We start from the raw sequence: 72,089 nt of genomic DNA, 5'->3' as shown, positions 1-72,089 counted from the left end.
CAAATCCTGCACCACCACCGTCCCTCCCAGGGGACTGAATTTTCTTGGGTTTAGCACAGAAACAAAACCACGGCATCGCAAAGCACGAAGGTATTGCTTGATGCGAGCAGGAAGGCTGGACGTGGCAGGGGCTGGTCACCGCGTTTAACCCACCCTGGCAGATGCTGAAGTGGACAACAAGGTGCATGACAGAAACCTCAAGAAACATCCATGCTTGGAGCTTCCTGCCTGCAGCTTGTGCTACCAGAGTCTTCGGAGACCTGCTGGTGCTCCAGCACCCTGAGGCATCTCAGCTCCTTCCATAAAGGAAGGGACTAGAAAAGGGCTTCGGTTTCGGTTTCAGTTTGGGGTTTTTATTGTTTTGTTTTTGAAGGTTCACCATAAACTGTTGCTTATTGATACAAGAAACCTGGCTGGGCACAGGCATCGAAAGCCAGCAATCTGCAGGCACCAGCAGCCCTGTCTAGGCTGTCAGGCTCCACCTCAGCTGGAGTATTTTCTCGGTCAGGTCTCTGGCTCTCAGTCTCTGAATGTCCTTATACCTTTCTGAAAAGGAAAGAGCAGTGCTATTGGTAGTAAACTGTCCGGACGATAGACATCTGTCCTTGAAAAGGATGTGGGGAAGTGATGGAAGAACCCATCAGCTTTTCTTGGCCTACATTAGCTAGAGACGGTTCCTCAGTGATAGGAGAAGCCCAGCTGCAGAGACACTCCTGCCTGCTGCCAGTTAGGCAGCCCGAGAAGCCTGATAAGGCTCAACGTGCCATGCTGGGGCTTGACAGTGCTGGCCTATGACTTATCCAAGAAGCAGCTTGCCACAGCAGCAAGGCAGGCCGCACCATGCCCCGACCTCTCGCAGCTGCCAGAGGAGCTTGACTTTAGTTTTCAAATGAAACTTATGGTTACAAAGGCGCCGTAAAGGAGGTGGGAGGGAGATCATGTATGGTGGGTTGGGTACTATAAGAAAGGTTGAATGATGTGGAGGTGGAGCTTCAAACTGCAGAACTATAATTAAGGTATCACCACTTCTGAAGACAGTTGTGGTGGGCACAGGAAAGCAAGAACACACATATATAATGTCTTTACTTAGAAGGGGTAATAGGAACAAGGCAGACCCTTAAACCAAAAACACAGCCTCCACACAGTTCCTGGACATCCTATGAACTAAGGGAGCCCACCAGCTTCTGAAAGAGATGGAAAAGAACACAGGAGAAAAGCACTCTCCTCCCAGGAAGAGAGACAGGGAAGTCTCCCCTGGGCTCTCGGGCTTCTCAGAAGGGAATTCCTCCACTCACGATGCCCTCAGGTAAGGAGGCGAGTCCACAGGAGTCCTCTCCTTGTTTAATGAGTCTCTCTTCCTTTGTAATCTCACTGAACTCAAGTTGGATGATAGAAACCTACTTACGATAGCACCCAAACCACCAGCTGTGCAGCAGTCAGGGAACTGGAACAAATTCATTGGGAGAAAAAGAGCCAAAAGGAATTGCTCCTTGAGCAACTACGGCGCCGATGGCCCAAGCCACAGCCTGAGAGGTGAAGCCTTCATCCTCTGAAGATGGTGGTTTCTCTCCATCGACTGTTATCTAGGCCGAGTAATTTAGAGTTGAAGGTCTAACCCAGGTGTGAAAACTGAGATGGTGCCAATTACTCCTGAAGCTGTAGGTTTCCTTTAGGGCTGTCGGCGCTACCCTTGGGAATTTAATGCTCCCGATCTTCTCCTGTTCCCAAGAGGGAGTGATTTCTTCCAGTCACAGCTGGGAAAAGAGGGTGTCTCAGCACTGCTCCTGAGGTACTTCTCTATCTCCCTGTGGACAAAGCAGACTTTTGGGGTGGTTGCAGATGGCATGTGTTCTGCAGCGAGGTGCTGAGGATGCAGTAGCTCCCCAACACACACCACTTTCAGCTAAACAAAAGTTTCCAGGTTCCAGTCAGCGACAATAACTTTACCAACTGCCCAGAGCATTTTTGCCCTACCAGCCTCAAACTTCACCATCCATGGGATGGTACCACTTGCACATCTCTATTCCGAACACCTTGGCAGGATTAGCAGCTCTCCCCAAGGCAATTTTCTGTGAACTTCGATTAACTGTATGTTTAGGGCACATGAACATGTTGCCTCATGCCAGGAAATAACATAACTCAAACCACAGAACAAAGATTTCCTTTTCTCTTTTTTTCTTCTTGCAATTTTAGCAGCAGTTTTTTGGGTCAGCTCTTAGAAACACAATGGTGTCAGGGTCAGATTTTCATTAGAAGGCAAAACGCTTTTATTTTTTTTACTGGTTGATTATTTGAAGGATGACTATTTTTGCCTTTCAGAAAATTCTACCTGAACATAACACCAAAGGCTGAGATCAAGAGCCATTCAGTCACTGGAGCAAAAGGAAAGAAACAGCAGAATCCTTCAATAAGAATCACTTAGAAGAATGAGTGCACTTGAGTAAAAACATCACTAATTTGCACCGACTGGACATTTGACAGAACTGAAGCAGCAGATGTAAACTTCTTCTTTCCCCACACCGACTGTTTGACAGTACTCTATCATCATCATTTGACATTTTAACTGCTCCTTTTGCAACACAGGCTAGTATTTGTGCATGCTCAAAATAAATTTTAGGCCACAGGCAAAGCAGACTAAACATACAGAGTACATCTTGCTGTCCGGAAACATGAAATCTGCTCATCTGCATCTTTTCCGCTCTTGCAAAAAGCAGAAGCCGTTGTCATTGTGGTCTTAAGTTAAGTAAGAATTAAGATTTATGGATGAAAAGCCCATCAAGAATTAAATAGCTTTACTAGACTAAGAAAATAGCAGATGCTGATTTCACGAGAGGAAGGACCACAAGTTTCTTGTGATATCCCCTATGCAGTTTGCTAGGAAATACTTAACATGAGTATGAAAATCGCCTTTTAAAAAAGTCTAATCTTTCAGTCCTCATGCAAGCAAAGCTTCAGTTTTGAATGACATCTAAAGGATTAGATCCTCTAATCATGGGTACTTCGTGTTCTTGCATTGAATTTCTATAGACACGATCTCCATAAACGGAGTGGAGTGGATACGGACAGGGCCTCCAGGCATCGTCCAGTGAAACTCCTGTGATGAGACAGGATCAGGGAAGCCTCAGTCAACATCATTGAGATCTTCCTATAAAACCCTTCGGTGAAGAAGAATTAAAGACTTTTGTAACCTGTTTCAAGTTTTCACCCTGTGAAATAATGTTAAAGCTGAAATAAGTAACTTCTACTTAATTTAAAATAATTTTAACAAATCATTTTACGGCATTTCTTAATAACCTTGGTCTTCATCGCATCTAATGAAAATTATTATCTTACTGAAAAGCAGCCATAGAGAACATGGATCTTCAATAATTTCAGCACCTTTTGAGGATCAAAGCTGTACTGATGCGTCTACAATTCCTCCAGTCCTCCTTTTTCAACCCTTTTCTCATCAGTAATGCGGACTGTGTGACCAAAATCAGCCGGTACAGACAGGGCTTTAAACAATCATTTATGTCGAACATCAAACCACATATCTCTGGAGCCTATCAAATGCAAGTTGTAAGTCAAAGATGCCTTAAAAAAAAGCCTCTTTTTCAATGCAGTTTTACCGCTGCATATGTGCAGTTGTTCTGCAAAAGGGATTTACAAGAGCATCGTAAGGCATCTTGCTTTTTGCGTCAATCTTTCCATGTCTTGTCGATTTTACAGACTCGGAGACAGCTCTTCCAGTTGTCAGTCCTAAACATTAAACCTGCCGCTGGAAGTCAGCTGTTTCTTTTCTGGGAACCCCACTGCTATCAACAGCAATCAACCTTTGTTAGCAATAGCAATGCCACAGCTGGAGATAGCCCAGTTAACAATCTGGGGGACAAGGCAAAAACCAAAATGTAGTTCAACGCGACATCATTGGCTCTGTGGGATAACAGGCACTAAAAAAAAAAAAAAAAAAAAAAAGCCCTCCCTAGAGCCAGTAGAGGCATTTGAACTGAAGTATAACATTCTCCCTTTGTTTACAGTCAGGAAAAGAAACTAAAATTATGGGCGTAGAGCGCAAGCGCTCAGAAGTCAGGAACTGCTGGTAAGAAGTTAGTAATTTTAAACAGAGGAATTAAATAGGCATTAAAATACCCAGTCCTTATTGCAGGGCTGCTTCTGGAAACGAAGATCAGTGCTGACCATCAACGCCTGCCGCTTGGCAGCCAGCAGCCGTAGCTGCCGTCCCGGCAGCTGCACGTGGGCTGGGAGGCTGATATAGGGCTGATACACCCCCAAACAGGTACGACCCCTTTCTGCAACTCTCGAACATCGTCGTCGTTGCTTCCCAGTTGCTGTTTCATGAGATGGTCTCTGCCATGGGTGACTTTTTGCCTTATCCCTGTCTTGGTCCAGCTTTGCCAGTGACACTTTTGCCTCTCCACATCCCACGCAGATCGCTGTTTCACGAACCCCATTTATAGCCTGAGATCCTGGAAATACCTTTGGTCATTTTTTTCATTTTAAACAAAATCTTGCGTGTCTAGGAATAGGGATCATATGTAGGAACATCTTCCCTTAATTGCCCCATCATATTTTTACACTACACTTGATCTTAGCCAAAAGGCTGAGAAGCGATTTTTGCTGAAGCTAGCAGAGTGTAATCACCCCTCCCCCCGGCCTTTACAATTAATACCTCTGTTCCCACAGACCTTATTTTTCCTCTTCATTGGCTCCAGCTATTTTACATGTTTCCCATGACATAGCACAATATTGGGCATTGTATCCGGAGTGGAACTGCCCTGTGATTTTCTCCAGCTGCTGCCTTTGCTCGGTGATTTCACAGCCACTAATTATTGGCTCATTAATATACAATATCACGTGAGTTACACTCCGGTTTCAACATTCTTGGGGGGGTATTTCATATGCTTCTATTTTTAAATTGCATTCTTGATACTGGAGCAAATGCTTGGGTATTTGTACTATTGTGTCCTGAGGCTTTTCAGGTATTTCTTTTTGTCATGTTCAATTGCAAAGAGCATTATGCCAAGCAGCATAGTCCACATCACCTGCCTCCTCCCCCCTCCTCCATAACTGCAGCCAGACTATTTTCCCTTCATTACAGCATCACTATTTTTGGATGTAACTAAAGACGACCGTGACTCTGGCTGTAGGGAACCAACACAATACTGGTACATAGAATCGTAGAATTGTTGAGTTTGGAAGGGACCTTCAAGATCATCAAGTCCAACCATTAATCTAACTTGACAAAACCACTTCTAAACCATGTCCCCAAGCCCCAGTGAACTACAGTGGGGTGCAGGTCTTCTGGAACCTAAACTTACTTACTAATTACTATAACCAAAGTCACCTCAAGAGATTTGCAAAGGAGCTCCACACCTAGGGGCTCAGAATAACTCTTCAGCTGATAAGGTGCACCAGAAAATCCCCACCTCTGCCCTGAACTGAGCAGGACATCTCATCTGCTGCAGCCCTGGAAGCTCAGTAACTCTACAATACTAAACTCTGAACCAGAATACATTAAAAAAAAAAAAAGAAAGAAAAAAGTGACTCTGAAGGTCATATATAGGATTGGTAGCATAGACATGTCTCTAAACTCAAAGACCCTTTCTTTGTACAAACCTGTATGAATCCCTTTATCCTCCAAAACATAAAATTTAAATATACAGCACACAAAGGAAATACCATGCTACGGAAGAAGGGTAATTGAGACAGCAGCAGCAAAGAATGCAACTCCATAATCAGTATTTAGGTACTTAATGGTATTAAGTACCACAAGCGAGAGAAAGAGAGAGAGAGAGAGAGAGAGAGAGAAGTTAAGAAATCAAATAGTCAAAGTCAAAGCAGAAAGCCAGAATACACAGCTGACCCCTTAAAGAAGGCTGCGGTACACAGCATGGTCAAAACATTAACTGAGAAATCATCTCTGAGAGTAAAGAGACAACTCTTGATTGAAGTATAGGGAAAAGCACTGCATCCTCCGTAGCCCGAAGGATGGAGTTGGAGGTGAGGGCTGTTCATCGACTGGCATTTGGATGAAGTGGCAGCCCCCGAGTGTAAGGGAAGGAGGTTGTATATTGGTTCTAGACCAGGTTCTGGATCATGTTCTAGGTGGGAGGGTGGTTCTAGATCCAACAGCATGGAAACGTTAGTAACTGCTTAGTTCGGCAGCCTGGACTTCATTAAATTAAGTACATCTCTGTACATTGTTGTGGTCCCGACTTTGCATTTCTTCCGTATCTCAAAAGGCCAACAAAAACAGTTGATTCTTGAGTTCACCAGAAGCTACAAAAAGTCTTCTGGGAATATTTTGATAGTTGAACAATGAAGAAGCATAATTTGCAGCAATTTCTAGAGTATATTCTACTACTCTGCACAGTGATCCAACTTGAAAATGACATAATTTGTTATCCACAAGGCCTTAACACTGCAAGGGAAAGACATCAAGATGGCTCAAAGATCTTAAACACCCACCCCCACCGCCCCCCCAACACAAGACCTGTCTTGTGCCAGGAAGATCTGTTGCTTTGGAAAGAAAAAATGCTGAATGCACATTAGCCATGTAGAGCTTTTGTGCTTTATTATACAACAGTCATCTTTATGTTCACAGCATCTGGGAGAAATTTAGATGTCTGATTCTGTACTGTTCCCTACTATAAGCTTTGCATTTTTTACATATGACAAAATTGATTGATTTTAAGCATGACTTGCAGGAAAATAATGGTACGCGACTCACTTTGCATTCGCTTCTCACCCTGTCCTCCAAAAATCTTCTTTTGTCAGACTGAAGACTGATTCTATTTGGGAAGATGAAGACCTAGGATAAAATTAGTACAGGACCCCACAGAACTGCAACTGTGAAAACTGAGCAATGGAAAACAGTAAATTTAAAAGTCTCTCTATACCCATGCAAACAGTGAGTGAAGTAATCCAGACCCCCTTCTGAGCATATTTAGGCCTGTGTGTTCCCACATATCGTACATTTATTAAAAGCGAAGACAGACAACCTTTACAGTGTGCTTAACTGGACGAGCTAAAGGTTTGATGTTCCCATCTCCAGAAACGCTTCAAATATATAACCAATGGCTACAAAGATTTCGGCTCCTACGCTTGCAAAAATGCCGGTCTTGAATAGTGCAGTCTTTTGGCATCAAAGGAGATTCCCGCGACCCTCGCCGTCAAGCAGGCGACAAGGGCAGGACGCTGACAGGAGAAGGGCAGTTCATCCTCAGCATCACACCAGATGCTCTGCTCTCCCTCCAAGCTCTCTGCTCACACTTCAGGAATTTTCTTTGCAACCAAACCCTGAGATAGGGCATAACAGAAGCAGTTCGGAGGAAAAGCTGACACATAAACCGGCCACGTCCAATTTCTGTCTTCTGTTATTTGTTCAAGAGTAGAGTTAGTATGAAAATAGAGTCCCACCAACGGTCTAATAATACCGCTCAAGATCAGTAGCAAAACTATTGAATGCTCTAGCAGGAAGGTACGCATCTGCTTTTGTTCAATTACAAAAAAAAAAAATCAAGGCAACAGAATAGGAAGAAAATCCATCTCGCTGTAGCTTAGGGGAAGGATGCTGTGCTGACAAAGCCAGGAGCACAATCCAGCATCCACACTGTGCATCCTCGACACAACACTCTTTTCCAGGTGCCGTCAGACAACTTCTGACCTCCCCTCCGGCAGCTACAGCACAAATTTAAGTTTATGGTACAAAGTTATCTGTGGCTTTAACACATACTTTTTAGCTTGACTAAAAAAATGCCTCTTCACTATAAAAAAGCCTTTTTAGCTGAAATAAAAATGCCCTCAGGCTTACAGGGTTAGTCCCTGCAGCTGGCAAAGAGGGTTTTGTTAAACTTGGCTATGCTGTTTCTAATTGCAGGATGATGGCAGGCTCAAGAAAAAGAGCCCATGAGCTCAGTATGGCGGCACCGGAATGACCACTACAATTATTTCCTACTGTAACCTATGCGGAAATTAAGTTTCAGCAGCAGTATTTCAGCTTTTAGGTTCCTGTTTTGGTTAAACTGGAGTTGTTCCCTCAGTAGTATGGGGTAAATAAGTTGTATTTTCTTGAAATAAGCCCTATGTGATGAATATACATGAGAAAGGATGCAAAAGTTCACAAAGGAAGGAAAGCATTTTTCACATTTAGCATTTAATCAGGCATCTGGAGGCCTCAGGTTTTGGTAGGAAGGTTAGGGTTTGCTTCACAAGGTGGTCATTTGTATACACCCAGGCCTGATCACAAAGAGGTTGAAGGCTATTCCCATCTTTGGCCAGACCAGCTAGCAGAAAAAAAAGTAGGTGAAAAAATAAATAGGCTAGAAAAAACTGAAATGCCTTGTTTCTGCCTCGAAATCCAGCTCAAGGCTCTCTGCCATGTGTGCAGTAGGAGAGGACAGCCTTGGTCAACATGCAAGTGAGAGGCTGCTATGGGAGAAGTTTTTAGGAAGCCTGGAGAAAGAACATGAATCCGTATCCATGTGTCTACCTTTAAAGATGAATTTAAGCCTAAAAAGCCCATGGCCGAACACTCATCCCCTGCCTTTTCTGAAGGTATTTTAAGACTAAAAAAAGCTGAAGTTGTTCTCCAGATTTTGAAGGGAACAGTTCAATTAACAGTTCAGCGATGCTTGAACTGCACCATAGGATACCCCTGGGCTGAAACTACAATGACTGTGAAACGAATCTATTCTGATTTTCCTCATTGTGCCCCATGTTGAGCATCTAAATCCTTTTGTTAAAAGCAAACCGTCAAGCGAGCAGAGATTTTTCTGGTTTCTGCCCTCTCTCAAGCACTACAATTACCTTTCTAGAACACCAAAAAAACCCAGTACTCCATCACTAGAAAAAAACTACACATCTTACATTCATCCCAAATAATCAGGATTTGTTTCAAAAAGAAAACCGATATTGTGCTGTATCAAAATAGCACCTCTTCTAACCAGGAAGGCATGGATATCAGGAGGAAAAGAAAAATTAATCTGTTTTCACCAAGAAACTTGTAATACAAGTTGGGTTTTTCCCCCGCCTCTTTCCAAATGAACATATATTCAAGAGGAAATACTGAAATTAATGGGAACACGAAATCTACCTGCAGTTCATAAGATATAAAAGGACCGTCTTTAAGTCACTGTTTGCAATACAGAATCTATACCGAGCTGTGATGCATCTTTGCAGCACTGCACTCAAGTTTTCCTCTGTGACCATCAGCTTTGAGAATGAGAAAAAAAAAAAAAAAAAAAAAAAAAAAAAGACTGAGATAACTGTGATTGGAGCCCTTTCCTTTTAAAGCAGGTGTCAAGCCATGTCTGAATTATTAGTGAGGAACTTCCCCATAAGAAGCTGTTTTCCTTACCACCAGCAAATTTAGTACTGCTGAAACTCAGTAGCAGAGTTCCAAAAAACGCCCTAACACTTTAATGCTGCATCACCCCATAACGCCGGCTCCAAACTGCACCAGCCGACGATGCCGCCCGGCTCCTTCCTCAAAAAGGAGGTGTTACTTGTCAGTAACTGCTGTTTATTTATTCAGTATCTGTATCTCGGTTGTTTAGCAAACCAATTTTGGTTTAGAAATACCATCAAATGCCTTTTATTCTTTACTCACAGCACACTACAGGGGTTATACTGTAGTCATGTTAGTGTGTGCCATTACTAGGACATGCGTAACGTGCAACACCGTACGTGAAAGGCATGCCACTCCGGAGCATACAGATTGGAAGTAAGCAATTAAAAATAGCGTGAGCCATTCTATGGCACCCCCAATGGTACGTACTCGAAGCAGGATTCCCAACCTCCAGTAAAAAAAGCCATTTCCTGTAATTCAAGTTATGTTTTATTGCTTACATATTTTTCAGAGATGCATAAAAACTGCTGGGCAGCATATACTAGTTTGTATAAAGACAAGACAATTACATGTGATGGCTGGAAACATTTCTGGCTAAAAAGACCAAACTCCATAATACAATGCACATTGACTTCAGAGAAACTGAGAAGACTCAGGGCTTGAAGATTTGCAATATTTTTATTCATAATAGCTGAGAGCACATAGAGGAACATACGTGAGCAGGGTCCAGTTAAACAAAGCACGAAACCTCTTGCCTCGAGAGTAAGACCAACGACTTCATGGCAATGAAGTTGTCCTGCAGCAGATATATAAAATGTAATTAACAATTTATTACGCAATGAAAAAAAGCCAAGACTTCCCTGCTGGCACAGGCCCTGGTTGGGCTCAAGTCTTCGCAGCGTGTGGTGGGTCAGAGCTGAAGCTGTAACCCTGCGAGGCTCTGCCCTTGGGCAGCGGTGGTTCAGTCCTGAACTCCTCTCCCTTTATATTAGTCAGGTATGTAAAAGACATGACTTCGGTTGTATATTTCACCCTACATTTCTATGCCATTAACAAAAAGATAAAAGCATGTGAGTGAAAAGTAATACAGCAAGAAAATGCAGTGTTTTATGAAGTGCCCATTCCCCTCCCTCTGATGATTACTGATTATTTACATCGTCACCTCTGATTTCCTTCACGCAAAATGCTTGGGAACACATGAAACCCAGATGCTCCAACCAACATTCATTATTTTGACCACACTAAACATGCCACCATCTCCAAAGCCTTTTACAACTCCGTTCCTTCATTTTCAAGGAAGGAACTCGTGTTTTTGCCTGACAGAAACCCTCTCTTCTGGAGTCCTCTCATTTGCCTACCACTACTGTGGACTTGTGATTTCTTTACCTACCTTACTTCTTCCTAAAGGTGCGCTACCCCATTCCCATCCCATAGCTCATCTCTGGAGATCTCTAACTTCAGGTGACTTTCAGACGCAGTTCCATTACACCACATCCCATAGCTCACACGAGGACTTTTCTTTCCAATCACCCTGTGCTGCTAATTGGAAGTGGTAACCAAGCCCAAGCGTTACTATGAACTGTTAGAGCAAGTAGCAGCTCACCAAGTATTAGGCAAGTGAAATGAGAAGGAAACACATTTGAAAAGTAATACAAACAAACAGATTGAGCACAGAACTGAAAACATGAGTTTTCAGTTACAACCAATAAATTGCAGAACCTGCATATTTTCAGCTTACAAGTTATCATTTTGTAAGTTGTCTTTGAAGAGTGCTTTTCTTTTTTTCTTTTTTTTTTTTTTTTTTTTTTTTTTAAGGAGTATTGAAAGCTGTCACTAGTATGCCACCTGTGTGGTCCTCTTCTGTGTAGTTTGAGACCTCTGTAGGAATGTGACCGTGTGAAGACTTGGTATCAGTTTGTCACCACAATACTCACAAATATCTCCTTGACTCCAGAGTATGCAAAAAGAGTATTTACATTTTTTAAGCATTTTTTTTTCTTTAATAAAAAAGACATTGAGATTCCTTTTTACTGCTGGAATAAGGCCTCCTGATCACCAGATAAAGCCCAAACCTGCACATCCCTACCTAACTGCACTCTCCCTTTGGGTTCACTGTATTCATCAGGCACTGCACCTCCGATGCACCTCAACTTCCAGTGCATGTCAGGATTGCATTCCTCGGCTTCCCCACCGCTTCTGGGTGCGGTGGTCATCTCCTCTTTACATACACTCCATTAAGTCCCATAACAGCGCTAATTTCAGTTTTCTAAGTGACAAACTCCTACTTCAAGTCACTTTTGGAAGGTTGAACATGTCAACTGACTCCATAACCGAGAAATCCACTCCCATACAACTAATAACATATAGCACGGCAGTAGGGATATAAAAAGGTTCTCACCTATGACAATTCAAACACACTGGCAAATACCCGAGTCAGAAAATAATGCTTAACGCCGCATTACAGGCGGAATACAAAGCTTTGCCCTTTGCATCAGGCTATGAGGAGCACTGTGCTAATGCAGATTGTTCCAGTTATTCTTGAAGACGACCTGCTGACAAAACCAGCGTGTGTGACAACAGTCCTTCAGGAATGCCAATGTCCTTCTAGCATGGCGGGCACCCGGCAGTACCAGCCGGTACTCCTCAGGACTGCATTTCTGCAATCGCTCACTCTGAACGAGGGAAGGGACTTTTCACTTACCCCGTGAAGCCCCCTGACGGACCAGCTCCATCGGGACTGGAGTCCCCTTAGGCCCCTCTCTGCTTCTTACACTGTAGGGCATTGTCAGCCTGTGGGACTGAGAGCCGTGGAGACCTCTCATTAGCAGATCAAAGATTACTGGGCAGAGATAAGGCACATTTTTGCCCAATTTGGTCTCACATACAGGCATCTTTCACTGCCAGAGATAAAGGTCTCAGCCGAAGAGTCACATAAACTCTGTTTCTCATCTGCTGCAGCCACAAGGCTTTGTGGCAGTGACAGACTTCCCTAGATCCACGCCCAGGAGGCATTTATGAGCGTGTCTGCACTCCCTCTTTCCTCAGGGCTACATTTCAGCTGCTGGGGCCGGTTCTGCAGCATCACAGGACTTACTGAGCTACTTAGGGTCAAACTGGTTTCACAGTACAGTACTGGAGAGAAATGTGAAGCAGCAGATAGGTTACCTCTGTGTTGAAGATAATTTTTCTCTTTTTCTTCCCCCTCCTTTTTTTTTTTTCCCCTCTTTTTTTTTTTTAAATGTACTTGGCCTACAACAATAGGCAAGCAGCCTTAAGACTGCCCAGAAAGCCACCTCCGCTGACTAGCTCATAATTTGCAGATTCCAGCAGCATCCAGACCGGGTTCGAAACCAGTTTGTGAGTTTTCAGGCCTCTTGCAGCCCCACTCATTTCTAGCTGCTTCCTTCCCTGCAAGTGTCAGCCTACAGTGAGCCTCCAGAACCTACCAGGACCTCCTGACACTTCTCACACCCACTTCCTCGCTACTGTTGATGTTTTTCTCTGCCCGTGTCAGTGGCTTGCGGACCAACTCCAAGAGGCTCCACAAACCAGGATACAGTTCAGCACAAGCACAGTGTAGTTAGCATAGATAACTACTGCTGAGTAGAAAGTCGTACCCAGAGAGTATGTAGGGACTTAAGTGGCTCCAGCTGGTTGGTGATAAAAAAGTTACATTTAAGATGGTAAACACAGGATCATGATGCAAGACCGCTTCCAACTCTACCATGCTTGAGCAGTTGCAGAAGAGACCTGCAGCCATGAAGAGCTGCGAAAATGTCACACCAGTAACAGCTCTAAAATAGGTTGGGAAGGGAGGAGGTGGTGGTCCACATAACTCGACAATGGCAAAATGAAGCACCTCAACAAAGAAAACCGTCAGCCTGCAGCTAAGAACTGCAACGGCCAGAGCAGCAATACAGTTCATCTGCAGAGCTGCTCTACATCTTAACAGTTTATCAAGGTAGGATACCAGATAAAGAATAGTCATCGAGTAAGATTCACAACACCAAGCTCCGTAAAGTAAATGTTAGAAAACACATTTATGTAATGACCGAGAGTTCAACTGGGATCCGTTTATAAAAAGGAGGTTATTTTACAAAGCTATCTGATGACACAGTTGGTTGTCACTGTGACAACCAACTACCTTAAGAACCCCTTGTGCAATAAATGAAGGTGCTGATTACCAGGTAACATGCAGACACTCGTGCTGTCACTTTAAGGTTTTGCTAAGCTTTCCCAACATCTAAAACTACACCTCCTCTTCCGTATCTTGGACAATTAGGCCAGGTTCTATTAACACTTTTTTTTAAATTAAGATTATAAACCTAAATAAACTCGAATATTCATTACCTGACATAACAATTTCAACAGTCTTAGGTGGCCACCTACAAGGAATTAAAGTAAATACTTAACTCCTGTCAGGCCTTCATATGGGCTGGCTTAAAGATACAGTCTTTTGAATGTGTAAATATGTATTGTGACAGTTGATTTAATAGATATGTTTCTCTCTCTCCATTAAGACTCTCCTAGATAGCATGTAACTGAGCATTAAATAATCCTCAGCACTTCCATACCCAAAAAGCACTCCCTAAGACAAAAGATTTATGTGAAGTTTAGCCTGTTCTTCAGGTACTTTGCATTGGCCCCAGATCCACTGAAATCAGACTCCTTCCCTTTTCACCTTCTCTCCATCAAAAACCCCACGGTGATAGCCTAACAGAGTCAGGAAAACTTACAGTCCCCCAAAGAACTGTTAGTCTTGCGTACAAAGCCAGTTTGGGAAACTTTTTTCTTGTTCCTCATCAGCCCAGTCTTGTTCACCTACCAAAAACAGAGGGAAGCTTCTCTTGATTTTGCAAGCTTTGTATGATTAGTTGCAAGAGACATGCTGGCAAGTAATATTTAGAACTGGAACTGCGCCTACTTAAAACATGTTCAGAAGAGCCTATGTAAAAGTGTTGATAATCACCAGTTTGATCAACTGCAGACCACATTTCTACTTCTGTAACACAGAACTTAAAAAAATAGATACCACGCATTTCTTGACACCAACAGACAGATTTTGTAACATTGTTCAGATATTTAAATTGGAATTGTTGCCAAAACATTGCCCCAATAATAGCAGACCATTTTAGAATCTAGTGATAATTTTATTTTAAAAAGTCTTTATAACTCATTAAGGTTGGTACCAAACTTGGTACTGGTATCAATGGTTTGCCAAAGCTGGATTATCCTACTATCTCTCTGAAGAAAAAGCAACAGCAGAGAAGTACACCTTTCAGGATGCTGAGTCAAGGACATTTAAACAGCTACACTCATTATTCGGCTGCAAGACAAATTGAGCAAAACTGTCCTTAGTGTACAGAAAGTTATATTAATCTTTCATGGTAGGTTTTCTTTATTACGAGTATTGAAAATAAGTCATGAACATAAAAGCAGCAAGAGAAAAAGTTGGACTAACTGCAATTATTTTTCCCCAGTCTTTCCACCTCCTTTCCTTCCAAGTTCTCCGTAGATACAGAGACCAAAGTGTATGCTGTGTGAGAATGTAAATCAAATCATACATTTAAAATGGATTTGAATTTATGTACAGCAGCAGTTACCATTCATGAATGTTACAAAGAATGTAGTTGCAGGGACTGTGTAAGGTAAGTCTTCACTTTTCTCTACTGAATCTTCTGATGGAGAAACGAAAAGGAGGGGTGGAAGCAAGAAGTAAGGAATGATCACAGTCATTAAAAAATTTGGGAATTGGAGTAGCAAACCTCGGAGTCTTCCATAAAGTTCCAGAAATAATTGGTGGCAACATGTATATATTGCAATTTTATTTCATTCGCTCAAACAAAACGTTAGCATGTAAGAAATTTTAAATGACACAATATGATAAAAATAGCAGAGAATGAACTGAGAAACTAAAAAGAAGGTAAACCTAAATGCATGAAAAGTCAACATTCATTAGTGATCATCTTCAGTCTTTGATTGACACTTGATGGTCGATAACTTTTTCAAAACAATGAACTGGAAATCATTATGACTATCTGAAGAGATTTCAGCACCAGCACTAAGATTTTTACATTCAGTTGGTTTGCAGTTGACTTGGTAGCCACTTGTCTATAGTACAGGTTTATCACAGGTCAGATCACAGTGTTGAGGAAAGCAACGCCTCCCTGGCATTAGAAAGGATCCCTTAAACTGCCCTCAGCTTAAGACATCCATTGTACAAAAGCACAGAACCACCACAATATGGTTTTTAAAGAACTTCGTTACCAGTAAGCAAAATAATCTTAGCTTCTGCAGTTCATTTTCAATACTGAAATCTCTGGAAACGGTGCAACTGTCAGTAGGACAGGAAATGTCTACAGTAATCTTTAATTCAATCCGATTTTCTGGAAAGAACCAATTCCGCAGTTTGGGATTACAGAAAGTATGTATGTAGAAGCAGCACAAAAGACGACATCTGTTCCTTTTTCTTTTAAACAGAAATCATGTTAATTGTAGACCAAGGCACAAAACGTTTAGTGCATAAGCCAGTTCCTTGCACAATCTAGTAGTTCAGCCTTTAATTTTGGACCACTTGTACCCATTCACGCTATTCCACTATGCTACTCCTGAACTCTCCTAGAACAAATCAAGTATGATTTCTGACAAGGGTAAACTTCCTTAATGCTCAAAAAGTCCATGTAAAACAAAAAGTTACATCAACAAAGATGAAAATGCCTCCTCTTGTTTTGAGAAAAACAGTACTTGACAAGCTTACTACGGAATTTTTTTAATGCCTTCAATAAATGCATGCAGAAAAATGTTTTTGTTTTTCTTTTTAAAAAAATGATTAATAAATAGAGTTAGGCAATATTTCCACTGTAGTCTTCACTTAGAATTTGAACCTATAGAAATAGGAAATGTTTGATTTGGAGAAAAATTTCCAATTGAAGCCTTTTCAAAGCTATAAGTGCTGTTTCGCTTTGGTGTTCAGCACTTCAGACAGTATGTTATTGAAAGCATTTGTCCTACAAATGGAGCTGCATATACTTTTAAGCTGAAACATTAATCTCTCCACTTGTAAGTAAACTTTTCTTTTGGATCAGCACAGATCCCAAAGCAAACATGGCACTGTGATGGCTCAGAAAAATTGACAGTGCAAAGGAAAAGGGAAGATTTTGATCCATATTCTTTGTCCAAAGCACTACAAATCCAATTCACAGAATTTCTATTCCACTGAACTGTACCACATTTAAAAAAAATTAAAAAAATAAAAATTTACAAGCATAAAACCTGAAAACCCTGGGAAACAGAAAGGTATCATTTCCCCTAAAAACGATTCTCAAATTGTTGACCAAAACCAATGGCATACCGTTGCTGTTTGTCAGGGTTTGGGCTGCGTGGAGCTGTGGGGGTTTTTGTTGGTTTTGAGTTTTGTGGAAGGAGGGTGGCAGATAAATTAGGAGGAGAAGGGGACGTTTACTGTGACCTGATGCTCTGTCACTCTAAGGTAACTAAATGCTGTTCTGTTTCATTAAACAATCAAAAAAGGAGTCTCAGAAAAGAATGAAGCAGAGGGTCATGGTAAAAAGGTAAAGGACAACGCACTTACACAGGTGCATCCTCAGTAATTCAGATGCCTACATGTTTGTTCTCTCACCGAGAAATGAGTTAGGTTCACATGGGAGTTTCAGAACCATTATGGAAGTATTACTGAATTTCAGATAGAAAACTGAAAAAAGATACAAAAGCATTAAAGTACCTGGTTCCATTAACATGGTTACTGATAAAAGTCACGTTTTCCTCATTATTACACATGCATGTAAGATGAAGAAAAAGTGCAGAAAGTAATAAAAATGTGTCACCTTCCCCCTCCCTCATCCCGCATCTTTCTGGGCATAAATTAAGCCTTACAAATGAAAAGGCTACTCTGTGACATGCAATTTTTCTTTTAATTAAAAAGCTGGCTGTGTTGTGTTACATTACAAAAATGTCCACATGCATAAATCTAAAAAAAGCCCCAAAATCTACTGTAAATCTACAACATACTAATGATTTACATTTGACTGCTGATTCGCATTATGTAGAAGTCTTAGATTTGGTAAAGCATCGTAACAATGTAGGAAGGCATCTACATCTTTAAACTCTGGACTGCATTTGCTTTTTTTTTTATTTTCCTATAAAATTGCATGAAGGCTAACTAGAGAGGCTTCCTATCATAAAATTCCAAAATCTTGATATGTCATCACTGTCTAGGTCATTCACTTACAAATACTGCTCGTTAAAAGCACGCGTTTCTAATTGTTCCATGTTTTGTGAACTGAACTTCTACACATCTGATCTTTTAAATTATTCATGGAAACATCAGATATGATAGGAAGACAAACCTGAGATACATTTGAAGTACAACAGTATAACTTGCTAACTCCTTCATTAATAAAGAAAACCTCTCTGAAAAGCCTTCCCAACCTTTTCCCTGTTTTTCGTCTTAACAACAAATTCTGAAACATGTGCAATTTTATCTTGACATGAGTAGACTTCAAAGCACTGTGATCTTGTCTGATAGGTCTAGGAATTTCTGCATAATCATTACAGTAACTTTAAGAGTCTTTTCCACCCTGCTGTAAAGGTCAGAAAAAAGCTGCAAACTAGGAGGGGAATAGCATATCACCAGAGTGATGTGTCCGAAGCTTTTCAGAATAGGTTGTTTCTCCCTCCTTCCAAGTGTCTGTCTCCGTTTTCTTCTAACAGGTCACAAAACGTAGTCAGTTTTATACCAAGTTAAAGAGTCACATCGGCTTAGTACTAGTCTTTCTATGCAGTATTTGACTTGCTGAGTTCCTGCCTGATAGCTAGAGAGAAAGAGGGAGAGAAAAATTAACAAATCAAATAGTTAAAGTCAAGGCAGAAAGCCAGAATACACAACTGACACCTTAAAGAAAGCTCATCCTGCTCCAAACGTCTTTAGAATATGAATAACCTGTATGTAAGATAGCTTCATGTGGCTTCAGACAAGTGTCATTCTCAACCAGATAGTAGCCTTTTTTTCCTACCGTAAAATTTTTGTTAACGTCTTATTTTTACATTCTGCATCTCCAGCAAGTCTGTGACCTTACCTGATGACAATCACTACCACTAGGATTATCAAGATGCCTATGTGTGGGCTCATTTATTTTAATTTTTTTTTGGCTTGTTTTAAGAGCAGCCTCAGCACCCTCCCTTGTTTGCATCATACAGTTCTAAAAGGCTGCAGCACACAACACAGTCAAAATATAGGGAGAAGCACTGCATTCTCTGTAGCCCAAAACCAGCCAGCTTTTTTGTATGACATCAGTAGATGACATGATATTTTACCAGCAGTGGTATCGGTTTAATATAACTTTTTGTTTGGTTGTTTTTTTTTATTCCATACTTTATGTTGGTACTTTCCACATTGCAAAAAAATGCAAACCAAGGCAGTAAAATCAACAGTTTTATTTTCTTCTTGACTGGTGGACCTTTAAGATTATTCTCTCTCAATAGTTTCCTTTAATTACAGAAGACTACACAGGAAAATGTCTTATGTTAAAATACAAATGAAAATTGTGAGAATCCTTTTCTTTCATTCCAAAGAGGAAAAGACTGAAAGCACAATCCGAGTCTGAGTATTACCAGTTTTGAACTATGCACCTCAGAAGCATTATTTAAAAATAACCTGCCTACCACTACATGATACAAAGATAACTGCAAATCACTCAAATACAGCATCCCTCCAACCACTTTTAAAAGACACTATTTGGTGTCCATGTGCTATTAAAACAAAAAGGCACAGGAGAGAAAACATAACAAGCACATCAATCAGAACAGGTCTGGCACAAATGACACTAGGTCACCAGACTAACAACAAAGCTACTTTTACCAATATATCATTCCGAGGCTAGAATACATTGCTGTGCACTTGTAGATACTTACTCTAAGACTGAACAGCAGCAGATTGATACCTACCATCAATGAGTTCTTCCTTTAATTTCGTTAACTCCTTCCTCATTTCATCTAAAATGTCCTATGGTGTCAGAGCATAAATAACATTAGTTTTGCAACATGAACAGATTAGTTTTGCACCTGTAATTTTCTGCAGAGAGAAACCCAAAATTCTTCCAACCTTTAACTCTTCTGAAATGCATAACCCAGCCTTTATCTTCCAAGTCAATCCCCCAAACCTAAAGCCATCCCTAAAACATTCTTACTGCAGGTACAATGAAGAAAAAACCTTCTGCAGAAGTCCTACAAATTGATTCCTGTAGAACTTATGAGAGGAGAAGGGACATACTCAAGTTAGGAATGCAAAAAGATACCAAGATAAAAGATAACTAAAAACTACAAGTCAAGGAAATACTCAAAGAAGAAAAAGGGGGGGGCGGGGATCAAGTTACCAAGGTATTCCCAGTCGCCAAGTGAATTGTGAAGGAATGAAGCTGACAAAGCTAAGTGCTGTCCCCTGCTTGCTGTTTTCTCCATCTTTTCATCTAAGTGATGTTAATTGGTGATTTGGTGACAATGTTTTTACAAGCAGAGTGGGGGGTAGTGTCTGTTTCTGCAGAGGAGACTGTCACCTCCTGGCCAGGTGGAAAGGAAAGTCAGCAGGAAACTCATCCAGAAGATTTCAGGTGTTTCTTTTTCAGCTTTGGGGTTAGCATGCTGTTCACAACTGAGTGTGCAATTACTCTAGCGCACTTTAGACTTGTTGAGTCCTTTATCAGCTGTTGGTGCAAGACACACATGGACACACCTTCCCTGCCTGGAGTCATTCCTGGTGTAAGAGTGAGTACAAAAGCTGCCAGGGTAGGTCTCCCAATTCACCAAGTCTTAGACAAGACTCTTGGACAAGTGGCAAGAAGCCTTGGAGCAGGAGCATGGCCACCAGTTGCTGGGAAGGGCAGCAGCAAGTAAAAGCCTGCCACGTGTCCAGTAGAAATAAAGCGAGAGACAATTTTGCCTCCAGAGAGAAGAATCTTAACAGAGGCAGTGAGAGGCAGTGTGCTGGAAACTTAGGAGAGATGTGCTTTATGGGATGACAGGATCTACATCCTCTGTGCCTTCAACTCAAAAGAACCACAAAGAAGGAAAAAAGCACCTCAGGGAAAAAAAAAAAACAAAACAAAACAAAAAACAAAAACAAAACACAAACCCCACCAAACAGAAGAAAAGAAAGCAAGCAGCCAGACTGCTGTCATCATCGTCATTTCATAGAAGCTCTAGCAAGAGTACCTCAAAACAACAGCACCCCTTAAACTAGATACTAGAACAATCGCACACATGCTCCAGAACAACCCACAGGCCAGAACCTGCTCTAGAGCCAACCGTTGCTCTAAAACCAACACCATGGTGGACCCCTCTGCTCTAGAACCTCCGTCCCCACTCAGGGACCAGCCTGTTAATCCAAATGCTGCTTGAGGATGATCCCTCACAACCTCCAACTCCACAATAATTCTCAGCCCCTCTAAAAATGACTGCTACCAACACCACCATCATGGCCCTACAAACAACCACCCCCCGCAAACTCACCAGGTCTGGAACCTACCCACTGTACAACCAACCACTGCTCTACAGACCCCTGAATGTAGAGCCTCTCCAGCAGCAGCAAGAACATCACTCCCCTTTTCAAGGACAGGGATCTGACTTCAGCAAAGCCTTGCCTGGAAGAGAGCCAGATGACACCCACAAAACACTGCATACTCATACTCTCTGCCAGAAAAGTAACGAGCACCATCTCAACATGCTCCCCAAGAAAAGGCGCTTCCACCAGCTCAGCATGGACAAATGTGGCCAAAAAACAGTGCCCAAGACCTCAAACATGACTTCCCACACCACACAACTCAGACTGGCACTGAGAAAGCACATGACTGCTTTTGCCCAAGCCTCACTCAGCAAGCCACCAACAGGCCAGCTACCTCAATGATACAGTGCCTCCTTAAGACTGCTACCTACACCAGGGATACCATGCTGAAACGCTGCTCACCCACAGGAATCAGGCTTCCCTGCTGTGTGTTGGCCTTGCAGTTCCCAAAGACCCTACAGATTTCTAGGTCTTTATTTCACAAAGCAAAACAGGGCAAAAATACACAGCAGCACTCTTGCACACAGACAACTCCAAACACCTTATACCAGGTCAGCATCAGCCCAATGCCCAAGGCAACTACTGCTCTGAAAAAGACATCTGAAAAGCACCTGCCAGCGGCAGCACAGATGATCACCTCAGGGCCTCCTCGGGAATAACAGACTTCTCAGTAGTCAGAGGAACACAAATACCTTACACCCACTTGCTCCTCTGAGGGCTCCTGTTTTTAGGAGCATGGAACATCTGCTCAGTCTACAGATCACTAATGCTGTTAACTGATAGCTCCTGCCTTCACACAAGTCACAAGAGATTCCTTGCTGAGCCTCTGGTCGCACAGGTTTGTCTGTTTGGAAGTGTACTTGACAAAGGCCTGTCACCTACAGGCAACTGTTACCAAACAAGCATCCCATAATGCCTTTTCCACAGCTAGGAACAGGCGGTTGCTGCTTTCTTCCCCCCATAGTCTGCTCTTAGCCAGGACAGCTACAAAAAAGGTGGTATCACTGGGTGTTCTTCTACCACCAAACTCATGACCACGGGTGCTCATATTCAATATAAAACATGGTGATACCTGTTCTGCTACAACTGCTCTGAAGTCTTGTTGTTTATTTGTTTGCTTGCTTGAGTAGAGAGAAGAGAAGAAAAGGTTTTCCAGGCAAACCAATTTCACAGTTCCACCCATAGCATCAACACCATCTTGGTTGTGCTGTCTAATGCAAAAGCATCCTACAGTTACAGCTCCTAAGAATACTGAAGCACGTCTGGGGAAAAATAATGACTAATAATTACAAAATCATTATTTAAGTTTGGAACTAGTTAACAAAACAGTTATAAATCGGTAGCAGTACAGCAACTTATACCCAAGTTTTCTATTCAAAGCATTATATACGTACCTGCTTCAATCTGTCATAATCTAGACCTTCTGACTGTACTCCATTGGCACTGGGTTGTCCCGTTGGTGTAGATTTTGGTCTGCAGTACAAAAATACACCCATGAATTACTTGTCACTCATTACAGGATACATAGGACTTCCCCATCAAACTTGCTAACATTTGTCTATCAAAAACATAGTAAAGAATCAGAATGAAAAAAACCCAAACACGTTGTGAGTGGGAGGGTGGGAAAATCAGGCAGACCCAAAATACCACACAGAATAGAAAGCAGCAACCAAGAACATTTTCCACACACTGGAAATATAAATTACCATAAGAATAAGAGTTATTAGCTCAAACCAGAAACTTTTCAAGTACCGGACAGATTTCACTGCCAGTGGTTTCTGATTTTTTTTTCCATAAGGGGCATGAAAAGCTGAATGCCTTCAAATGTCAAATACTTTCCTTTCTACATTTTCAACTGCTTAGTAATTTCAAAAGAGGCCCTATCAAAGAAACACTCCTACTAATAACTACATGTTGATGCCGTAACTGTACGAATGCTGTGGGATCACCCTGACAGATATTCAATGTTTGACAGGACATGGCTGAGCAACCTTATCTAACTCCCTTCCAACCTAAATTATTCCATCAATTGCTTTCTAAGGCTACTGAACACAAATACTGTAAGAGCAACAAGATTTAGAAGGTAATACTTGAGAGGATGTTCTAGTGTTTTGGACTACGTCATATTAAGTGTTTGCTTATGTAATACTCTCCCAAGACATCAAAAACTTCCTTACCAAGATCACCCTGCATTTCTTAAATACGCGTTCCAGAAGAAGTGGGTTTTCTACTTTCTCACTTTTCTGATCCCCTCTGTTTATACAAGCTGTAACTCAGACTCGTGTACTTCCTATGTTTCCACAGGGCCTCGCATACCATGAGCAGAGACAGAACCTCGATGCTAACAGCAGGAATTCAAGAAACGGTTCCCCAAAGCAGGGATGGATGGATGAGTGGTGTAGGAGAAAGAAGGAGGAACGTTCTCCCGTTCTTAGTTACTATTTACATCTTGGCTAACATTCTCTTTCCATTACTCTATAAAGTGTTAAGGCAAAAAGACACTGTTGAACTGTCAGCAATTTTATGATGTCAAGAGGTTTCCCCAATGCTTAGAATTATCATAGTATGCTCACGTTAAGAACAGGCAGGGTATTAGCAGACTAAACTGGCTCCTATTTCATTGTCCTTGTATATCACTGAACAAAAAATCCTGGCCTAAAATCAGGGCCTCACTTCAAAATTCTTACATAGGAGGAATTCATTAAACACTGTATTTCTCTGGATTCGTTACCTGAAGGTGTAGCCTTATTTATTATGATGGAAGGTGGCCAGGAACAAAAAAAAGGCAAACCAGCAGGAAAGGCACAGTTCTGTGCTTTATCTTCCCTCAAATATACAGTATAAAACTATCTTTTTTCAGAATAAAGCCAAATGTGTGAGGTGCACAGGCAGTACATCCATTGCTTTAATTTTTCCATGTATTTTTAATTTAACTAACACAAAAAAGCTGTGTTCTCAATCAGAAGAAAAAGAATAGTGAACCTATAAATCACTACCTTTAGCTTTCATGCATCTTCCCTTACAAGACAGCAGTTCATCCATGAAGAAACTGTCTGATTACACTGTCTTTGTTTCGTACGAGCAGAACGAGCCTCATACTGGAGCATCTTGATGACTTTATAACCTGACAGGACTATTTTCTTATTTGCTAATGGAACGAAAACGCTCAAAATGCAACTCCCAACAGAAAAGGGCATGCACACTAAAACGTCATTTTGATACTACAGAAACTTTCTCAGGTTTTTGCTCTCCAGCAGATACTTTTACCTCTTGTAGGTTCCCAGTGTGAAAAATGTTAAGAAACAATATGGGAAACATGAGTTGCCTATTTTCCCCTCACCCTAACCTGTAACAGGGCATGCCTGTGTCATTGGAGAGCCTGGCACATTCAAAAAATTCATGAAAACCTTCATACACATTCATAGCTACTGAGTAATTCTGGTGATAGGACATTTTAAATTGGTACACCCAAGCCCATTCATCTTTTCAAAAGGTACTAACTCCTGTGTAGGTGGTAGAAACCTCGATAATTTTTTTAATGCTTCACTATAATTTCTGTGCACTGATAAGTTAGTTATGTCAAGCCTAGTGGCACCCATTTAGGAAAAAACTGCCAGCAATTAACCATGCAAAACAGAGTCAGCAGAAGGGAATGTGTAACTGTCCCTTTGCTGCTGGACTTTGCATCAAAGCAGAGGCGCAGGAACATCTTGTGTTGTTATACCAGCTCCGTTCTTCACTCGGGATCACAATCGCCAATTGCTACAGCTGTTTAGAGAATCTAAATGTAAGTTCCAAGAGCAAAATTGCTAACATCATTATTGCTTGAAACACACCGAAATGAAATACCTGATCCACCGAGTAAGACAGAAGATAAAATATTCAGTAACTTGATAGTGGAAGAAGCTCGAAAATAGAATTGGTCTTATAACCACCAGAAGGTCTACTGTGTGCGCTAATGCTATGAAGACAAACCACAGTCTGGGATCTTTTGCAGAACTCTTTAGATACCGATAGGGCTAGTTCCTTATGAAAGAATTCCTTGCTCAAAAACAGTCATCAAGATGAGATCTTTGGCAATTGCTGTGTCATCACATACCTGATATTTAAAGCGTTATTTGCAGTTTACACCTGAAACTGTGAACAATGACTTACTCCAAGCAGGATAGCGTAAGTTTTTCAGTTTCTCCATGTATAGTTTCTGATCATTTCCATTCACTACCACTTTGTTCCCATCCACTATGGCATTACAGCACATACCCACCCTGACTGAAAAAAGAATTGGTGTCCTCCCAAATGCAATTCCTGACAAGTGATAACAGACCTACTACACGCCTTAATGGAAAAACCCAAACAAGAATGTACTTCAATATTTTAATAAAATTACTTATGACTTCAATATTTTAATGAAATGACTTCAAAGAAGAGCTTTCCACAGCTAGACTGCTTCTTGTTTCTTTTGCTTCAGATCTTCAGAATAAAAAGACAGCTTTACCATGCACATGCCATATACTACTGCTACCTGCAAAGAGTTCAACAGGAAAGCCTCTTTATAAACTCTACCTCTCAGTCTTAAGAATGTGTTCCATTTTTGCTTTCTGAAATGCAAGACATTCTTCATTCAGAGAAATATGAAAGACCATAATTTGTAAGCTAGATCATTTTTCATCCCAGGCAAATCTAGCTTTCTCCCCCCCTGAAATGATCCTCTTTTTCCTTCTTCAGCTTGCTCAGAAGAAAGGTTAGTGGTGAATGCACTTGCCATTAAGAAATACATTAACTATTGAAATTTTGTGAATGAGACATCCCAACCATTCAAAACTAAGATGGCTAAAGAGCTCTCCCGTGTGGTTTTTCATAGCATTGCCTAACAGGACAGTGAGGCAACCTCAATAGGCCCTAAAACACCTTAAATCGAGCATGCAAGATAAAGATTTCATTCATGCCAACATGCAGAATACACCACCCAAGATAAGTAGCTGAAAGGGGAACTTTTCATACAAAAGATTAAGTAGTCACCACAATGAGTGCCTTCATGAAAAACAAAGCTGGAATTTGACTCAGTAATGCTGAGGGGCTCTGTAACACTTTTACCTGTGGAAAGCTCATAAAACCTGAAGGCTTTCGATGTCAGTGTTTTATTCTACAGAGAGTGAAACTGAGATCTACAGCTTAAAAGACGCGATGTTAATTCTAATTTGTGAATATGTTCCCAACAGAAACATTAATTTATGCTTAATAAGTCGTCCCCCACCCCTCCCGATGTTTAAGTCGGGCAAATTCTATCTATTAATTTGTGAAAAGCAGATGTGAAAATTCACCTGGAAAATTAATTGCTATTCTTGTGTTCTTACTTAAACTTACATTTTTGAAAACCTGCTTCTCAAAACACTGCAAGTGGTTCACTAAATCTTGGCATATCCAACAGAAATCTATACCTTTGCAGGCTGTGTCTGCCAGAAAATCAGTATTTAATATGAATTCATAGCTGCTTCTTAAGCCATCTCAATTTGCCTTTGGCACCACCTGCTTTTAACCAGTCCAAAAATAGGCTCGACTGGACAAACAAAATGTGATGAAGGACTTCGTCATGCCTGTGGTGATTACCAATCCATGTAGAAAAAGTCCAACCCTGAACTGGTCAAAATGGTTATTACAGAGTCTCAAATCCCAACAGGATGATACCTGTTTAACGAATCATAGAACCTGTTTTCAGAAGCAAGCAGGTTTTTCCACGGAGATTCCCGTCTACGAAGGGGAGAAACACTACCTTAACAAGCTATAATAGGTCTTAATTATGTTCAGTTTTAGCACCTTAAAAACCATGGTGTTTAACTAGTTATGTTCCACAAGTTCTATTAGAATGTTTCAGGAAATACTAAAAGCACACAGCTTAAGTCCCTTCCAAGTCTGCTACAAAAAAAGGCCTGATTTTAAACAGGACGCTAGTTATTTTACAATTATTAGAACATTCATTCTGAATAACAGCTCCTTCATTGTCTACCTGTTTGGAAGCTCTGAAGAGAAAATTTTGCTTACTTGCCAGTTTCTTAGGCATGCTTTATTTAATCCCCATAAGTGACTCATATCCTCTCTGTAGAGGTCAGAAGCAGGTTCTCAAGGCTTACCAGGTGAAAGATATCCCCTTTTGGCAAACACAGCACTAGTGTTTCAAATAGCATCCCCCCTTGACTAACTCACTTAAAGAAAGTTACTTTAACAAGCTGCTTGCTGAGACAGGCTTAGCAACTATAGAGAATTAAGGAAAATGCAAGGATATTCAAGACAGACTTCTACTAATACCTTTTCTTTCTCAGTCCATGAAATATTTCTCATTGTGGCAAGGCCAACTGTCAACATTGTCTAGAAAACTGTCCTAGCAGCCTTAGAATATATGCTATGGCTATGGCACCTTCCGGCAGGTTATGACAGCACTGGAAAGTAATACTGTTATCCAATAAACATGGAATTCTTATTTTGGGAGTACTTTTAGAGTATACACCCAGTAAGGCGCTCATCAAGCTGAATTCTATCAACATTTTCCATTGGAAATGAGTGAGGCAAAAGCGTGATGGAGAGATTTTCTTAACACATCTCAAGAGAAGTCTCAATGTCTGTACTCCTCTAGGCCAGAAAACCTTTTAGAACAACCCTCAGTAACATCTGAATTTCACTGGTTGGAACAAGATCAATGAGAAAGGTTGCATAAAACAGTTTACAAGAAGCTATGGCTCTAGGGAGAGGCAGAATGAAGAACTGAAGACATCCCAGACTCTCCAAAGGAGCCCGATACAGAAAGTTGCCCTATTTATTAATTCCTCGACTTTCGTTTCTCCAATTGCTTATACATAAAGCATTTATATCTAAAGGGCTGGGTCAGCAACAGTCTTCATATGAAAATGCTCTTTAGGATTCCTTACACAAACTATTTCTGTGGCAAGTTCTGTGACATGTATCCATACCTCAATCTGCCTGAAAACAAGAGACCTCAGTTAAAACAGTTAAGACCTACCAAGGGGTGAGGGAGAAGAAGGTGGGGGAAGTCAAGGCTAAAGATAAAGCGGTATTTTGTTGCACTAACAGTACAACAGAGAGGACATCACCACCAATGTCACCTGCTTTTTGATAAAAAACAAAGCAAGCAGACAGAACCATGGCTGCAGACATTTTAAGCTCCTGGACTTGGTTATTTCTGAAAGACAGACAAGGATACTGATATAGGCTGACAGTGTTTAGTGCTGCGTTTTAGAACTGAAGACCTCAATGGCAACCTTGACCACAAGTACTGCCACTTGGAGAGTAATTGATTTTTCTTCTCTAATCACCAAATCTTGCATAGCTGTTTCCAACAGGCCAGAATTTTAAGGAGAATTCAAGTCATTTCAAACACAGCATTCTTAAGTTTAACATGTTCTTTTTTTTCTCTCAATAAATTCAGGTAACATTGTCAGATTATCACAGGTCAGAATCCTTTAACCTCTGTACACAGAATATACAGGAATTCTAAAATGAACTACAAACCATCTGCTTAATGTAAACAGCAACTAAATACACCTCAAAAAATTAAAAAAAAATTGCTAAAGCAGCCATTTCACTCTCTTGTATTACTGAAATGCCTACCAAAATGCCCACTGCCTACTGAGTTACAGCTAACAAGTTACCAAAAATTGGTTAATGCACTGAAGGATGTATAATATTTCCACACTTCTTTTGGATGGACTGCCTTGGATTGATATGACACAGCTACTGAAAACTGTCACAGAATCAAATCTTACCAAGATGGCTTAAATATCTAGATAACCATTCTATGACTAGCACAGAAATAGAAAGGAGAAAACCTGTTCACTAGATTTACTAGATTTACTACTGAATACATGAATCACAGCACTGAATTTGGTTTTCCCTTGCAGGAAATGTCAGCCTTTAAAATTTAAAGACATAGAAAGAATTAAACATTGGTGTAGGCAAACATATACCTGAATAATTGAAGCTATACACCAGCAATTGTTAAGGAATTTTTGGGGGTTTTATTTTTGACTTTACTGTCAAAAATTTCACTTGCTAATATCCTCCAAAAGTAACTCTTCTTTCTTAATTGCCCAGAGAGGTTGTGGCGTCTCCCACTCTGGAGACATTCAAAACCCACTTGGATGCCATCCTGTGCAACCTGCTGTAGGTGACCCTGCTCGGGCAGGGGGGTTGGACTAGATGATCTCCAGAGGTCCCTTCCAACCCTGACCATTCTGTAATTCTGTAATTAAAACTGCAAAAAGCAGTTTCACAGCAGTAATTTTAAACCCATACATTTTGCTTTTAATATGAAGGTGATTTTCACTATTCTAGTCCAGTATCTTTAGCAGTGTGACAACAACAGCAAACATAAGGAAAAGATAGCTGGTACAAAAGGGAGTACCTGGATATAACAGGCGACTTGCTTCCATTCACTGTATTTGTTCTTTCCCAAGGCTTTCTTGTTAGTTCTGGAAAACATAATGAGAATATTAAAAACTATCTTTTTCTACTGGTTGTGTAAACTCTGTGAGGAAACTTCAAGTACCTGGCAGCTTAAGTCAGCCTTTTTTGGTTTGTTTGGGGGTTTTTTGTTTGAGTTTAGTTTGGGGTTTTTGTTGTGGTTTGGTTTGTGGTTTTTTTTTTGTTTTGTTTTGGTTTTTTTTTTTTTTTTTTACTACATTGCATTAGTTCTTTCATATTAAGCTACCTCATGTTGTATTCATCTTATTTTTAGTCATACTACCATTTATGTTGTGATAACACCTTAAAATCTCACTTTTGTTCTGGATATCGTAAATGCCATTTGATTCTTAATCCAACTGGGAGAAGGTCTGCCTATACTTTATGATTTTATTGCTTCAGTTGTGAAGCACGAATTTCTGGAACTGCAACAAAATAGTCAGCTTCAAATACTAGGGAAAGATGGTTTTAAGCTAAAGAAGTTTTCCTGAGCTGTTAATGAATTACAGAAATTAATTCAGTGTCAATTTCAGTGAAGTGATAGTAGGGATAATACAACCCTCGCACAACTAGAATACCTTTCAGCAACAAAGTATTTATTTTCCACCAAAGTCTTCTCCCCAAAAAGATACTTCTAAAGTTGCAATATATCATTTCCCCCTTTCAAAATAAAAGGGACTCAAAACTAAAGGTACGTCGCCCTTAGATCCAGAAGAGATTGTAGTTTACTTCTCACCTGTGATACTAGTCAAAGTTTTACTGTGCATTTCTTCTCCTGTCTGGGCAGCTTATACTCTATGGGCAAGTGCTCTATTATATACTACAGAAGAGGACTTTTAGGCCTGTTCTAGAGACATGACTCTAATCCGTAGTCAAGTTTTAAAAGCCCAACCTACTTTACACATGCTCATGCTTCACTTTCCATTCTGGAGCATACTTTCAGTTCTGCTTAGAACCCTCTTCAACAAATTTCAACTTGCCATCCTGAGTTAATTACAGTGATCTAAAGTCACATGTGAAAACTAGCTTTATTGTGCAGGTTTGTTTGTCAACAGCAGACAGGAATCACAGCTGAAACAGGGCAAACTGTTTACTTTGTGTTCTTGTATGGTGAATGAGATTCCCCCCCCGGTCAGTGGTCTCAGCTAAGCCCTTCCTCAGGACATACCTATCACCACAATGCTGCTTCACTCCTTACAGATCAGGTTTTCATTCCTTACAATCTGCACAAGTTAGAACAGTCCTTCTGTAGTGCAAATCGTTGTTACTTACTCACTATTGGCTATTGGTACTTACTCAGGACTTTAATGTACCACTGATCTTATCAGTCTTTATTTCAAATTTTGGGTTTATTTATTTGTTCTTTTGTATTGCTCAGCTCTGCTAAGATGTGCCAACTGAGAGGCAGAAACACTCTTTCGGAGTCTCATACTGACCAGGATGTTCTCTGGAATGCAGCTAGATACTGAGAATAATAATATCTGAATTTCAGAAGCGTGCTAGCATAGCCTGTGACCCAGCCAACTACAGTTTGCCGGTTTTAGTAATAAGTCTTAAGCTTAACTTGATATACCAGGCTTCAGGACTTGTCCTGCCATAGGAGTTATTTTAGCAGGATTTTAGCTGTATCTGCAAAATTATTTGAGAAACTTTTTGCTATGGCTGCAGCTTGCTCAAGGACCACATGATTATCCTTACCTGGCTGAAACAGCAAACATTATCTAAGAGTCATATATCTGTTGCCTATCCCATGGTTTTGAGCTTGTTTGGTTATAGTATTACCTAACATGTTTTAACTTAGGTTTTACTTAGCTCTTTGTGACTGTTCTCTTAAAAGGAACATACCATATACAGAGAAGGACTAATATGTCTAAGTAATCATGGTGTAACTCTCCTTGTAAGCAACAGGAAAGAGAGGGAGATAGTACAGCCCCTTAACAGAGTTGAAATGTTTCAAAATAAACACAAGGAGATCCAAGCTCAGGACAGAAGAAATGTCTCCCCTTTCAACATTATACTCCTCCTGACAAAGAATGTGGGACTCTGCTAGTACACCACAACAGCATACAGGAAGGGGAAGCGCAACACCCAAAGAAGAGGTAAATGCTAGCAAGTCTGTGTATAACAATTTCAGTTATATTATTAGTGGTAATTAGACATAATTACACAAATTTTTGACTTGGCCTTTGCTCAGTATGCCAAGCATTCCTCAAATATTTTAAAGACACGTTCCAAAGATGAGGCACAGCATCACCAGAGCATTTTACATCATCAAGAAATGAAGTGAAATCTCTCCAATGGAAGGAAACAGTCAAACCTCTGCATGCATTCAACATTTTAAAGATGTCTGATGAGGCTTATCATGACACCTAATTAAAGGAACTGCTTCACTTCCACTGTTTTTGATTTCCCTTTTGGGCCTATATTATTAGAAGTGTTCCAAAAGCCCTCATTTCCCCAAGGCTAATATTGTCTCTGTGTTTAACAGAATGAAGCAAACTCCTAAGCTGGGGGACAGGAGGCAGAATATGAAAAACTTGATTTGTATTAAGTCATTTATTGCCTTGCAGTTTAGTTTCTTCAGACTACAGGCTGTATCTCAGTACTAACAGTTTTCCATTTATTTCTATCAGGACACACCTAGCTCCTTGCTCTCCTTTTTATCCCATAGGCAGTGGCCGCCTGGGTTTTGTTCACCCTACAGCAGTAGTTTTCAATGTTAAGGCCTGCACACCATCAAGCACCTGAATCATCTAGTGAAGAAGTATACACATAGGCAAGCAACCAACAGAGAAAGCTAGAACATACTGAAGACTGTTATATTCATCACCCATTAATTTGCCTTCTGCTTCCAGTATCTTTTGGAATGACAAACTGCAGGTTATATGGCACATCCTCCCCCTTTTGTATGCGTGTAGGGGGAGGTGGACAGGGAAGCTAAGGGTACAAGAAGGTACTGCTAAAGGACAGGAAAAGAAAGTCCTGAGTGTCACTTGAGTCCTTGTAACACAAGCGCTTACAGTATGAATACACATGCATGCTCACAATACATCTTGGCCAACTAAAGAGTTGGTGATATGTAAGCTTTCCTTACTGACTGCAGGAGAAGTATTGGCTACACAGTTCCTAACTGCCACCAGCATACCTCAGCAGGGGAAGCACAGTTAAAGAGTTTCTACTCCAAGCACTTATAGTGATTTACAAAGGGTACTTGCATGCGAGGGAATCTTTACTAAAGTTCCTGGAAGCAGCAAATGTTTCTGTTTGACTCTGATGCTCTTGTACGTCTGCCTTGAAGAAAACACCAAACTTGTGTCATGCAAGGACTGAAAGACAATCGCTTTTCTGTTCACTACCAACTGCTTTCTGTGCATCAGCCCCATAGATTTGACATGGGAGACCCCTATACCAAAGGGCAGTGTTCCACTGGATGTTCTTTTTATCTGCCATCTTCTGAAACACTTCTGAACCATGACCCCTTCTACAGCAAAATGCGAAGCTGTAATCATGGGAGAAGAGGCAGGCTCCAAAATTCAGCACAGCTGAGGCTCATCATTAGGTTTTAGCATTATAGAGTCAGAGTTCACAAACCTGTGCTACTTACCAGGTGTGCTTGTTGAAGAAACCTTAGAAGTTGAAGACTCTGATTCTTCCTGATTAAATGGGAGAAGAGAGGGAGAAGAGAAGGAGAAGGGGGGGGGGAGGGAGGGGAAAGAGAAGAAAAAAAAAGCACACCTTTGACTCTTGTAAATCTAACAGATTAATCTCAACTGTTCAAATATTTATTCCACTTTTAATATAGATTTAAATGGTTCTGCTCAATTGTATGTGGAAAATGTGTAAGCATTATGCACTTCACAAAATAGTGGTTGTGTGTATATATATAAACACGGTAAAGAATAAACAATCTCTCATGTAAACCATTAGACTCTTCCTCATAATCTAGTATTGAGTAACATGAAAGAGAGAAAATTTCTCAACTTACAGTTTTATCTTCTTTCTGCTCTGGTTCTATTGATCCCTTTTCAGCAATTCTTCTCCTATAAGCAGAGACAGAAGTTACCAAGGTCATCATGGCTTTGAGATGGAAGAATATTGCTTACTATAGTTAAAGACATATATAGCCTGATAGCTAGACAACTGAAAATTAGTAGTTAAAAAAGTGCTTTCAAAATACTTTCAAGGACAAAGCCCTCCTGCCAAAGCAATTATGCAATTCTTTCTCCTCTTGATGTCTGTATCCTCTCCCCTACTGGTGCACAAAGGCTTACAGAGAAGAAAAGTACTCAATTACACTCAAGTAAGAATGGCTATTCACAAAACGTTATCAAAGCAACCACATAAGCAAGCCGATGTTTATTTGATCCTTAGCGAGCTGCAAACAGGCACCCAGAATCCTACCTTTATGACGACCAAGCAACTGGAGCACAGGAACAGCTCCTTACCTCCTGGCCAGCAGCGCGCTCATTTCTTCCATCAACCCACTGCCTCCCAAGGGAAGTGGTCCATTTCCACGGCCACTGTCTGTTTTAGATGAAGCAGAGCCGCCTCCTCCTCCTCCACTTGAACTGGAGGAGTCTTCACCCTTCATAACACACAAAATAACAGTAGATGTGCAAATAAAATGATAGCCGACTTAATGAAAGAAGCAAAGTTCACAGACAAAAAAAGAAACAACTGTATAAAGAAAGTGATGGGCTGGTACTACATCCTGTAACACTTTTTTTAATAATGAATTAAGCCTACCCCAAAAGTCTTGATACTGCTATTAATCTTGAACAAAAATTACAACTGGTTCAGGAAGACAGCATTTAGAGACAGGAAACGGAAAAAGAAACAAGAGTTGTATTTACCCGTGAGACTTTCCTAAGTTTGGCTCCAGCAAGTGCAGCTGCTAGTCCAGTTAAAGGGCGATTTTCTTCAGACACAAATCCCACTGAAAATCCAGAAGCAGGGAGAGGGGGAGCAGGAGGTGGAAGGGGAACGGGAGGAACTTGGCTAGGAAGTGGAGGAGGTGGTGGTGGCGGCGGCGGCGGCCCGGAAGGTGGAAGTGGAGGCGGTGGTGGTGGGCCAGGAGGAGGTGGGGCTGCTACTGAAGACTGAGCTGGGCCAGGGGGTAGGGGAGGTGGGGGAGGAGGTGCAGGTGGTCCTTGGACAACACCTAGTATCAAAAAGAAAACAAATAGACCATGTTTAAGGATTTAGGAAAAAAAAAAAAAAAAAAAAGATCTTATGTCCACTGAAATACTGGATCTTTTGCTCAATGTATGAGATACTAATACTGGTAAGGGTCCTTTTTATAGGCAAGAAAACACAGCAAGTTTCAGCAGGGAAGAAACATTCTTATTAAATGCACTAAAAATATTACATAGTATGCTATAAGAGATCAGACAGTTTCAGAGACTTTTACATACAAAAACCCTCCAGTCCGGTTCTCTGCTGCAACCAAGAATCATACACCAGGAAACAGGCAAAGCTTTTATAGAGAGTCAAATAAGGCACAAGCACCAGACCACATAGGAACTATACTGTTTGTCCAAATGGTGAAAAACAGAGTGACTATTCATTGTACTAACAAGAATTTAACACACCACCCAACAACACCTGAACCCTTGAACTGTTTGACTTCCAATGCTAATTTCTAGGCTGTATAAAAATCTTTCATCTAAAAAACATTTCAGGAATCAACTTTAATAATTTAATACAAACATTAATTAGTGAGTTAGAAGACTGACATATTTTAAGCTGGTGGGAACGAGCTCTTCTATTTTTTACCTATGATTCTTTTAATGCTTTAAATTCACATTGATATTCAACACAAAATGTGTTTTGAAGAAAGAATATTCTGACAATTACTGTGTTTTAATTATAGGAACAGTTTAAGAAATTGTGACTAAGAGAATAGCCCCACACATCCTGCCCCCGCCTCGCCCTAATTGCCATAAGCTGCTAAAAATGCTGCCCAACCACCTTAAGTAACCTCTGCAGGCAGGAATTTCCCACACAACTCTTCCTGCTGTCCTACTCTGCTAACCACTATGTAAATTTGAAAGCCTTTTAAACTTTCTTGGCATCAGTCACCATCCAGGTGCACACTTCTATTCCATATTACAAGTGAGGCCATCCACCCTAGTTCCACTCCATCCCAGAGTAGCTCACACCTTCATTTAAGACAAGAGGGCATGCACAGGATCTACTCTGCGCAGCTTGTGTAATGAAGCCACAGTCTGCTCATCTGCCAGGAGCGCCTCTGCCCACAGCTTTAGCTGAGCTACCACAGACTTATGTACAAAGACCTAAATCTAATAAATCAATATAAAAGCGGGATTCAGGTTAACAAAGACATGTACATCCATGTAAAACACATTTCTATCGCATTGGTAGTGTCTCCATTAAGACTGCGACCTGCTTAATCAAACTTTTTTTCTAAAGTCTTTTTAGCTACGCTGGTAGAACACCACAGGAAGACCTGTCTTTTATATAAATATATATATGCGCACATACAGCCATATATCAAAATACAACCACTGTCCAGAAAGAAATGCTGTAGGTGTTACATACGGCTTTGTAAATTTGAAGCTACATAGAGTATCAAAGTGGTTCAGATTATTCCTCACTTAGGGTCACTCACATGTCCAAAGCCACGCATACATTCTTCCATATTGGCTGCCATCAGGAAACTAACGATGCTGCCTATTAACACCACATTCCAAATAAACTAACAGTGCAAGATTTACCAAGCGAGTATTCAACAAGTGAGAGCTCAAGAAACCAGAATTTTATTTATGGCAGGCCACAGAACACCGGCTCTTCTCCATGGAGCTTTAAAGTTTCCCTTACCCCAGTTTTCCAAATGGTATTTCGTTGTGGTATTAAGATCACTGCAACTTTGGAAGCATTGTATTAATTCTTCGGGGCAGTTACGGGCTTTGATACCAATTGGTTTCGACTGCATTCCTGATTAGTGCATTAGTAGCAATAACAGAAAGCCTTACCCTGCTGGGTCGTAGGTTCAATCGGCTGAGAGGCTGCCTGCAAGACTGGCTCAGAAGCAGAGGAGTCTCCCAGCACAGAGTTTAGAGAGTTCTCAACAGAGGCAGGGGTAGCTGCAGAGGGAGAAGGGAGAACACTAGGCTTGGATGAGGGAGTCGAGGCATTCGGGGAGTTGGGAGAAGGAGAAGCTTGAGGTCCAGAGAGTGACAGAGGCGGAAAGGAAGGCAGTGGGGGGGGAGGAGGTGGCGGAGGCGGAGTTGGACCTGAGGTAGAAGGTGAAGGAACCGGATAAGCCAGGTTTTCGGGAAGCCCGTTAGGAGCCGTGGGAGACGTGGACATTTGGGTCACTGGATTAGAAGCCGACACTGGGAGGACAGGTCTTGGACCAGTAGCTTTGCCTGGTGGACTGCTTATCATGACTGGTGGAGATGGAGGAAGGGGGGCAAAACTGGGCGCGGACCAGGCAACAGGCTTTGTATTTGGAGGCAAAGTCGCCGGGGCACTGACGGGAGAAGGGGGCCGAGAACTTTTGTTCAGCGGACGAGGAACCGTAGCATAATGGGGGAGAACAGGGTGGAAAGCTGAGCCTAAAGATGTAGCAAAACGTGATGCAGAGTGCCTTAGAGGCGGTGTAGGGGGAGTGGAAGTCGGTGGTGCAGAAGTCACTACAGCGTACTCCGGTGCGGCCTCTGACATTGGTGCTGAGACTGCTTTTGCATATGATGGAGGAGGTGCTGAAGGAGGCTGGCAACTGGAGTATTCAGGAAGTGGAGTGCTATACGGGGAGTTGTCGAAAGATGGAGCTGGACAGAAGATGGAAAGCAGCAGCAAAGGCAGGATAAAAAAAGGAGAAAGAGAAAAAGGGAGCTAATGAAGCAACAAAACCAGCATTCAAACAAAATGTATAAATGTAGACTACAGTTAGTACCAGAGGATTAGGCACAAGTGAAAACACTGTTAGGAAAGTTTTACATATTATCAACAGCTGCTTTTAAATTTTACCAACTATTTTTGTGCCAACATTCGAATTTACAAGTATGTTCTAGAGTAAGTTTTCTCAAATCCCATCTGTGAGATGGATTAGATACAGGGTTGATTAATCGGTCTTTTATCAGCTTTTATCTTGTTTGGTTGCAAACTGCAAGCAAGTGTAGTGATCTTAACATTTGTTACAACTCCACTAACAAAACTCATACCGTAGGCAGCAAGTACATATCGTCTTTCTCTTCCCCAGAAAAAGCTCCATCGCAAACTTGAAAGTACTAGGACTAAAACTACCAGTAAAATCCTCTGCTCTTAAGTGACTAGCTCTTACATAGTATACCTCAACTTTTACCATGAGCTGACTTCTTATGTAAATTGAGTTTGTTACTAAAGAACAAAGTGCTTGACTAATATTCCATTATATTACCAAATTGAGAAAACTTCCAGTTATCGCTGGATACATTTCTGCAGGCAGTGCATTATCTTATCTACAAATACATATAATACGTTTTACTGAAATGTTACTACAATGATAAATTAAGCAAGACTTCATGCTGAAAGGCATTTCTCGCACTATTACTTTACTTTATGTAGGTACGTACCTTCTACATTAACGCACTCAACTTGATATGTTTGGTTTTTGGTTGTTTTTTTTTTTTTTTTTTCCAAATTATGTAATGACAATACATCTTGTTTAATAGAGCAAACAATGATAAGGTATTTAGAAATTTTAACTCATCATACTTTAACCAATGTTGGAGGTGCCCAATATGATTCAAGTTCTTCAAGTAATGTGAGAGTACAGCAATGGAGTGAGCAAATAGTACAAAAAAATTATTTCAGAGTTAATGGAAAATTATGACAGGAAAGTCAAAGATCTTGGACTTCTTGCCATAAAAAGGAAGCAAATAGAAGCCTGAAGTATTGACTGTTGTTGCACAACTGTACTCACTGCCCTTTGCTGCTTCTCTCCCACTCCATCACTCAAACACATAAAGAGCAGTCTGGTACTTGAATACACTCAGTTTTGAAATTCTTACCAGCATTTGAAATTCTTCTCTCTCTTTCCCATTCCAATTGTTCCCTTTCCAACTGTTCTTGCCGTTCTCTTTCTTGCCTTTCCCGTTCAAGTCGTTCAAGTCTTTCTCGATCCTGCCTCTCCTTCTCTTGTCTCTCCCTTTCTAGGCGTTCTTGCCGTTCCCTTTCTTGCCGTTCTCTCTCCAGTTGCTCCTGTTCTAGGCGCTCTCTTTCAAGTCTTTCCCTTTCTAGCCTCTCTCTCTCCAGCCTCTCCCGTTCCATTCGTTCACGATCCAGCCTCTCCCGTTCCAGCTCCTTCTGCCTCTGTTGCTCTTGCAACTGTCTACAATCATGAAAAAAGGAAAAAGACTAAGCTGCAAAGCAAAAACCAAAAATATCAAGCAACTGTTAAGAGGACAAGAACAGATAAGCTAATCAACAATCTTTGCACCAGCAAGAACAAAAGCACAGCGTTTGTACCTACATAAAATTCTGAACTCTACATGTTATTTTTCTAAGCTGGATAATAATAGTTGTATTATGCTTACAGTAAAAAGAATCACATATCCAATTTCCTCTTAACTAATTTAACATTCTGAGAGACAGCTTTCAAGAGGTAAGAATAGAAAGCTGGTGCTGATAATTTACTAACTGATGCAATCTTCCCAGTTTGGGATATGAAGTTACATTTGTTCTTTGCATGGTATTTTGTACTCAAAGCAGTGAATAGAAGTACAGTGAAAGAGCAGTAACACAAATACTCATTAAAAAAAAACACCCCCAAACAAATTACATTTTTCAGATAAACTAGTTGGCTAGTTTTACAGAAGCATCAAAATCTATATGTGTCCCTCTCCACTTGCATGCTACTACACTCATACAGCTTAACCGGCATCAAGACAAGAACACCCTGACAAGCAGGGGAATACTGGACATAGTCAGAAAAAAACTGAGGGTGCAGCAGCCAGGGAAACAGTGCAGGGAGCTGGCAGGGTTTCCAGCTCATGGGAGTCTTTGCAAAGGAAAGCAGAGAGGTAGGAGACGTGGAGAGGAGAAAAACAAGTAAAAGCCAGGCAGAGGAAATAGAACTTTGTAAGGGTAAGAAGGAATCACGCAAAATTTGCTGCCAAACCCACTAGGATGGCTGAAAGAAAGGACTTTCCTTCAAAAATGCAGTGGGAAAAGATGTACACAGACCTTTTGCTTCTTTCCCCAAACTTGTAAATATTTTCTTTAGTTTTTAAAAATAGATTTATATTCAAATAAGATACATGTTTCTAGTCAGGTAAAATATAGCTTTTGGTTTTCAAAGCTTTTTCATCTCTTGGAGGAGCTCACTACTAAAATAAAAATTAGGCACATGCTCATCAAAGCTGTGGCCAGTATGTTCGTGTCAGTACGTATCACCGGAAATCTTGTTAGTTATCATCCTCTACCTAAATTCTTATTTCCAAAAAATCATGACATTTTAAAAGAACTTGTATACAAAGCACAAAGCCATTTTTTTCTGCTGTGCTTCAAATACAAACTGAAGATAGCTTCTCAACAAATACCAAGCACAGGCAGCTTTTAACTATAAAGCAAAAAGGAGACTTCAGTTTTGACACCTTAAGCTACTAAATATGTGTTTTCTATAGACTGCCACTGAGCAATCTTATTTGGAAAGGTCATTAGTAATTCTAGTCTATATGCTTAGAGCCATGTAAAACTTAAGCCTGAAAACAAAGGGAACGTCGGCTATTTCATTCCTATTCATGCTCAGAAAATACTGGCAGAACTGGAAAGCCCAGCTCATACACTGTTACTATTGAAGTCCATCCTCTTTGAGAACAATGTTTTTCCTTTAAAAACAAATACAAACCCAAAACCAACTCCTGTTAAATATTGAAGTTTCACTATTGCTATAAGCAATTAAGTTCCAGTTATGTACAAGCAAAAGGACTTTTCTGTACTGAACTTGTTACCCAACATCCTCAGAAACTGCAAAACAGTTGTGCTGCTGTATCAGTTCTTCTATCAGCTTCTGGTCTCCCATATAACAAAGTTGTAACAGCAGTCACTAAGAAATCCAGCTTATTAAATGCTTGATTTTTAGCCTTTGAAGTCCACCAAAAATTCTGGCAACTGACTGATATATATTTGGAACTAGTAGAGGATTTCTACAAAATATCAAAAGAATAAAATATAAACCACAGAAATGTAAGCTCCAAATGGGATATTAAAATATTTTTGGCATTACATTTTTGCTTGCTCTGTACTGTACAAAACTAGTTTTAGTATGTGCTTTTGTTCCCCTCAGATAAAATCTATTATTGGAAGAAAGCGGGGTTTTCATCATTGCTAACTTCAGGTTGGTCTGAAGATAAGGCTCTTTTTTTGTAAAGGAGGTGGATGCACAGACTTTGGTAGCTAAAAGGCTATTCAGAGCAGGAGTCAACATTTACAGACTCCAAAGCAGCTTTTGTTTATTTTGATAATTCTTTTTCATTCATTTGCCAGAAACTAGCATATTCTACCTAGAAATATACACAGTGTTAATCCTAAAACAAAAATGTAGATAAGGCATTTGAGCTTATAAACATTTCATGTTATGTTTAGTTTATGAAACTAGAAGGTACCAATTCACTGGGTTTAGTGACACATGAAGCCAGTGCCCGATATTTAAATTTTCTGTTTCTTAAGTTCTTCATTTTTTTTACAGAAATAGAACCTCAATATAGGTCACTTCTCACATAACAGCAGCGTCACCAAGGCAATACTGCAATAAGCCATACCAAGAGCCATGTCATTTCATATCCTCATAAGCAACCTGGAAAAGAATCAGTGAGGTGCTCTTGACTAAGCTCCTTAATATTAAGTTATTTAGGATAGCAAGGATGATGACTGATTATGAAGAACTACTATGGATCTTCTAATTCCAAGTACCTGGGCACTAAAACTGGCAAATAAAACTCAACTGAGCTATAACTGCAGCGATGCAGGAGAGAGAGGAAATCTGCTAAATTCATATATAAAATGCTGCATTACAAGTTGACTAATGTCTCAGGAGTGGAATATTAGGGCTGTGACAGACGATTCTATGACAACATCCATTCATTGATGCATTCTGTTCAAAAACATAAACCAGATACTATACTTTAGAAAAGGATTACAGAGCAGTATAGAAAATACCATCATCCTGCTTCACAACCCTGCATCTCTGTTCTCATCTCAAAAGGGGGAAAACCACAGGACTGAAAAGTTCAAAGAGCACTACGGCTATGATCAAAGGTACCAAACACCTTCCATTCAAAAAATAACTAAAGAAGTTGGAATTCTGCATTCTGGAAAAGACAACTGGAGGTTTATAAAATCCTGAGCAATAAGGACATCCTAATACAAAAGCTGGAAGGGAAGAGTCAATGCAACTAATAACAGCAAAGCTAAAAAAAATAAAGACTGAGCACCTCTGCACATCAGGGAGACGACCTGTGGAACTCCTTGCCGACCTGTGGAACTCCTTGCTGGAGTGATTCGAAGAAAGAGTAGGAAAAACCCATGAAAGGTCATTTAGAAACTGCATCACACAAGAAGCTGTTGAACCAAAAACGCCCAGGGGACAGGAGAGTAGCAGGGGGGAGTATTCCAGGCATTTACCCTGGCCCAGAAGGGTGGGGACTTTTGTTAGTTTTTACTTAAAGCTTTTCTAACTGCTGTGAGGGATATGTCCACATGCCTGTGTATGTACGTACTACATACAAGGAGGGGAGGAGGGAAACAGGGATGACAAGACTGCATATAAATCTATACTCTGTCTCTATCTAGCATGAAATTACGTGCAATTTTAGCTAAAGCATGAGATGCATGTTTAAATCAAACTGTTTGGAATTGACTAGTTTTCCTGCTATGTGTGAACATGTTCCAGAGGCTCACCTGAGGTTTTTTTCCTCCTCAGAGACCTATAAAGACAGACAATGCCCACGTGCCATAACAAAATAGACCCAAGGGTTTATACGCTTTAACCTTTATCTGAAGCAAAAAAGTATTTCAGTCAGCAATCAACACTATCAAACTGTATCGGCTGTCTACTAAGATACAGATAAACAGCAGTGAGAGAACCACTTTTACCCACACAGGACCTAAATGAAAAAGTTCTCATTTTAAATAAATATTGAGTGATTCAGTACTTAACATCTCATTTTTCTAAAAGAATCTTCATTTTCCATTTCTTCAGGAAATAAAAGAATAAACCCAGAATTTTTTCAAACATACAAATAAAAACTATGAACAAGTTGAGCACGTTCCTTACAATACCAATGCTCTACCAAAAGAGGGCAGCATGTTCCTTACAATACCAATGCTCTACCAAGAGAGGACAAGCATTTCCTATCTTACATAAAACTCCCATGCAATAAGATATGAGATTAAATACCTCATCCTTGAGAATAATTTTAAGTTTAAATTATTCTCATTATATATTGCTGAAGCATCCATTCATCAACAAGAAAAAATAACCTAAAATAAACCAAAACAAAAAAAAAAAACCCACTCAACAAACAAAAAACCCCCAAACAAACAAAAAACGCCAGACACCACTGGACACCACAACCATCTGCTTTTTTACAGTACTTTTAACAATTTTCATAAACCTTTCAGATCGAAAACCAAAACTGACACAGGTCAAAAGATCAGTATGCCAGTAATGCAATCAAGTTGCTTCAACACAACTTAACGAGCACGGATGAATTTCATAAACTAAAAAAACTATAGCATAACAGGTGTAGCTTAAAAAGATTAAGAACTCATTCTGCTAATTAAAAGATAAAATAAAAAGAGGATAAATTTGTTTGCATTAAAACCCCCTGTTTTTGTTTAGTTAGCATTAGATAATTTTATTTTAAAATTTTGTCAGACATCAAAATTATATTATGCAAAAGCATTAGTACATTAGAAAGAGTCATTATATATCAATTAAAGCATTTCTGAAATGTCAAGACTGGTAGTTCTAAAGCATGGGAACATTCAAGAACATTGTGAAATCAAGACATGAAAATCCTTCAGCCTTAGAAAGCCTTAGAAAGCACAGTATCTAGCTACACGGACAACTTTTGAAAAAGCTAAGGTGGTATTAAAAATGCCCCAGAAAGCCTTCTTATATTGAAATGCTAATTATATATATAATTAATATATATAAAACATATATTAATATATAATTAAGGCACAGTGATCCTTATTGCTTTGACGGTGTGAATTACTGGAATCTAAGAGCTAATTTACATTGAACAGTTGAGAAAGTGCTATAAAACTGAACATCACGTCAGTCATAGGCAACGTAGGTACTATTACACATGGGCTTAGATTTGAAGAGTCAACTTCAGAATTTCAGAATAGCTGCTAGCTTTATCACATATCCTACTCCTGAAACTTTCTTTTTGGATTTTAATTAGTTTTATGCCAAAAGTATCTTAGGAAACTTCACTTTGGGGTGACAGGTGTTGTTTGGTTGTTGTTGTTTTTAAATTAACTTACTTTAATATTACAACAGCTTCTAAAGTTATTTCCCCTCTTTTTCTTGCCCTTAATACTTTTGTCCAGTCAAGGAGGGAGGAGGTGATATAGTCAGAGGATGAAGAAAGAATCACATTTACAATACTAACTTGTGACTTTGAACTCTTATCAGCATTAATCGTCCAGTTCTTTGGGCAGCCAAGAATCAGGAGCATGAATACATTCTTGAAATAACACAGGCAGAAAAATGCAACAAGTAGAGTTAAGTACACAGTGTTGCATCCCTGCTGAAAAAAAACCCACACATTTTGCAATGGTGAAGGTGTTTAGAATTTCTCTTACATGACAACTGCAAACCAGAATTGCTGTTAGTTTACCCAGGTACATACAAAGCCTTCCTAGTTTGTTCCAAATCAGGTCATAGAAGCGAATAACAACTAAGAAGCAGTGCTACCATCTCAGCTCTTGACATTATATGAAATGAGCCAATACCTCACGCACACCAAGATCACTATCATGCCTTTCACTAGCGAATAACATCACTACATTCAACAGATCCTCAAATGCAGCAACTAGGAAGCTATCCCAAAATAGTATTATTCAATACTTTTAGATCTGTACTTTTTCAGGAAAAAAAAAGATAGGTTGTTTTAGCTTCTGCTCCTGGAGGTGAATGACTAACAGAGATCCTCTGATCCCTTTTGCTAAGGACTTCAACATAGTCAGTCAAAAGAACTGAAGCCTCAATCAATTTTCTTAAAACATGACTATTACCACAAGGGCTGAAGGGAAGACAAAGATTTCAAATAGATTCAGAAATTTCACATTTACTGGTAAAACAGTATTCTCTGTCAGAGCAGACTTAACAGCCAGAGAGAACCCGTCTTCTTCTGGAAGAAATTTTACATTGAAGCCTGTATCTTGGTCATCTGTAGAAGAGTTACTGCAAGCTTCTCAGTTTGTGGAAAGACTGCCCTTCCACCAGAGAAAGTATGCCTCAGCATTTAAGCAACTCTCATTGTGTCAAAAACCAGAGCTGTTGTCACAAGGGCACCAAGAGAAAAAAAAAAACAAAACTACATGTAACAAATCCACTGCTGAAAGAGTTTGTGAAAGCAAATAGCTGTCTGCTCTGCAAGGTCATCTTGTTTCCTCAGGTGCAAGTTTTTCCGTATGTTCCCATAAATCTTCAGGATTTGAACACTAGCTTGCTTTGCTCTTGGACGTGAGATCAAGGCATTAAATTTTTTCCTAAAAAGATGATAGGAAACCGCACCGAGAAAGCCATTTATCAACCTGAATAACAGAATTCAGCCACAAACCCAAAAGGCTTCTTGTCATGAAGCCAGATACATTAAAAACAGAGGTATTTCCATGAACAGTACAGACAGAAGCATCTTTGTATCACATCCAAATTCAACAGGCACTGAGCTGATAGACATTCCAAGATGAATAGAAACTGGTTTGATGTATTTGATCTTAAAATTCACTGTAGAAAACAAAAATCCAAAACAACGACTGCAGAAAATAAAATATCTTGAGGAACAGACCTGACTGAAGTAATTGCTGCATTGAGTGAAGAGGTCAGCTGCAGGCAGATAAATACATAGTATTTGACAGCTGTTAGTCATCATTTATGAACACACCACTTTCATATTCCATTCTTTACTGGCTGAATAACTCTGTGTCAAAGCAGGGCATCAAATCAATCAGAAAGATCAATAGGAATACTATCCTTATTTTGTCTCCTTAAAGATATAACAGCAAGGATGGGGGAAAAAAAAAAAAAAAAATCACTAATAAGATGAGTGTATTGAAAAAGGACATAAAACCTCATCACTTGAGTCACTAAAAAAAAAATATGTTGAATTAAAAAAAATAAATCATAAAATAGATTCTCTTGAGGGGAGATTTTCAGGTCTGCGTCCCACATTGTTTTGGGGTGGGTTTTTTTTTTTTTGCTTTTTTTGAAGAACAGTTTCTTGCTCGTGCTCTTACCTATTCTGAAACAAATGTATGTGGCGTGGTAGAAGACAGACACAAGGATGACACCCAAAAGGCAGCACAAAGGTTGACCAACCCTAGCTTAAAACAGTGTAGTAATGTATTCTGCACTTTATCTATTCTGAAAGTTACAGTTAAGACATTCTGTGCAAGAACCCAAATGTGATTATACTGAAGCATTCAACCAAGTATGCATCTTCCATTCTGTGCTTCACTAGTTTGGGGTTTTTTTTAAATGTAAATTTTATAACCCAACATAAACAAGAAATCTAGCAATAATGCTACTATGTCAAAGTTCTAAAGGTAAGTGTGTAATATCAACCATAATTAGTTATCAAGACCTGGATTAATCAACCCAAACCAATGGAGTTTTTCAAACTGTGTTGGTGATCTGGCCATTAAATTTAATTTACCCAATAAATACTAAAATACATTTAACCATTAAAATACATTTACAAATTTAAAAAGCTGCTTTGCAATGACTAGCTCTACAAGAAGTCCGTAGTATTCCAGTCCTAGAGCGTTCGTATGCCTAGACTTTCAGGGCTTCTCTGAGCTCTTGCACCAGCTCTTCTAACCCTGCCTCTAACCTGCAATAAACAAGACAGTAACGTTTAAAGTTTTATTCTAAAATGCTGAAAGGCCCAGCATGTGGGCATAGATACCATTATCTAATCCAACAGCCACTACCTACTGGAATACATCTCACATGATGGCTCTCCTCCTCCCACCACTGAGTCACTGCAACAAACAGAGTAGCTGGCTGCAAACAGCTACACAACGCGTAGCTGAGCTGGAGGCGCCAGCACCAGATGCAGGGTGACCTCAGCTCCATCTGAAGCACGCTGTTGTCTACAGAAGAGCAGCTACCTTGTGACTGCAAGGAACTGCAAGTGCTCTATGGACATGAATTTAACTAGACACAGTCAACCTACTTTATCACTGTTACAACTGTTCATAGAAAAAACAAAACAAAAAGGGAGTGTTTTAACATGTTGATTATTCTGAACTTAGCTGCTAGTTTTGAGTTTTAACACCTTAATCCTCTGATCTTCTGCGCAAGTTCAGAAAAGGAAAAGGTGTATCTGCTATGGCCCTCCAAATTTGCAGGAACTTACCAAATAATAAAAACTGAATATCAATGTTAAACTTGCTCTTTCATCTTTAATATAAAATATTTATTCATTGTTCCAAAATTCAGCACATACCACAGAGCTCACTCTCACACGGTCACATAAACCTACTGAATACGTATCTCAAGATCACAGTATCACAGTATGCTAGGGATTGGAAGGGACCTCAAAAGATCATCTAGTCCAATCCCCCTGTCGGAGCAGGAACACCTAGATGAGGTTGCACAGGAAGGCGTCCAGGTGAGTTTTGAATGTCTCCAGAGAAGGAGACTCCATAACCTCCCTGGGCAGCCTGTTCCAGTGCTCTGTCACCCTCACTGAGAAGTTTCTTCTCAAATTTAAGTGGAACCTCTTGTGTTCCAGCTTGAATCCATTACCCCTTGTCCTATCATTGGTTGCTACTGAGAAGAGCCTGGCTCCATCCTCATGACATTCCCCCTTTATATATTTATAAACGCTAATAAGATCACCCCTCAGTCTCCTCTTCTCCAAACTAAAGAGACCCAGCTCCCTCAGTCTTTCCTCATAAGGGAGATGCTCCACTCCCCTAATGTACACATTAATGCTTACATACCATAGAATGAATATACACCACCCCTCAAATTTCAAAATCCATTTACAAAGAGAAAATACAGTCTAAATCATGTCAATACAGATTGCAAACTTCTATCAAAAACAGGCAGCCTCCAAAGTACACCTGATGCACCAATAACATAACCTTCGCAGAAGCGATCAATATTTAACCTCTTGGCATCTTCATAAGCGCTCTCAGTTGCATGAACTTCACTTTGCACCACCTAAACTGAACTTTTGCTATATGCTCTCACTAAAACTCTTACCAAGTTAGCTTTATGTAGTTATTTATTTTGTAAAAGCATTGTTAACATGCGAGACAGTCTCAACAGATTCTACCTGTGCATACTACAAATTGTTTTAGAGAAACTAGAGCTATTCAACTTGATAAAAGGAGCAACAAACAAGGCACTTTTGAAGATCTGCAAAGTTTGACTGTTCAGAGGTAAGGGAGTGAGTTTATGTATATGCTCTGGAACTGACAATTACTCTCAGTTTCAACAGTGGCAGACCTTTGGTTTATAAACAGCAGTGAAAGGTGAGACTGCTTCAATTATGTCCTTTTTTGAAGTTTGTATCAAAGAACACTTTACACTTAATTTAAAGCAAAATTATAGAGGCATTTAATTGACTATGTATATCATGATTTTGAGACACTACACAAATCCAGAGGTCATTATAACTATTTCCAATGTTCAAGCAGCTTTCCCTAATTGATCACCATTGTATGTAACACTTCCACTGTCAATTTGATTCTCCCTGTACACAAATATTAAGACATCCTAAACACTATTTGGTCTACAGGTGGGGAGGGGGGTCCCCTCTAAAAACGTCTAAAAGCAGGACACCAGCCATGTATTATTTCTCATTCCGTTTTGATCAAAACATCACCCAACTCCTCCTGTTCTCCTTTGTACTCATGTATCTCAACTCACATCAGCAGCCAGGACTTATTTTGTTCAGCAAAACACCAAATAAAATTTGATCGTTCCCAATCCCAGTGATACCAGAGGAACTGCCTGTCCCTATGCCCCTCACACTTCCACAGCAATCCTCCTCTCTCCCACCTTAACTAGGAACTTACAGAATCATAGAATCATCTAGCTCAGAAGATACCTTTAAGATCACAGATTCCAACAATCAACCTAACACTGCCAAAACCGCCACTAAACCATGTCCCTAAGCACCACGTCTACCCATCTTTTACATACCTCTAGGGATGGTGATTCAACCACTTCCCTGGGCAGCCTGTTCCAATGTTTGATAACCCTTGCTGTGAAGAAATTTTTCCCAATACCCACCCTAAACCTTCCATGGCGCATCTTGAGGCCACCTCCTCTTGTCCTATTGTATGTTAGTTGGTAGAAGAGACCGCCCCCCACCTCACTACAACCTCCTTTCAGGTAGTTGAAGAGAGTGATAAGAACTCCCCTCAACCTCCTTTTCTCCAGACTAAATGACCCCAGTTCCTTCAGCTGTTCCTTATAAGACATGTGCTCCAGACCTCTCACCAGTTTCGTTGCCCTTCTCTGGACATGCTCCAGCACCTCTATGTTTTTCCTGTAGTGAAGGGCCCAAAACTGAACATAGTATTCGAGGTGGGGCCTCACCAGTGCTGAGTACAGGGGGACAATCACTTCCCTAGTCCTGCTGGCCACACTGTTCCTGATACAGGCCAGGATGCCGTTGGCCTTCTTGGCCACCTGGGCACACTGCTGGCTCATATTCAGCCAGCTGTTGACCAATACCCCCCGGTCCTTTTCCACCGGGCAAATTTCGAGCCACTCTTCCCCAAGCCTGTAGTGCTGCATGGGGTTGTTGTGATCCAAGTGCTGGACCCAGCACTTGGCCTTGTTGAACCTCACACCATTGGGCTCGGCCCATTAATCCAGCCTCTCCATATCCCTCCGTAGGGCTGTCCTACCCTCAAGCAGATCAGCACTCCCACTCAACTTATTGTCATCTGCAAACTTACTGAGGGGGCACTCAATCCCTTCAGTTATTAATAAAGATACTAAACAGAACCAGCCCCAATTCTGAGCCCTAGGGAACACCACTTGTGACCAGCTGCCAACTGGGTTTACCACCACTTTTTGGGCCCCGTCATCTAGCCAGTTTTTTACCCAAAGCATATGCCCATCCAAGCCATGAGCAGCCAGTTTCTCCAGGAGAATGCTCTGTGAAATGGTGTCAAAGACTTTACTAAAGTCCAGATAAACAATATCCACAGCCTTTCCCTCATCCACTAAGCGGCTAACCTTATCACAGAAGGCACCCTCTTGGTATCTGTCAAATGGTTTACTGAAGCCCAGGAACACTTCAAGAACAGCCTTTCTGCTTTTCCAAAGGAAAATATTATCTGGGCACAGTTTACTGTGCTATGTTTTATCTGGTTAATTATTCTTTTCTTCAAAAGTAGTTCTAAAGCATTTCACATTAGCAAGGCCAAACTAACAGGCTTTCATTTCCTTGATCAAAAGGGATTTAAGGTCTAACATCAAGCTTTTATGTTATAAGCTCAAATGGCGTTAGTTGGAAATAAGAAAATAAGAGAAATAACTAGGTTTTATCAGTTAAGCAAAACCTGGTAACCAACCACCACGATAAAGACATGAAGAGGCAGCTGTAAGCCTAAAGGTTATTTAGATACAGGATTTCTAATACAGAAAGGGATCTAATAATGTAGTTTGATCAAACCTCATCAAGCCTAGTCTTCTTCACCTTGATCTTTTCAACTTACTAAGTTCACGTGTCCTGTTAGCTTACATATCTGGCAGAAGCCGGATTGCAGGAAGTCATCTGTGCGCACCAAATTTTAGAAAAAAAAAAAAAAAAAACAGTAGAAAACTCTACTTCCATTGGCAACTCCCTCAGTGGTATTCTAGTGAGTATGGCCAGGACAGAACTAGTTTCATAGAAGGGAACCACAAGAACAAAAATCTGGAAAAATGCAGAAGAGTTTTTAATATCAATTTCGTGTTTTGCATTAAACAGAAAAAATCCACAGAACTGAAAGTTTTGCAGAACGGGTAAGACTTCAAAGAGACATTTTTAAAAGTTTTAACTAAGATACTTGTCAGAACCACCCTTTAAGCAACATCCATATTCAATTGCAGCAATTAAGGCAGTAATTTTGCCAATGTAGTCAAAAGACTTCTTAATAGAAGAGTGCTCTTCTCACTCAGCTAAACATGTCAGTGTTACCCAACATCTATAGCTATTCAGTACTGTAACCAGTCGGCACCCACTACCTCTCCATAAAGCCTGTTATTAAGTCTCTGAAAGCTAGACTTGACAGAATTAAGGAAAACTTTACTGTGAATGAGAAGAAACTGAAACTGTGAATGGAAAGGAAAGGAAGTGAGAGGCACTAAAAAAAAAAAAAAAAAAAAACCAACCCACACCAAACCAAAAAACAACAACACCCCCCACCCCCCAAAAAAAAAACTTTGAGGGCAAGAAAAAACATGAAGTCTTTAGGATGAGATAAACAACACTGATGGGTCTTTTTGCTTGGCTCCTTTTGTTTCCCATCTTACTATGTAATTAATGAGAGGCTAGAAAGATCCAAATGGCCGCAGGCTGTCCCAGAAAACTACCTCAGCAAGCTCAACTTGAAAAGTTTACACTGCTGTCACTTTGACCTGCTGGAAAACCTTACCTTAGGCATTAAAAACCAACCTTTGATTCCATCTAAATTATGTCTCTGGGATGCAAACTTCATGCAGATTTTATAAAATGCACAGCACACAATACAATCACATAACAGTATTCTACTGACTACTCTTATACCCTAAACCAAAAAGCCAACTACTATATTATATTCAAATGCCTATGTCAGATTAGAACTGTTTGCTTAGTTATAATCTAATCAATTCATATGCCTTTAAAAAAATCCTACTTCCTCAAAGTAAGCTGGGAAAACTGGAAACAGTACATCTAGCTACTAACTATGGAAAGGTGACGGGCTGTGGGCAATCAGTAGAAACCAGGCTGCTAGGGAACACAAAGTGACAAACTTTTTTTCCTTTAAATTATTATAGCTACTTTGCTACTGAATTGTAGGAAGCAGATGTTTGGGTTTTTTCTTTCAGTATTTCCACATTTTCAAAACAGCCCAGGAATTATATATGTAATAATTACTAATTTGTGGAGGGGGGGGAATAAATTCTTTTACTGAAGTTAAAATTTAAGTTAGCAAAATCTCAGAAAAAATACTTTTATTCTGTAAAATAAAAAGCTTTCCTTTAAGTCTACCAGTATATAAGAAACTGCTATCCTTGTCAGCCTCTGAACTTGCACTAAAACTAAATATCTAATAATCATATCTAAAACTAAGAAGCCCCTCAAAAGCTGTTATGAAAACCACACCATATCAATACTACTTTCTAACAGAGTCACACACTGAGTTTTCTTTAACAGTATCATCCCAATACATGAAATAAACTAAAACTGTAAGTGAACTTCAAGTATTTAACAATGACTAAACCCCCTGCTGTTGCGTTTATGTGACCTTTAGCATTTTTGAGTACTTACGACAGAAGTCGGTCAAGTTTTGGTCCATTGCGTCCCTGAAGGACAACAGGCGGCTTGTATACCTTCATTATTCCTTACAATCAATACACTTTCTGTTTCTGGTGTTCTTGGCCTCTTTATTTATGAAGCAGAGATGATTTTGAAGTTATTTATAAACATTAACTCATTAAATTCCCAAGTGTCATATTAGATACCAACTCAGTGACTCATATTCCTGACAATATATTTATCATGGCTGGAAGAGAAAGTAAATTTACATGCACGAGTAGCACACAGAGGCATGTCATGAACTAATCTTATATTTTAAAATGGTATTTGACATTAGTAACTCTGAAGTTATTAACAAATACGTATGCCAACTGAATTTGGCTCATTATCAAACAATCAGTGGAATTTATAAACACTGCCTGACTACCACGCTGACAAAATGAAAAATAACCCACATAACAATAAATCCCTTCATTTTTGAGGATTTAAAATGGAAGCTGGAGTGTTTTAAAGCTTGTTATTACTGTACTTAAATGAGCGCAAGTTATGGAAAATTACAGTTATCTTCAAGTACTCCCTACTTTGACAGGGAAAGCATACACAATATGTTAAGGTTTCTTAAAAGAAGGTAACAAAGTTATTTCACCAGACGAAATAATTTCATTGACCACCTTATACGTAATCTTGGCCTCATAAAAACCTCTGTGTTTTAGAATGCACATCCAGTCCTAATGGCTTTATAGATTGCCATCACTGCACAGTAAACAATGCAAACATTCAAGTAACAGGCTCTGCAGCAAGGTAAACAATGTAATATTATTACTTTAGGACTTTTACTCAAAACAGAGGCCATCTAAATTTTTTCTAAAGTAGAGAAAAATCTTTGAGCCAAAATAACATACTTTTGTTGACAATGTTCTAATTTAATTCTTCAGTTCCCAATTTCCCTGAGATTCTTGAACACCGGTTATAAAAGTGAAGGAAAACATCAGATCAGTTGAAGAGCTCTCTTTAATATGCCATTCTTTACCGGTCACTCCATTGGCAAAACATGTCTGAGGAAATGTTTCTATTTGTGCCTAGGAAATCCCTGAAGCTACAAGCTACACAATTTAACTTTCAAATTAGTTCTGCTTTGAGCAGAGGGTTGAACTAGATGACCTTCACATCTTTTTCAACTTTAATTTTTATGTAAGCAGATTTCTTTTTCTAAGGCTTAGAATAATTTCAAAAAATATTTTCCTGAACATCTTTAACATGGGAGTTGGCCAAGCATTGCTGAATCAGCTACACTTAAGGGGAAGAACATGAGACCAGCACTTAAAGACAATTATTATCAAGTCACATCTTAAACAAAACCCCCACCCCACAGACACACACTTCATGAACAAGACTTAGCAGAGCCTGCCCTTCTACTGATCCATCACAAAGCCCGTGTTCCTTCCTATACAGCAACATTTATTCCCTTCTTTTGCATTTCCTGTAGTTTTACTGCTCCCCGCAGAATTCAATTCTGCCCATACTGCCTTTACCCTTCACTGAGACTAAGTGTCATCTGTAGAACTGTTAAAAGTAATATATACCTAAACCTTTTTTCCCAACTATTTACTACTCTCTACATTATGGTAGTAAGACTACTATTATTACAGTCTGAAAGCTGAAAGACAGTTACTACAGAAGAAAAGTTTAGCTTAGAGTTAATTGAACTGTATTATAACCATATAGTTACAGCAGTAAAGAGACCAGAGAAGCACTTGTGAAATGTTTTAACAAAATTACGTATTCTTCTTAGGCTTAATGACACAACACCAATAGTTTTTCACAGGCAATCTGGCTAGCAACATAAGTAAACACTCATTCCAGCTCTCTATCCCTTTTTAGGGAAAAACCAAATCAAAACCAGGACCAGACTTGAAAGAGGATATTATATTAGATGAAAACAAGTAGAGCACACTGATCAAATGAGAAAGTGAAGCCATAAGAATGCCATCTGATAATATGTCCTTTACAAACAAAAAATTTCGAGACTTGCAGAGCTCTTAACATGCGGCAGCAGTTTGTTCTGAAGAGATGTCTATCTACAATGCTTCTCCGAAAAGTATTTCGGCATTATAAATTTCAATTAATGCAGCCTTCTAAAAGAAGACAGGAAATAAAAATATTAAAAGCCATTACTGTAGAACAGAAAAAATATAAAAAGAAAAAAGCTTTTTAAAAGTCTGTCAAAAGAAGTGACATAAAAGACCTTTATCATGACAGCAGACTTGCATGTAAACACGTCAGACAGATTTGTACTGAGCTTCTTGCTATTTGGTTTTAAACAAGGAGACTTTCAGATAAAGCAATCCCTGCTCAGACTTAAGAACATACTGCAGAAAAGAGACAGAAGCATGACCAATTTTGATGTCAAACCTTTGTTCAGCACATATAGCTATTTACCAAATCTGCAATATGAATTATTCTCAAATTAGCAATCCGGTTCTGCTCACCTGTGCATAAGCAAACTAAAGGCAAAATACCAAAATAGAAAAAACTTCAGCACCAATTAGATACAACACGTTAAAATATTTTTGCAGTTACTACTGAAAGCTATTAAGTGCATTTACACCATCAATCTGGACCACTTCCTATTTATTCAAGGATCCCATTCCCTGTATCTGTACTGCATGTGACCTAAATCGCTCCCAGCATCCCTTCTGTAAGAGAACAGCTAATCTCCTGGGAGTTTGATGGTAAAATAATCCAGGATTGCACCACAGGCAGTATGCTTGAGACAGCCCAAGGTCTTACTGTTTTCATTTAAGCCAGTCTGATAGTACTGTCCTCAAAGACTTTGCCATTTCATATGCCCATATCCCAGACGCTCAACCTACAGCACTAATCCATATTGCCACGCAGCAAAAGCAGGAATATAGCAACTAGAAAGTTTCTTCCCAGAACCTGGGCACATGATTGATATGTGGCAATTATTAAAAGGATTTAAAAAAAACCATATGTTAAAAGTGCTACAGGTCTGAAAAATATCCCACAGAGCATGGGACAGGGTACAGTGTCTTATTGAAGGGAACAGCTTAGCTTGGAGGAGTGATGACTGGTATGAGGAACAGGGAAGGTTCCCTGAGGGTAGCACAGATACAACCAGTACTGCTACAGGTTCCATAAATATATACAGTAAAAGCAGAAAATGGAGGTTTCTTTGCTAATATAGTATAAAGGTGAACAAGCCTTGCAGTAGAATATTTTGATCTAGTGCAATCTAGTGCATCCACATTCAGGAAGAAAAACTGTCATTCTCCGTGACGATTTAATTCTCTGCTTCTGAAAGGTTAAAACTTCCTTCCTTGCTTGCTGCTTCTTTATACCCGTGTGTCAAAAACTGAAGACACAACAGTCACTGGAAAATTAATTAGCCTGGTTGAAAACAACAGCAGTGAAGTCTTCTGAGGCTTCCCATAAGATCTTCAGTGCTTCCATGACAGGCCAATACCAATTGCATTGTTTGAATGGGTAGAGATCACGAAGAAGGGCTCTAGCTACAATCGAAGTTTTTACACCAGAAAGCTGCACTACTGAAAACCGCAAGCATACAAACGCTGCCCTAATGCAAGAGAGTAATTATAAGCCCTTGACTTTGATTTCTCATCATTAGGGAGAGTTACTACATTCTTTAAGTGAACAGTTGTTCACTTACAATACCATACCTTCTCTGGATTTCCAATTCTTCTTGTGAAGGACCATTTTGTACTTGAGAGGGAAGCTGTGAATTCTGTCGAGGCAATGTAGGACCTAAAAGCAAAGACAGACCATAAATTAATGATTTGAACTTTTACTTTTCAAAAAATCAGAAAATCAAGGAAAAAGGCCAGCCATCACGTGACATTATCAGAACTGTTTACTTCTGCTTTTTAAGCCAAACAAGCTCAACAACATAATACAGCAAATAAAAACTGCAACAAATGTTACCATACATATTTGCAGAATGGATTTACTTTACATGGATGAAAGTGTTTCACAGAAATGCAAAATAAATTTTATATATGATGTGACTTAACAAAAGCCTTGAAAAGCACTCCGAGTTTAAGACTTTCTTAAAACAATGAACAATTACTCTTGGGAGGAAGAAAAAAGGCTCAAAAAGTAAACCACTCACCTAAATAGAACACTGGAAATGAAAAAAAAAAAAAAAAAGAAAAAAAAAACAGGAGAAAAAAACATCAGAAACTTATCACCATATTAAGAGAAGGAAGATAAAGTTATGTTTCTACAGGTCACTCCAAAATTTACTCGTATTTTAGCTCACCAACCTGGAACAAAGACCTTCCTTTGTCAACAGGGAAGTATTGTGTCGAAAGGAACAGAGGCATACAGCAAATGTACAAACTGTGCATTCTGCTAAGTACAAGAAACGCAGAAGAGAAGGACGTGCAAATTCATCTCTGACTTTTACTGATGAGCAATTCTGAATCATACATCTTTCAAATAATTGTATACGCTAGATCTGTCTTCTAAAAACAAAGAGGTTTTTCCACTTTCCTCACAAATGTATTTACAGCACAAAATTATTTTAAAAGAATTAACAGAAGTGAAGGATGAAGAAGTGTGGAATGGAATACAGTAGAACATGAATGCATTGTTTCTGTAAAAATGGGTAGTAAATCAAGAAATTTAGACCATAGCTACACTTAAGATTATGGAATTTATAAGCAAGCAGAATTAAAAACAATAAAAATTTATCCAGTTCTGAAAAGGTCCCAAAGCAAAACGGTAATTTCTTGCTGATATTCCACCAAAGTAGTTAGAGTGATGGAGTTGTAATGAGATCTCCCCCATCTCAAATATCAAAATGTAAAAGTTGTTCACCATCTGAACTTGTGAAAGTCATCCAAAAACATGAAGAGACCATGTGTGATATATTGAGACATCAAGGACAGGCGATCTGTCTCAGACTCGGTGAACAAGTGCCCTCTTTAAAGGCTATACGAAAAGGTTCATTTACTCAAAACAGCATAGTGATCGCGCTGTGGTCATAAAGACAACGAATTCTGAGAATTATAGAAGTGTATACTAGCTACTGTACCCTACAGTTAAAAAGTAATGTAAGAACTTAATTCTAGAAGATAAAAGCAGGAAGTGTACTACAGAGGTTGGTCTTCCTTTTTTATTCTTCTCAGCAAGAATTAGGTCCTCATATCTAAGTACACAATGTTGCTGTGGATGTACTATTTTTTGTTTGAAGCATCTCCAAGTCATACCCACAGATACATATTATTTTTAATGCAAAAGATTTAACTGCAATGATAATTAAGAATTAAGCTATCAGTACATATAAACATCTGTCATATTGCTCATCTGGAAAACTTTTCTGCTTTAAAACTTCCGAAGTCACACGTCCTCCTCTGTCATCTCCCCTGCGTGACAGGTGGTAGGTAGGCTTTTATGCCCATTAAGCCATGACCACAGCTCCCAAGCAGCCGGGCTGTTTGCTGTCTGCACCACACTGCAGCCTTTCATGGACTTTCAGAAGGAGATACAATCCAGCAGCAGCTGTGTTGCTGCTTAAAGGTACTATATACCACTACCGCTTGCCATATTTAATATACTCCCTTCCCTCAGATCTGCTGTTTCTTCGTATGAAAGACGTTGACCTAAAAATTAATAACAAAGAACAAAAAAATAAAAAGAAACGGTCATTTACCATTCCAGTCATTTACCAACTGGCACTATTTTATATTGAAAATACAGCAGGAGTGAAAACTGAAAACTTCCACTCGTTTAATCTTTAAGAGTACTTAGCAGTCTTTTTGAACAAGGTATTATGATGCTGCAGTAGTTGAGTTTGGACTGCCACTCTACAACCCTTCTCCCCGTGTCCCCCCAACTCTCTTTTGCTAGCACCACTGGAAACAAACCATCTAGCTTCGCTTGCGCTGGCTATTCAAACCAGCCTAGCTATCAGAAAACCTGTTCTCAGTCTCAAACACTCTAGAACGCTGTCTGTCAGAAAAATCTGTAAATTCTGCAGAACGCAACCATCAGCAAGCCAAGCTAGTGTAACCTGGCCAACCTACTCCAGTAAGTTACGTGCTTCTTTCACAGCTATACGTGCAAGAGAGCCAAACACAATCCCCTGCTAACAATCGACATGGTTGTTCTAGTATTTCTTATACATTTTTGCCATTAGGAAATGCAACCTGAGTATACAAAAGGCTTTCAAGAATGACAAGTTCAGTGACTAAGTCATTTGGCTTGTTCTTTGACAAATTCCTCTCCGCAAGCAGACTCTTCTTAATAAACACTATGCTAACAGACACTGGCAAGTTAAAAGGTACCTACCAGGTGGAAAAATAGGTTTTATCCTATAAAATCAAGTTCTTACAGGAAGCCAAGAGCACCACACTTCATTGCTACAATACAACCGTCTGGATAGTGAGACAGGCGGTATAATAAATAAAGAAGCAGGAGCTAGCTAATAAAAAGCTCTCTCAGGCTTTTGAACTCCAAGATACTTCAGAAACATCAAGCCCCAAGAGAAATACTCACAGATACTGCATGGACAAAAACTCTGATCCTTCTCCAGGATCACTTTATCTTCAGACACCAGTACAAGCCAAGCAAGAGACAAGGCTGAATGGTCTGTCCATTCTGAGTTTAAGGAAAGCCTAACATCTTTCTTTTTCTAAAGAAAGCACAGATGGTGCACTCCATGGCGCACTCTGACAGACAGAGGATATAATTTCATACTAATTTGTTCAGCAGTTGTTCCAGTTTAAATGCTTTCTGTTTTTCAGCTTATTCTCACCTTTGCATCACCCTTCCTCTGTGACAGTTCAGGCAACCGTGTAGTGTGAGGTGGACTGGAAATCCAATGCATTAAAAATCCCAGGGGAAAAAGCCCTGCAACTAGTGTTTTCACAAGCTAGATCAGGGCTAGTTCTGGTTCTTCATGCAGTCACACAGACAACTATGCTGGCGTAGCTCAGAATGACATCAGACTGCTGTGGGCTGCTTGAGCCAAATTAAGCATCCCCAACATCACCTTTTTAAATTACAACTAGAGTTGTAGTTTATCAAACTCCTTAATTTCATTTTCACCTCCAATTGACTTCTTACTTCCTTATCTCCATTCAAGACCTGAATTAATTCAAATTGCACAACCCTATGAAAGCATAATTAGCAAACTAGAGATGGTTTCTCCTCCCTCCATTCTTTTTGGTTCATCAGTTCCTTCAACCTTTGCAATAACACTGTCTGGAGTTTCACACCTAACTCTCCACGCCACTTCTTTTACTGTCACCTGCCTTATACTAGCAGCATTGACATAGCACCTGGCTGACACTGAAGATATCACACTCCTATGAGGTAATAGCCCTAAAAAACCCTGAGTATCTACTGTTCAAGATAGAGACACTATAGGTGCTACAGGTTATACAACAAGCTACGTGTATTTTCAAGCACCTGGGCAGGCTTGCTTGGGAGCTGGTAACGTAAGGATTTGTGAAGTGTTTTTTGGGGACCGCTGGCACTCAAATCATGTGAAAGCTTCCTCAGAACCCTGCATGCCCTAGGGTTCAAGGAAGCCAAAACACACACCAAAAAGAACCACTCCTACAACTACTGTACTGTTCAGAGTACAGCATTAAAAGGAAAAATATATTTTTTTAAAAATCTAGTACCTATAGAAAAAGCTGGTCAACTATTATGCGTAAGAATTTTATTTTGAGGTGAAGGTCTCAATTTTTTCCCCAGAGAAACAGTTTATATAAACAACTCAGTAATTAACATTTCCCACTCTTTCATATCTCAGTATGTTAGTGCCAAAACTAAGCAACATTCCAATTATACAGTCTGATATTCAATCAAAGTACGACTGACTGAATCAAAGTATGACTGAAGAATAGACTGCAAGCAGACAGCAAGTTAATTTATATAGACATATGCTATAAAGATAAGTGTACTGATTAATTATAATCTTTAGAAAATATTTTCATAAAGGACAGTTTGAGTACACCTACTAAGCAAAGAATACACCCCAGGCAACAGTTCAAAACCACAGCAAAAAGAGGCATTTCTGTTACAGACTATAAGAACTTAAAAAAATTTTTTAAAAAAGTGTTTTACTAAATGCTTAAAGGTTTTCTGAATGAATGGAAAGTAGGCTTTTTCAGAGATCTATACTAGGAAGTAATAAGAAAAATTATTACGGTGAAGTAACCTCTTTCACTTGCCTCTAACTCCTTCTCCTCCCATTCAGAGTCTGTCCTGCTCTAGGACACTACAGAACAAAGTCTGGGGAGACTTGCTAACTAGCCTTCAGCAGAAGCAAAACAGCACCACCCTTCTAGACCTGGATTTGTATTATGAATTTACAAGCTAGACTGTGATGGTCAAAAAACAGGGCATTAATAAGTGACAAAACTATTCTCTAGTACTTCTATTTGGATGAATCATCTTCCAGCTAAGACTTCTTTTTCCTTTAAATATCTACTTCTTCATACGTAGTTACCATTTTTTAAGAACTGTCAGCTGAGTTAATTTACTCATTGCTTTGATTTATTTTAGCAGAGTGGTAACTATTTTGCATTTTCTATACTGAAAGTAAATGCTTTCTATGTCACTTCACAAGCACTTTTACCCGATAAAGGTAATAAAAGGGGACAAGAATAACAAAAAAATTCATTAAAATACATTTGAATTTAAGTAGAGATAAGCCTCCTATCAATGTCAGCAGAGCTTCCTATCAATGCCAGCAGAGCCTGGGAAACGGAGTGCTGATAACCTGGGTGCGAGGTTTGTCTCAGCACGAGCTCACTGGGTGACCTCAAGCACGCCCACGGTTTCCCTCTACCATCCTTTTATGCAGGAGGAGACAGAGCTTCGACAGTAGAGTACTACAGTTGCTTAATGAAACTACAATATCACAATCTTAAAAAGGCAAGTATTGAAAGTTAAATATATCAATACCACCTACTGCAGGATATTTATTACTTTTTTCCCCCACAGTTCTGTCAGAATTTGTTTAAATAGCAATGTTATAGATGAAGCCTGTCACTTTTTGCATATAATACTAAAGAAACGAGCCTAACAAAGCTGTATTTCCACAATTATGCTCACGATTCTTTGACAACAGCCTGTTTCTGAAAGGCAACAGATTTAATATAGCTACAAATTCTACCAGTAATATTTTTAAGACAGCAATATGAACCCTCAAGAGAAAAATAAATTAACATTCCCCAATGCTTATTAAACAAAACTTTATCCACAAAATTAATCTACTTCTATGTGTGTTTTCCATAGGAGTTAAGACCAACTACAAAATGTTAATGATGTTCTTTGGGTTGCCCCAAGCTTTCATGCTTTCACCTGATACCAAAGCTAATTCTGAAGAACCACACAAATCATAAATACCATACAAGCAACACTTAAAAGTGAGTATAACTGAAAACTTAGCAACTCTCCCTTCACTTCCAAATACCATAATCAAAATCAATGATGATTTCATTACTCTTATGCACAATTACAATGGAACAGCAGTATTTTGTCCAAAAAAAGTTAAAACTTCCTTTAGGATAATATTTTGGCATATAAATCAGGATCAGTTAATCAGGATTAACTATTATAGAACCTAATAACTACAAAAAAAAATTTCCAAAATCAATCTCACATTTAAAAGGAAAAGAAAAAAACCTAGTAAAAACAGAGATATTATCCAACTTCTTACAACAGAGGTAATACTCGATTATGTTATTCCCATTCTGACAGGGAGTGATGAAAGCCCTGCTCCAGAGGCTTGTGAAGAGTCCAGGTACAACATAATTTCTTCATTGCAGTAAAATAAGTTTTCTCTCAAAACAAGTTTAGCATGGTATGAAGCACAACAGTATGAGGAGAAGCACTTGAGATCTCTCCCCACCCCACATATAAATTTGTCATTTCAGTCTCCTATACTCTCTACACATATTCCAATTAGTTAACCCCAAGTTTTATTTCAGTTTGCATTTCCCAAAGATACTAAATTATTCAGTCTACGATATGAGTAAGTGCATTCCCCTATCAGCAACAATTTAATGAACTATCTTTGCTCTAAGAAAAAGGACTGCACATCAGCATACAGCTGGGGAAAAAACATGCATGTTTTCCCCCGTAAAGGTTTGATTCTTTAACAATTGGACAACCGATCTTCTAGGGTTACTAATAACTGCAAAGAAATTTAACCTCAAGTTTGTTTTTTTTTTTTACCAATACTAAAGTAACAAAATAAAGAGACCCTGGAAACAAAAAGTCCCTGTTTCTTTTTTCTCCTCCCCATTTTCCTATGAATTAGTGTCATCTAAGACAATATTACAGCAGCTTCACTGAAGCCATTCCTATCCTTGCCTTTATATACAGAATATCCCAAAATCTTTTCAAGAACCAATATAGAACTGCTAAATATTAGTACAAAAAAACCTCCACAAATCTTACACATATGTAATTCTATTAGAAAGAATTAGAATAGGCTTATTTACGGTTGTACAACATCCTTCAGTTCTTCTTTTGCCACTTTCATCTTCCGCAATGAACAACTCAAAGTACCTCCTCAAATGCAAATTATACCTATATAAATCTCATACTTAGTTTTTTATTCTCCTAGCAAGGCTTTCCTGGGACTGAAGACAGATGCCACAAAAAACAATGCCCATTCCAGCTGAACTAGAAGGTACTTTTTGCAGCAAAACTAAGTATGATTTCCCTTTGTTCCTCCCATTTCCTAACACACACCTCCCTTACTTGCCCTTATTCCTTCAAAGGAATAATCCATTCTCTCACACATCAGAGAATTTTCTCAGCCGTCTGATTTTCCTTCATTGAGGCTTTTCTCTCATTCCAGAGTCACTTTGATTGCAACACCAAACTCTAATGCAGATATGAAAATTTTCTTTGTAATGCAATGCAAAATCTTCGCGGAAAGCAGTCATCTAGACAATTAAGACCAATTCCTGAATATCTCAACACCATGTACACAGCCTTAAAGCCAGAAATCCTCTTCAAATGACCTCTTAAACTGATGACACATACATGTCATTTGATGAAGGTGTAACTTTCGATCACCTCAGAAAATTATTTAATGAAATTAGTAAGTCTCTCAAAATATCCCCAAAGGAGTGCCAGAATGAAATCTTGGTACATTTTTAATACATCTCCTAAACAGTGTGGGGCAGGAACTTGTAGCATTTGTAGTCCACCTTAAAATTCCAAGAGAAAGTGCCGTCCTGCACTGTTGTCTTTCTATTCTGGATTTGCAGGTAGCCTACAATCTGCTTGACTAGCCAGCAGCAAAACAGGGACTGCTTGAATTTTTACTAGCTAATACAATCATTCAAACCAGAATGGAGTGAAAACACTTTGACTTTTACATTGACTTAAATGCAAATGTTCCTACGTAAGAGAAATTAGGATAATCATATGATCAGAACTGCAAATCAGGGAGAGGAAAAAAGAAAAAATAGAGACAGCATATTTCAGACATTTTCGCTAACAAGACAGCCATCAGTTCAGAGTCCTTTCAGACAAACCTGTGCTTTTTTTTTTTTAAGAAGAAAATTGCCAGTTGTGGTAAAGCCTTTACTCTGCTCCAACTTCAAACACTTTCATTCTGCATTCTGAACTCATTAGAATGACAAAAAGCCCATCACTGCTCAGAGGTAACAGGCACCCAATGCCTTCCCCTCTGCTCCTGTAGTCCACTAGAGGGAGACCCTAAATTAAACAATCTCAAATTAAGCCAGCAATACAACAGGTGAAGATGCCAACTGCAAGCAAGATCAATGACATTTTTCAAAGATATGCAAGAGAAGGAGACTATACGATTTTTTCTTTTTAAAGAGTGAGAAAGAGCTATAAGTAACAGCTTACTTGCAAACCAAAAGGATATCCATAAAATAATTTTTACTGTTCTTCAGGAATCATTTAGATTTCTGAATCCTTGCATAAAATTTAAAATTCATCTGCACCTTTACGGCCTTCTGAACATTATGCTCAGCTAACACTAAAACTGCTTTCCTTCTGTGAACAAAATACAATTAAAAATAACTAAGTTAATAAAAGAAATTGCCAAAAATGAGAAAACACAGCAGAAAATAAGGATATTGCAAGAATCAAACTTTAATTGTAAGCAGTTCTAGAGTAAAAGCGAAGTTATCTATATAGGATTTCTTTATTTTAATTGAGTTGGAGATTCTATATGCTGGTTTAGATATACTAGGGAACACAGCAATCTACATAAATTATTAGAGACAAGTTGTCTTCTTCAATACTGCTTCAAAAACCTGTACTTGTCAGAATACCAACTAGGCCTGCATAGGCTAGAAATTTTTAAGACTCTAGCAGGTAGATTGGAAGAAACAAAACTATCAATATATAGCGTATTGATCTTCACGTATCGGCACAAATTCCTTTCAAAACATATACCACCCAACACCTTTTCAAAAAGGCTAACTTGCTTATAAAAAGGGGTCAGCAGTTGCAATTCATTTCCTAAAATGAAGATCTAGTATTAGAGCCTCAGAGCCAGTGATCTAAGTAAATATTCAGCTATGTCATAGAACCATAGAATGGTTTGGGTTGGAAGGGACCTTGAAGATCATCTAGTTCCAACCCCTCTGCCATGGGCAGGGACACCTTCCACCAGACCAGGTTGCTCAAAGCTCCATCCAACCTGGCCTCGAACATCTCCCAGAGATGGGGCACCTACAAGCTCTCTGGGCAACACAGATGCCAGAGGGGGAAAAAAACAACCAAACAAAAACAAAACAAAACAAAAAACCAACACCAAGGATTCGTTTCTAGCTGCACTTTTAGGAAATTATACCAACTATAGAGAAAAGAAATGCATTAAGCTTTGAGCAAGGAATCCAATTAGTTTGTTTCTAAACTGCAAAGTACTCAGTATCCTATTTCCATTATTGAAGCAGGCACATTCACAAAGATGCTCGATCTTTTTTACTTCTTACATTGATACAGGTCAGAAAAATTAAGTAGTATAGTAGTATGTATATCATACACAGACAAACCTCCCAGCTGATAAAACTTAGGCAGCTTGTTGACAGTATTCTAACACAGATACATTATGAACTTTTGTCTTTAAACATTGTCTGGAAATGGTAACAGGCTTACAAAGCAATCTATATGCATAATTATGATTTTTTTTTTTTTTTTTTTTTTTTTTTTTACAAGCAGCAGTGTAAAACTACTCATCTTCAGACATCTGCTGAAGCAATGCTGATAACATTAAGATTTGTTTTTATTTCATCTTGATGGAAGCTAGAGCACCTATATGTCTGCTAAATAGGTAAGTGATAGCTAGTCTTAAACAACCACAGTCCTTTTTGGCTGACAGAAGTTACAGAAGTACAGTTATCTCCTCCTGTGCCGATGGTGCCCACCATTAGTTTGTGATGCAGCTAATTAATGCGACTTGTACCTAATACTACCAAGTCAAAGCACAGGAAAGAGAAACAAAGCGACTATCTTACAATTCAGAACACTTAGAGGTTATAGCCAGTCACTATCAAATATAATTATGTAACTTAATTCATGTCCTTGTCAGACCTACATCTCAAAGCCGTTAAGAACAGACTAGATAGACTACAGCACTGTAGCCAGTAACTGGGACATGATATTGCAGTCATACTCAACTCTCATTTCATGAATCACACAAAAATCCACCTGAAAACAAAACAACCTCCCAATCATGAGGGATTAACTGGTATTAAACTGAATGAAGCAGACAACCTCGAACTGAAGGGCTACTTCAGAGATCAACGAAGAGACTACTGGCAGAATGATTTGGAAGAATTCACAGTTCCGGATGAGCAGAGGACTGAATTCTAAGTACACTGACTTCTAGACTAATCAGAAAGCTCAGTTCCCCTCCTCTACCCCCATCATTTAAGAAATTATTGAGGTGATGCAACAGAAAGAAGAACTATTTTCATTGAGTTGTTTGCTCCTCTGGAATTACATTGATTCTAGGCTATTGTTTGAATGACATTTGTATTATTGAAGTCACATTCAAGGAACCCCCTAAAAGCAATTTTAGTTTTATCCAAGTCTAAATAATGAGCCTTCATAAACTGAAATGGCATCTTAGTTCAATAAAACTTATACTACTGAATAATATAAAAACATAGTTGTTAGCCCACATACACTTTGCATAAAACGGCAAGAGAACGGGTCATTAGACAAATTAAATAACCTGTAAAATGAAAAAACAGACACACTGACCAATTAAAAAATGAGAATTGTAGTGCCTGCTTGTCGTTTAAGCCTCTCTAGTTTTAGTGTCAGGAGAATGAGTTATATTAAATGATGAAAAAAAATATATGTGTATATACACCTACACCCTTGTTTGAAACGCATTGTACCAAACTCTTCAAGTACAGGTAACAGGAAACAACATAAAACCCTCAAACTTGTCATGACTACCATAAAACAGGCCTTTTCAGACTTTACATCAAATGAGTAGAAACCAACACTTCCTATGTTCTCAAATGCTGGTTGGGAGATAGATGATAAACAGAATGCATGAAATATTTACAATCAAGTAACCCTTAGGGGAAGAAAAACTGAGGAATTTACAGGAGAAAACATCCAACTGAGAGGTAGAAGAATGGGAAACACAACTGGATTATTTTAGCTGGCAAAAAGAAACCTTAAGACCTCTAGCTACCCTTTATGATTTGGCCTCATCTGCTGCATAACAGCATAAACACTGCAGAATGTATCATCCTTCTTGGTCTAGATTGCTTAGTTTCAAGAGGTTAAGTCTTGAAACAACTGTCAGAATGAAAGGCAGCTTCATAAAGTCACTCTTTTTTGCGGTAGCTGAGACAGCACTAGTAAGGTTATCTACAGCCTCTCTTCTACGCCAGAGAAAGAAAACCGGCAGACAAGTACTATCTCATGTTACACGGGTGATCTTTAAAGTTTAATGAGGACAAAAGAACTCTATTTGGTTACAAGAACACAAAAGTCTCTTGAAGTCTTTTAAATGAAAACTCCCTCTGTGTGTGTCCCAGTGTTACACTGATCAATTTGCTGGAGAGCCTACCTAGAATATATTACAGTATATCTGTATTATATCGGTATCCTGATTATGAGCTACAGATTTGTTGGTCAGGCAGGCATTTTGGGTTTGTTTCCTTAAATAAAAAGCAAAGTCAGCAAGTTTCTATATGTAACAGATAACATTGTTAGGAATTGCATTTACACAGATAGCAGTCAAGTTGAGAATCACTACTAAGCAGCAGCAATTAGGCAGACAAAACACCCAAATAATTAAAATGGCTAAAGGCTAAATCATTATTAGAAACAAGACTTATTGACTTTTATGCATAAACATTTGATGTTTTTCCATCTCTGTATTTAAACAATCTTCCAAAAAAAAGTTAAGGGACTCTTACCAGCTTCCTGTGAATTTAATACTTCTAAGGCATGCATCATGGCACTTGCGAAGACATTGGCATCTTCTTTGCTGCCAAAATTCAGACCATACACCTGCCTAGCATCACGCCACTGATGGAAGGTCTGTGTAGCCTGATTGTACTTCAGCCCTTTTGGAATGGCACAATTTATTACCACCTATAATCATAAAAAAAAAAAAACGTACGTTTAAAATTGCTATTTCATCACAAGTCTCAGCTTCATGTAGATTTTATTCCCTAACCACGTGGGTTAATTCCAGTCCCACAATCCACAAGATCACAATGTTGAAGCACATAGCCACTTCAATTTTAATTCCAATGCCACATGAAATCAGTGATGAGAATACACGAGGGGACTAATGAGATATTTTGTATCAACTTTTGTAGCTTAAGTGTTCTCATTTCAAGATGCAGTGATGCTTCATAACAGCAATGTAGTAGTATCACCAGCTCTGACTTTTAGTAGCAGAGTACTTGATGTGAATATGCATTCAGATATCAGAAACTTGGTTTTCCATTAACTTCACTGAGTACTTGTTAGAATTCGGTTTTTTAACCAAGTTATCAGCTTCTCACTGTGGCTGCTGCACCCCTTAGCTTGATGTGCTTTCAGCAGCAGTTATGTGGACTTCTACTATGCATCACACAGTATCAAAGGCGACTCCGAGGAGATTTTATTGTGGCCTTCCAGTACCTAAAGGGGGCCTACAGGAGAGCTGGGGAAGGACTTTTTACTAGGGCATGTAGTGAGAGGACAAGGGGGAATGGCTTTAAACTGGAAGAGGGCAGGTTCAGATTGAATATTAGGAAGAAATTTTTCACTTTGAGGGTGGTAAGGCACTGGAACAGGTTGCCCAGAGAGGTTGCTGAGGCCCCATCCCTGGAGGTGTTCAAGGCCAGGCTGGGCATGATCTGGGGCAACGTGGTCTAGTGGGAGGTGTCCCTGCCTATGGCAGGGGGGTTGGAACTCGATCTTCAAGGTCCTTTCCAACCTAAACCATTCTATAATTTTGCAAGATCAATACGGCTTACACTAAAGGTGATATATTCTAGCTAGTAGGACAACCATTTATTAAAAGCCATCCACTAAGAGGACCCCATTGCACTTGGATAACTATATTCTCTCACTTTTTTCCACTGGTTTTTTTTTTTTTCACTGAATGGGAGAAAAGAACAGGTTTGTTCTCAGATGAATGCAGAGATCATTTATTCTCGGAATAAGTGTTTACTGACAAATCACACAGATGTGTGATAAATGACCAAGAACAGACCAAAAGAATTTTATGAAATGCTGGGAGAGAAAGAAACAGATATAGAAGCTTTCCTCAAATAAAAAGATTAGATCTTTAACCCCACCCACACACACCACAAGGCAGAGCCTATTTCAAGACAGAGTGCTAAGTTTGCCATTTAATCAAGATCTAGTAACTTCTTCATCAAGGAAATTAAGATGTAATCCTTGTTGCTCCCTTCTCAACTTCCCAAAGTGGTAGATGATCAGTATTACCAAATGTCAGAAGGTTTTTATTGGATGAACTGATCTGGGGCAATGAGAAATCATGCATCCAATTTTTCATAATATAGGAAGAGCAACAAGACAACTGTTGGTACCTCCATAGACTGCAGCTAAGAGCAAAGAGCAGGGAAAAAGAAAAGTTCTTAGGTTGACACTTTGCCTTAAAGAGAATCAGATGACTTCTGTGTATAGCACTAACCTTTATGTTTGTCTGTAGGAAGGAACAGCAAAGAGCGCACAAGGACTATCGCCTTGAATGTACATAAAGCGCTTAGTTTATGGGGGAAAAGCCATAATACAGTTCTGCTACTTCAGTTCAAAATAAAAGTAAATTTATTATTTACTGTTCCCAAAATTTTACCGAAGACCTATTTCTTAATGTTAAAAACAATCGTAAAAATAGCTTAAGATTCTCATTCCACATTTCCAGATATTTACTTACCTGATGATCCTGAATCTTCCTGCCCACTACTCTGAATGTGTTGTTGCCTGTGTGATGATATATATGAACTCTGCTGAATCCAGTCGATCCACCAGCTGGTACCCATTTTTTATTGGCATCATCGTAGACCATTACAGCAGCTCGTGCTTGGCAGATACTCTGTTCACTGTTAAAATACAAGTATTTTAGAGTACAACATAAAATTACTTATGACAAATCATCATCTTCAAGGGTAACTTTTTTTTTAAACTCAAAAAACGTTAAAGTAATACTCCTTGAAACTTGCTGAAATATCCACCCTTCTAAATACAAGACCACTAGCACTTTGACTTTTGCTTAAGGGTGTTCATTCTGAAAAATTGTGGTCAATACAATCAGGCCTAACTACTAACGGAAGAGATAAAGATTTATTTTTCCTTTTTTTTTTTTTTTTTTTTTTTTGCACTTTCCCCCCCTGTAGGTTCCCCCACACCCCCTTCTCCTCACCACCAACCATGAAGTTTTAATTAAATGTCATAACCATACACAAAGTTTTATGCAAAGACTGGAGAACAAAGAATCTGGAGTTGCACTAGCTTCATAAAGTTTACATTTTCCATCAGCAATTACTTCTACAAGAAATGAGAACTGGAAGGCCCTTGCTCTTTCTAGCATATATAGAACACACACAGGATAAAGTTCAGCACAAAAAATTCACCTGCTCATAAATGAAATGCTTTTTGGTTTTGACACATTTTAAAACAGCTGACACCTAGATATAACATTTTCTCCCTGAGAAAAGGTTCTATTGATTTCTGAAAAGCACAATTTCATCTGTAGCTAATCCTGATTACGGCAGTCATCTGGAAGCTAAGGTGCAGCCTAAAGTTAAAAGGGAGCATATCATGAATGTCATCATATTAGAAACACAAGAAAGCAGAACGTACCATAAACACACTACTTATTAGGAGAGGAGCGGGTGATACTACGCAAGTTGTCTTTACGGGAAATGTCCAGATGCAGACAGGAAATAAAAATAGAAAGGAATGATTTCTTATCAGTAAGTCCAATTCTCTCAACATACCACTCCAGCACATCCAACATTATAGAAAGCACATGATGCCTGGCTTGCAAGGAATGTGGCCTGCCATTTGTAAAACTGAAGGCTGAGAAGACACACATTCTTCATAAATTACAAAAGGAACGTAATGAAATATTTCTTCATATTTTATGAAGGAGGGAGAAGACGACTCCCCCCCCACCCAGTCTTTCTTGGGGGGTTTTGTGGGTTGGTTTTGGGGCCTTTGTGTTTGTTGGAGTTTTTCTAAAAGATTTCCCAGTATCTTGTTTCCATCTCCCGGCACAAGAAAATTCAGCATCCAGCTGTTTTGTTAACTTTCAATATTGACGTTATTGAGAAAACAGAGCATCAATTTCTGTCACACTTTCCATGGCACTCTAACAATTAGAAAAGCGCTTAACACTGCGATGCTTTTCAAGGCTAGGGGAGAACAGAGAAAACTGACATCATGTCTCTTATGCATGCAAGAGATTCAAGATCAGATGAGGAAATACATTCTTAATTTTTGAAACACATTCTTAATTTTTGAAACACACTTGTTCTAGTCTCATCACCTATTCAACAACTAGATCAGAATGGGAAAACAACCTCTAATTAGACCACTCTTTTTCTAGCCATAAATTAGTTCAATATAGGGATAACAAAGTTATAATATAGACATATGCAGTGCTTCTTTTCTAAGCATAGATCATCTTATAGTTTACAATTTAGACTGAAAGGACCACGTTTGATCCAAGAAGAAAGATTAGCTGCAAAGAAAATAAAATTAGTTACAAGTTTCATGTGTTTCACAATCCCTTTGAAAACACGCCACAGGTAAATAGGAAGGTTCCCTCATCTGAGAGGACAATGCAAGAACCTAGTGTATTTCTTTACTTTTACAGTATTTTGGCACAAAACTATCTTCAAGGTCAAACCTAGAAATGTTCCGCAGTGTTCACAAAGTACCGCACAAACAGTAGTATTTTTTCTAAAATGCATAACAGTATTATAGTAAGCTTTTGTAAAATTTCTGAACCCAAAACAAGTTTTTGCTGCCTTTGAATTGGGATCACCCACAGGCACAGTAAACCATAGGGGACAGGAGCCAGATACTGATTTGGAAGCAGAGCTATGTGATTTGCAGGACTCTTGTAAAAGAAAAAAAAAAAAGAAAAAAAAATTCATCTCAATCATGTGTCAGACACATTAGAAAAAATCATTTAGATTCTATTAAAAATTGAGACTATGAGTATAAGCTAATACGTTCCAATTACAACAAAGGCAGAACCAAAGAGGGGCTGAGTAATGAGTACAGTGATCAGGAGACTTTATTAATAGGACAGACCATCAAGTTCAGACATTCTTATTCAGAGCATTCTCACTCTTTGCCCTGTCCTTCCACAGGCCTAAGTTTTTATAAAAGCTCTGGTTTTACATGATTTTTTTTTTTTTTAAATAACAAGAATAAACACCTACTCATTTTAGAACTATTTGGTATTCAAGTGGCACAATTCAGA

General features: G+C 39.3%; 1 protein-coding gene across 3 annotated transcripts; it reads right to left on the bottom strand.

Annotated features, from left to right (window-relative positions):
* Positions 1-17,302: 17,302 nt before the first annotated feature.
* On the bottom strand, positions 17,303-69,948 carry ENAH (ENAH actin regulator). 3 transcript variants are annotated; one of them, XM_082480616.1, is made up of 14 exons: positions 69,531-69,948; positions 67,552-67,729; positions 55,813-55,897; positions 38,414-38,733; positions 36,392-37,192; positions 34,250-34,557; positions 33,842-33,981; positions 33,382-33,436; positions 33,001-33,049; positions 29,338-29,404; positions 26,610-26,672; positions 22,319-22,397; positions 19,313-19,370; positions 17,303-18,180 (listed from the first exon to the last, which is right to left on the bottom strand). In XM_082480616.1, exons 1-14 carry the CDS (start codon positions 69,660-69,662, stop codon positions 18,143-18,145), a joined length of 2,373 nt encoding a protein of 790 aa, XP_082336742.1. In that variant the 5' UTR covers positions 69,663-69,948; the 3' UTR covers positions 17,303-18,142. The 3 variants fall into 3 exon arrangements, with proteins under 3 accessions (XP_082336742.1, XP_082336743.1, XP_082336744.1); XM_082480617.1 differs by lacking the exon at positions 26,610-26,672; XM_082480618.1 differs by lacking the exon at positions 36,392-37,192.
* Between the last annotated feature and the right edge of the window lie 2,141 nt (positions 69,949-72,089).

This window comes from Vanellus vanellus, assembly GCF_965231255.1.
Source record: "Vanellus vanellus genome assembly, chromosome: 3".
In the NCBI taxonomy this organism is placed as follows: Eukaryota; Metazoa; Chordata; class Aves; order Charadriiformes; family Charadriidae; genus Vanellus; species Vanellus vanellus.
Note: the sequence above shows the minus strand (reverse complement) of the source record. Positions and strands in the feature narration are given on the sequence as shown.

Coding starts and splice junctions, on each gene's coding strand:
- ENAH (XM_082480616.1), bottom strand. CDS start 69,662: ATGGTCTACGATGATGCCAATAAAAAATGGGTACCAGCTGGTGGATCG. Junction 55,898..67,551: donor ATTAAATTCACAGGAAGCTG/GTAAGAGTCCCT, acceptor CTTTGCTTTTAG/GTCCTACATTGCCTCGACAG. Junction 18,181..19,312: donor AAAGGAAGAACTCATTGATG/GTAGGTATCAAT, acceptor CTTTCTCTCTAG/CTATCAGGCAGGAACTCAGC.